Source organism: Accipiter gentilis, chromosome W (genome assembly GCF_929443795.1).
Source record: "Accipiter gentilis chromosome W, bAccGen1.1, whole genome shotgun sequence".
NCBI classification, from domain to species: Eukaryota; Metazoa; Chordata; class Aves; order Accipitriformes; family Accipitridae; genus Astur; species Astur gentilis.
Window position 1 is genome coordinate 13,580,783 of NC_064918.1, and position 72,089 is coordinate 13,652,871.

Genomic DNA, 72,089 nt, shown 5'->3' on the forward strand with positions numbered 1-72,089 from the left:
CGAGCAGCACAGGGGGATGGGGAATGGGGGTTTAGGTCAGTTCATCACACCTTGTCTCTGCCGCTCCTTCCTCCTCAGGGGGAGGACTCATCACACTCTTCCCCTGCTCCGGCGTGGGGTCCCACCCACGGGACACAGTCCTTCACAAACTTCTCTACAATGAGTCCTTCCCATGGACTGCAGTCCTTCATGAACTTCTCTGGCATGGGTCCTTTCCACGGACCGATCTTCAGTCACAGACTGCTCCAGCGCGGGCTTTCCCATGGAGTCACGGCCATCTTCGGGGGCATCGAACTGCTCTGGCATCTTGGAACCGGGGAAGCTTCTAGCAGCTTCTCACAGAAGCCACCCCTCTAGGCCCCTCCCCTGCTACCAAAACCCCACCACACAAATCCAATACAGGCATTCAGAGAGTCTGTGTTTATCTTACTTCTTTGCCTGTATAGTTCCTCTTTTAAGTCCCGAATAATGTGCAAGTCTTATTAGATTTTTAAAGAATATGCATCTCCGGGATAAAATAAAACTTAGTCCTTGAATAGCGTTTCAGAATCTTCAGAGGAATAATTCAAAGTTACAGTTACTAGCACTCAGAATATTGAATTTATTTGGTAATTCTGAACTCCCATCCTGATTTGGAAGTGATGGAAAGGCTCACACAGCTTATATTGACTCTACTAGATGCCTTTAGTATTCTCCACCTCCATAAAAATGAGTGCAGCATGAGCAGGACGAATGTTATCTCATATTGATTTACAGGGATACACACTCACACTCAGCTAATATAGACAGAAGGTATCATTTAATCTGTGTAACTCACATTCATTTATTTTTATTATCCTTTTATCGGTGCTTTGAAAAGGGGGTATGTTCATGTAATTAACAGGGAACCAAATTGTTCCCTGACATTCTGTAATTCCTGTTGAATTAAAAGAAGACAATAAGGCTTACATACCAGTCGGGAAGGGGGAAGGGACACATTGTGATTGAAAAAATGCTTTGTGAAAATAGCAAGGCTTGCTTAAATGTTGCAAAGGTCACCGGAAAAGGGCAAGGGCTATAACTTACTAGATAAGGAGGGAAAAAGACAACAACAATAACTTACTAGATAAGGAGGGAAAAGACAACAGCTATAATTTACCAGATAAGGGGATTAACTCTGCCAGGACTGCACTTCTCCACATCAAAAGACATTCTACATCAAAAGACACTCTCCCTTGAGAAGATTGACCTAATCTGCCCAGTAACAAACCTGCACTAGTGAAGAAAGAAGTAAGACAAGGCAGAGATTTACAAGAAAGGGGTGCATGAACTGTATAAAATGAATGTAACTATAAGAGAAAGGCGTGCGTCTTGGTAGAGCAGAAGCTCCCGGCGTACCCAGCGCTGTTTGCTTGCCTTTATTCATTTAATAAATTGTTAACTTTGTTTGGAATTCTGTTTGGGAAAAAATTAATTTATAACATTGTCCTGGGTTCAGCTGGGATAGAGATAATTTTTACAGGAACCTGGGAGGTGGGGGCATAGCCGGGGCAGCTGACCTGAACTAGCAAAGGAGCTATTCCATACCATGTGACATCATGCTCAGTATATAAATGGGGAGCGGGCCAGGGGGTGGGCTCTGTTTTTTCAGTGGGGGAAGTGGCAGAGCGTCGGGTCCCGGGTGGTGAGCAGTTGCACTGTGCATCACTCTTTTTGTATACTTTTTCATTAGTGCCGTTGTTGTTGTTGTTGTAATTTCTTTGTGTTTGTCTCAGTAAACTGCCTTTATCTCAACCCTCGAGGTTCCAGTTTCTTTTTCTTTTCTCTCCTCCGTCTCCTCCCCATCCCACCGGAGGGGGGCGGAGGAGTGAGCGAGCGTCTGCGTGGTCCTTTGTTACCGGCTGGGCTGAAACCACAACACAGGTACACCTCTTTTTCCCTCTCTTTTACTCTCTTTTATTCTCTTTTACTCTCTTATATGTATTTCTCTTAGTGTCTTTATGCACGTGTGTGTACTAACCTGAATAGTCTATAGCAAGTAAGATATAGCAAGTATATTAAGTATGTTATAGCAAGTATATTATAAGATATAAGTTATTACTTTCAAACTTATACTTAAATTACTGTTGTGATCTTTATTCAACTGTGAATTAATTTTAGGATGCTATTACACTCATAATCCATTTAGATATATATTGTTGACCAAGTCTGGGACTTGGAGTTGATCCAGCCGCAACTAGACTCCAACAGGAGTTTAGAAAGCAAGGGGATCTTCTCTGAACCTCATGACTCAATGGGAGGGTCTTCCTTACACCTGGTTTCAATAGCAGAGGTATAGAGTGCTTCTCTTTGCTTTATTGCCTGGTAGCAAAGAAGCTTTTGTAAAAGTTTAGTTTGATTCTGATTTAATTTTCCTCTGTGCATTCTATCCATGTACTAAGTAATAGAGTGAACCTTGTCAACGAATTCTGTGAAGTCACACTTTTATACCAATTTCTATTAAATCATTTTTCTATTGCTAATACAATTGGAGGTGATTCTTTAAGCAATCCGAACCCCTCTCTCATTTTTAAATTCCCCCCGCAAAAAATTGGCATAGTCAGCAGGATGGCAAATAGTATCACTGATTACTTACAGAAACATGGAATTAGTCCGAATCCCAAATTTTCTGATGAATGGGTTTGTGATAATTGGCATAATTGGAAATCTGTGGAAGAACAACTAAAGTCAGCCAGAGGCAATATAAAGGATGGAAAAGGAAAGGGAATCATTTGCAAAATGTTAGGCACCTGCTTAGAAGCAGGCTATCAGTTTAGGACTAAAAGAGAAAAGGACCTAAAGGAAGAAATGGAAGGTAGAAAAACAACAGAATTACTACTATCCTTGAAAATTGAGCAGCTGCAGAAACGGTTAAAGGAAGAAAAAGGGAAAAAACAAAAGTTAGAGGAAAAGGTTGAAATGATGCTTATGCAAGCTCCCCACCCCCCTGACATTGTACAAATTAGAAAACTAATTGTATCCCCTGAAGAATAGGATGGAAACATATGGGGCAACCCTGATGATGACTATGTAAAACAAAATGATCCTCCAGATCCTCCATTACTTTTAAACCCCCCTGAATATGAGGCTAGGCCCATCATAAAAACAGAAGAAACCACTGGACCTTGGGGTGGAGCAGGGGATCGTACCTGAAAAACAACCCCATTTGATCCAATTCAAATGGCCAATTTACAAGAACGCTATGGCCATAAGCCAGGTGAAACTGAAACTGAATACCTATGGCAAGTGTGTCTAACTGGGGGAGATAGAATTTTACTTAACGGAGATGAAGCCGATGGATTTTGGGGCCCTGGTGTCTTTTTAAATGCTGGACCCGCACCCCCAGACGATCCCCGCTCAATAACAAGTAGAGTGGCATACTGGGCTGGTGGAATAGATGTTTTAGAGAGAGGAGAGCCGCTATTAATACCTATTAAATCCTTGAATGAGCTCTCTACAGCTATTACAAAAGCTGCCTGTATCCAGGCCATGCATGAACGCGGCCCTCTTAATGTTCCCATATCAGCAATTGTGGATCCTGACATGCTAAAGCCTTTAATCAAGGGAGCCCCTGCTATGCTTAAACCCTACCTCATTGCAAAAAGAGATGAAATCAGGAGAGATGCAGATTTTAATGCCCTTTTGGCCATAAGAGAAGCCACTGACGATGAGGAAGAGGCCCTAGTGCAAAGAAATCTCCCTACCTGGGCTACATTAATACACAACATTATAAATCATGGGTGAGAAATGGGATGGGATGATCTATCAAATGAAACCAAAAAGACAAGTCGTAATGTTAGGCAACTTAAACAAGCACCCCAAGATAAGCCCCCAGTACAGGAACCCACTGATCATCAATCCAAAACTCAGAAGTGGAGAGAATTATACAATCAAGCATTGTTACTAGGTATCCCTAGAATTGCAATCCAAAGACAGAGTACCAGTGATATTCAGAGTCTAATTCATACATTGCAAAAATATATTGATGACAGTCAGAAAGGAAATATTCCAAATACTCAGGCACCTACCCCTCCCAAAGATTCGGAAACAAAAAAACTATTAACGCCTGGACGACGATTGGGTCTGTCGGTCCGGCAGGTACAATCTTATTGATGGATTGATAACAATGGCCCATACATTTTGATTCCAATTGGTCCCTGAAAACAATTAGTGAAATTCCTAATAGATACAGGAGCACAAATTTCAATCTTAACACAACGTGATGCTGAGAAGCTGGGTGTATGACCTGGAGGGCAAAGAGTTAAAATCACTGGAGTAAACGGAGCCAGTGTTCTGTGCCAAACTGCAAAAGTGAATTTATGGCTCCCGGGCGAGAAGCGTATGTTATCTACTTGCATTGCTATCAAGAATCACAATGAAAATATTTTAGGTTTTGATGTTTTGAATGGCCGAACCTGGCACCTGCCGGATGGTAGTGTGTGGTCATTTGGTTCAAACCCCAACCCTGACCAAAAAGAGGAGGCTACAGTGCATGTACTCCGCACGGCCCCTGCACTTCCTGATTCAAAGATCACTAATGTGCCACAATACCTGATTTCTGCTGCGGCACGAAATGGGATTTCAGAAGTAATAAAAGATTTAGAGAAAAGACAAATTATCTCTAGAACTCATTCCTTATATAATTCACCCGTCTGGCCAGTCCGTAAACTGGATGGGAGGTGGCATTTAGCAATTGATTATCATCGCTTGAATGCCAATATAGCCCTGTTAACAGCTGCTATACCAAGCATTGCAAACTTAACAGCTGCTGTGCAAGCAGCTGCACACGCATGGATGGCGACATTAGATGTGAAAGACATGTACTTTGTGGCCCACTTGCTTGGGAAGCTACTGATAACAGTGGTGCAAAACATAGAATCAGTGCTAGGTAGATGTAACCTACTTCATAAAGGGGTAACCCGTTTGGCCTTCCCCACCAAAACTTTTCTTTCTTTTCTTTTTCAGGAGAAAATGGATCTGTATCGATGGCAACAACAACTATGGTGGTTTATCCCCAGATTAATCTCAATTTTTCTCTTAATTGGGATAAGTATAGTTGCTTTGGTCCAGACACGAGACTTTTGGAACCATGCGCTACTAAATTATCTGGAAACATTGGAGTGACACCAGAAAATAAGGCAAACCTGAACCTTGCTACCTTGGAGATACATGGAAATGGGAGATATTAGACATAAAAGGATTTAGGATATCTCACAATAATAACAACATTCAACAAATACTATCACTTCAGGCCTCACCAGGAGAGGAAATAAGAAAAGGGTGTCGGGCAATCAATGTGTCTACCCACAAAAACCCCACAGAAATCAAAATATACTACACTATTTTTTCTAAACCAAAAAACAATCAAAAATCTTGCCATAACATCTCAGAACCAGACTGCTGGTACAATTTCACTTTCACACAACCTATACTTGCACACTGCTTCTGGGGTAAACATGGTGTGGAATTATTGTGTTACCGAAAAAGCCGGTCAAAGAAACAAAGAAACTGTATGGCATCAGTGGTTCTGTTTTCAATGTCCTCTATTAATTACAGCTGATACATTTACTATTGCCTTTTCCAATTCACTAACTCCAAGCCAAGGGATGAACCATCCGGCAAAACTATGGAATCCTGTGGAATGATCTATAAGGGGATTATGAACCCTCCTGGTTTGTTTGAGATGTAATTTGTCAGTTATTGTTATATTGGGGACTACAGCTCCTAATGTGCATGCTCCTTGCAATTGGGACTTTTCGAGCATGTGTTCCGCATAACCAATACCAACCGCTTCCTTCTGGGACTTGGAGGCCAAAGTGATTTGATGTGTCTATATGACTTAGTGCGGGCCTCCAATATGATCTGGTCCTGTTACATCCTGGGAAACATCCTACAAAAGTTTTGTCATTTTGTCTAGCAATGTAATTATCAATCACACCCATCATCTCCAGACGTAAGGGTGTGGGTACTCAGAGAGTCATTACCTGGCCGATATAAGCATACAGTGGAATTTAGATTATCTTTTATCATGGTAACTTGTAATTTTCCTTCTTGTCTTTTTCCAGAGAGGCTTGGCCACCATGCATTGTCTGGATGTCCCTTACCATATTGTGGATTGTTAAATAATGATACATTTATTGGCAGTGGCACTCCTATCAAGGGTAGTTCTCGGCTGTGTCCGGAGCTTAGCATTTGGGTACAAATCCAACAATCACTTTTGCGGAGTATTCGAGTTATGTTCTGTGTTAAGATTAAGTGGAGGTTCCGATCCCAAGATGATACCTGGCACACTTGACTCATTGCTACCATAATTGTTACAAACAAAACATAAAAATCAGTCATAACTTTTTCAATTTCGGTTTAAGGGGAGACTCTTGTTCAACTGTCCATGAGGTTGGAGCCCTCTTAATCCTGGAATAATGAATCCACAGGCCTTTCCCCTGGACCTTGACAGCTGTATAAGTAGTCAGGAGTATCTGGAATGGTCCCTTCCACTTCTCAGTCAGCGGCTCTGAATTCCACGACTTGATGTAGACCCAGTCACCAGGTTGAAATGGATGGGCTGGTGTATCCAGTTCCAAGGGCCTGCTTGTTGCCACGTACTTCCGCAATTCCTGTAAAGTCTTTCCCAAGGACATTAAGTAATTATTCAAGTCCATTTCCCCTTTAATGTGGATTGTTCCTGGTATATGTGGGGCCTGGTAAGGCCTTCCATAAAGTAAGGGCTCAAACTGTTTTTACCATGAGGTTGTATTCTGATTCTTAACAGTGCTAAAGGTAGCGCTTGGATACTAGTCATTGATGTTTCCTGACATATTTTCCCAATCTGCAATTTAAGTGTATAGTTCATTCTTTCTACCTTTCCACTTGACTGTGGCCTATAAGGAGTATGGAGATCCCATGTTATGGCTAAGTTTTTACTCAGTTGTTTTATAACTTCAGCAACAAAATGTGGTCCTCTGAGGGCATTCCTAAAGGAACACCGAACCTCGGGATAATTTCTTTTAACAAGATTTTTGTTACTTCTCTAGCTTTGTTGGTGCGACAGGGAAAAGCTTCTGGCCATCCAGTAAAAGTATCAACTAGAACAAGGATGTATCTATATCCCCCTTTTCTAGGTAATTCAGTAAAATCAATTTGCTGATAGTCTCCTGGGGAATTTCCTCCTTTTGTAACCCCCAAAATGAATTTATTACTGGTATTTGGGTTATTTTTACAACAAATTTCACATTTTCCTATGATGGACCGGATAATTTCTGTCATTGCTCGGCTTATAACTATCTTTTGAAGGTGTTTTACTAAATTTTCAGTTCCCCAATGTACTTTATTATGTTCTTGTTTAGCAATATCTCTCATTAATGAGGGTGGGATCACGGTTTGTCCTGTGGGTGTAACATGTCACAGTAGAGACAGACACGACAAGTATTAGATCATGCAAAATGGCTACTTTATTGTTCTAACACACCTTTTTATCCCCTTCTTCAGAGTATGTGTTCATATATGATTGGTTTAGTTAGTAACTAACAGTTCATGATTGGTGAGTCGTCAGGACGGTTCCTCTTATCATTGTCTTGTTTTGCACCGCTCTTCTCGGGACTTTCCAGACTTTCAAGGATACACTACAAGCTGCTCAAGGTCACCCTGCTCTTGCACCGTCAGGCATTCTGCAGACCCGTTGCACTCCCTGACAATTCCCCTTTTTTGTATTTGTGCTAAAAATATTGTCCCGGCTGCCCTCTGCAGGTCCCTTTGCAGAAGGCTGAAAAGACAGGGCTACATTAGGAGCACAGTTATCACAACCAAGATCACTACCCCCACAGTCCTGAGCAGAGATATCAACCATCCAGACAATCCCCAACCCTCGAACATCTTAGTCAGCCAATCTAATTCATCGCTTTCTGTCAGTTTCCTGACTCCCTTCTTTAATTGTTGAATACTACTGAAAATGGATTCTGAGTGATCGGATAGATCAGTTCCCCAATGTACTTTATTATGTTCTTGTTTAGCAATATCTCTCATTAATGAGGGTGGGATCACAGTTTGTCCTGTGGGTGTAACAGCCCACCCATCTGTTTGTTCCTTTGCCTGTAAGGCTTTTATTAATTTAACATCTTTACTATCATATTTAGGTGGTGTTTCTGGTAAAGTTATTTCTTTTTCTGGTAATAATGCCATGATGCCTGTTTCTGCAGCCTCTTTGGCAGCTTTATCTGCCAATTGATAACCTATTTCTGGTGGGGCTTTTCCTGTTTGGTGGGCTTTGCAATGCATTATTGCTGCCGCCGTTGGTTTTTGAATACTCTCTAATAGTTCTTGGGTTTTTGCAGCATGCTTGATTTCAGTTCCTTGTGCTGATAGTAGTCCTCTCTCTTTCCAGATGGCTCCATGGCCATGTACAACTCCAAAAGCATACTTAAGAGTCTGTCCAAATATTAACCTTTTTCCCTTCGCTCAGTTCCAATGCTTGAGTTAAGGCTATTAGTTCTGCCTTTTGGGCTGATGTTCTGGGAGATAAGGCTCGTGCCTCTACTATGCCATCTAAGGTCGTCACAGCGTATCCTGACAGTCTCTTCCCATTGCAAACAAAACTGCTGCTGTCAGTATATAACTCCCAGTCTGGATTTTCCAACGGAACATCTTTAAGATCTGGATGGCTAGCATATATTTCCTCTACTGTTTGTAAGCAATCATGTTCTGGTGAACTCTCCACTCGATCAGTGGAGAGGAATACTGCTGGATTTACAACTGAAGTGGTCTTGAGATTGATGTCATCTTGTCCTAGTAGTACCATTTGGTATTTCAGCATACGGCTGGGGGACAACTAATGCCCCCCTTTTTGTTCTAAACCCATGGCTACCATATGTGGTACATACACAGTAATTCCCCGAGTTTCTGTTGCAATTAAGATGCCATCTACATATTGTAATACAGTTCCTTGTCCATTTTCTTTTCTCCAAATCTCTAATTCCTTTGCCAGCTGATTTCCAAAAATAGTTGGGCTATTCTTGAAGCCTTGTGGTAGAACTGTCCAAGTATATTGTGTCTTTCCCCCTGTTTCAGGATTTTCCCACTCAAAAGCAAAAATCTCCTGACTTTTAGAGTCCAAAGGGATGCAGAAAAAGGCATCTTTCAGATCTAAAACCGTAAGCCAGCTTTGTTCACTGGTGAGGGTAGTTAGTAATGTATACAGGTTTGCAACTACTGGATGTATATCTTGTACTATCTGATTTATTGCTCCAAGATCCTGGACTAAACGGTAATCTTTTCCATTAGCTTTCTTTACTGGTAAGATAGATGTATTTTATTTTGACTCACATTCTATTAGCAACTTATATTTCAAGAATTTTTGAACTATTAGTAACAAGCCAGTTCTTGCTTCTAATTTTAAAGGGTATTGTTTAATTCTTACCGGTGACGATCCTGGTTTTAGATCAATTCTTACTGGTTCCGCTCTCTTAGACCTTCCTGGAACTTCTGCCCAAACAATGGGAATCACTGCATCTTCTATTTCTCGAGGTATCTTGTCCCTTTTGGGATTTGTATCCTGTAACAACAAGGCTATGGCTTCGCCATATTTAGATCCTGGGATTAAAATTTCAACTTCCCCATCCCTGAATCTGATTTCAGCTTCTACCTTTGCAAGTAAATCTCTACCCAGTAAAGTTTTTGGAGAATTTGGCAAATATAAAAACTGGTGAGTAACCTATTGTTTTCCAAGTTTAAATTTCAGGGATTTGAAAAGTGGCCAGGTCTCATGAGTCCCTGTTGCACCAATGACATTTATGCTTTTGTTATTTAAATTTCCTTCTAGTGTATTTAAGACCAAATTTGTAGCCCCAGTGTTGACAAAAAATTCTATTTCCTCATCTCCCTGCTTTGCTTTAACCAGAGGTTCCGCTGGGGGAGAGGTTCCTCCGGTCCCTCTCAGTCCTCTCTCACTGCTTACTTCAAATGTTTCTCTCAGCACAGCCACAAACACACTTGATTCCTGTTTCTTTTATCATTCCTCTTCCTTAACCCTTTTTCCAGGTCTTAGTTCAGACCCTGTACCTGATCATCTTTCTTCCTAATCCTTATCTTGTAAATTCCTTGCAAAAGCAGCTGCCAGTAAATCAGCCTCTTGTTGCTTTGCTCCTCTTTTTCTTTTTTTTTTACTGCTCAGTTTTCTGCTTTTCCTCGTGCTCATCGTATACAAACACAGCAACACTCAAATATTCCTTTTGCCACTCTGGATGTCTCCTTAAAGAACATATCCGCATACAACACTTCATCCCACTTTCCTTCTCTCCTCAAGAATCACATTAACTGTAATAAGGTGTTATAATTTAACATACCATTCGTAGGCCACTTACTCCATCATCCAATTTATACAGTGGCCACCATTGATTACAATACTTAATCAAATTTTCCCTCGTCGGGACCCCACCCGGGGGTCCAGCAATCTGCTTCCGATGTCCCAAAATACATGCCAAAGGTGACTTTTTCAAAATACCTCCTTTAGATGATCCCCACCCATAATAAATATGAGTAACAGAAGAACTATATGATCCAAGCAAACAAAACAAATCTGTATTTCCAATAACCAAGTTCTGATAGCCAGGCACAATTATAACATTCACAACCACAACAGTATTACTGGTTGGGGGACTCTAAGCCCACAATTACCAGCCGGGGACTCTAACACCGTAGGCTTGAGTTGGGGACTCTAACCCCAGTAGAGACTCTAACCCTTAAGTTGGGGACTCTAACCCCAATCAGGGGGACTCTAACCCCCACAGCCTTGAAATCTTTGGGTCCAGGGATCAGAGTTTCTCCCCGAGAAATCCTCAGTGCCGGCTGGAGGTCCAGAGATCCCATGGAGCTGTCGATGTTCAAAGGCAGGGTCACATATGGGTCACCAAATTGTTACTGAAAAAGCCAGTCAAAGAAACTCTAAGACTTGATTTTGGAGTTTTAGAAAGCAGGCATTCTCTATTGCAGCACTGGGTGCACGGGGGATTGCTCCACCTATCGTGCACACTGTTACCTACAGCAAGCAAAATTTATATCGTTCTAGTCATATGCATATTCATATTATGATTTACATAGTGTCCACCCTTTGGTCATGTGCAGCGTGGGTCATCTCTTTTTCCTAGTTAGCTGGCTTTGGCAAGTTTTTAATTACAAAAACTCAGCAGAACTCAAAGCTTATCATCAGGGCCCAAGGCTTCTTGTCTGTTGACGCACATAAGGCCTGAGGCCTCTTGTCTGCTGGTAACTTTAGCACATACCATTGACAAAACTCAAGGTTTTTCTTATCTAATTAGTACATACCAAAATTTCGAAGTTATTCAAGCAAGCAAAAGTTCGTCACTACAGCGATACGGTAAAGTTTTTTCCTTCTCATGCCTTTGTTCAAGGTATCAATTGTTTGATTTTATGATAAGCAAACGCGACTTATGGAGCTTGTGTACAACGGGGTGGCCATGGCCTGATGCATGCAAACTTTTTGACACACCTATGCCCAATCTAAATTTATCTGTGACAACACTACACAATAACATCACCTTTTGCAGGCAGGAATGGATGATTAAAGACAAAAATGAAAATCAACAAATTCCATCTTTGAAAGGAACTAAGGGAGATACCATTTCCATAGGATGCTGAATTGAAAATCACACTAGATGTATGACATCGACTTTACACATCATTGTAAACTACACCAAGGGAAGACACAACATACATACCTGTCCTTTTAAGCAGGAATGTTAGTATATTTTTACTGTATCTCATTCAACACACATAATGTGTTTGTGGACAGACTTCAACTCTCATTCTTCAGTTTAGGATTGAAATTGAACAACCAAATTTACCAACTCAGCCCCAGTCCTGACCTGGGCTGGACAGACCAGGGAGTCGTGTTGAGTCAACACGCAGGGCTACCACTCAGTACTTCCAGATCTTCCCCTCTCTTTTAGAAGATGCGTCAGTGAACCACACATTTTTTAGATGAGATGTGAATGGAAGGGCAGGTTTTATATACAAGGGAGGAAGTTCTTGAGTTAATTGGGCGTAAGGCAGTTCTTGTACCTGGAGTGTTTTAGGTGCTCCCTCTTCTATTTGGCATGTGTGACAATAATGATCTAGCTGTGCATACCATTTCCTTATGGTTTCTCACTGTGCAACTCCTACAGGGGGTGGGGTTCCCGTCAATATCGGTTTTAAAACCTTAAAGGGCCCTCTCAGGATAATTGGTTGTTGCTGTATAAATTTTTTCCGCCTCTTGCAAAGCTAGTTTGACCACAAAGAGGCCCTTTTCCCAAATTAAGTATCATTTCTCTTCATCTTTAAAGCTACGTGAATAGAATCCGATAGGCCGAGTCGTGCCTTCGGGTCCATGCTGCCACATATGTATTGATAGCCCATGGATCGCAAAACCCCATTCAGTGCAGAGTGGGTCTCCAAGGCCTGGTGCACCCCAGCTTTGAAAATTAGCAATTTTAAGGCTTCTTCATGGACTGGGGTCCAATCCCAAAAGACCCTTTTGCATGTTAGATCGTACAGGGGTCAGGCTACGATAGAGAAGTCGGGGACGTGTTTCCTCCAAAACACCAGCAGGCCTAAGGCGTGATGGAGTTCTTTCTTATTTGCAGGCATTTTCACTAGTTCAAGGGTGGTCAAGGTTTCGGGGGAATGCACACTGTCCCACCCCTCCACCAGATACTCAAGAACTTCACTTCGGAAGATGGGAGTTGTATCTTTTCATTTGGAATTTGAAGTCCTAATTTTTCTGGGTGAGCGATTATCTCCATTTGGATCTGTCCCACTACCATGGTATCAGGGCCGCCAATTAATACATCATCAATATACTGGTATACTTTAACCCCTTCTGCAGGAGTGATTTTGGCAAGCTCTTGAGCCAATGCATAATGAGCAATTGTCGGTGAGTGCCGATATCCCTGGGGGACACATGTAAAAGTGAATTGTATCCCTTCCCAAATGTCGTGGTTTAACCCCAGCCAGCAACTAAGCACCATGCAGCTGCTCACTCGCTTCCCCCCCACCCAGTGGGATGGGGGAGAGAATCAGGAAAAGAAGTAAAACTTGTGGGTTGAGATAAGAATGGTTTAATAGAATATAAAAAGAAGAAACTAATAATGATAATGATAACACTAATAAAGTGACAGCAGTAATGATAAAAGGATTGGAATGTACAAATGATGCACAGTGCAATTGTTCACCACCCGCCAATCGATGCCCAGTTAGTCCCCGAGAGGCCATCCCCCCGCCCCCACTCCTTCCATTTTATATACTAGACATGATGTCACATGGTATGGAATACCCCGTTGGCTACTTTGGGTCCATTCCACTTCTCCTCTAGTGGATCACCTGAAAAATTCTTAATATAAACCCAATCTCCAGGGCTGAATGGGTGAATCAGGTGATCCAACCCCTTAGCTCTGGTTCCCAAAACATTCTTATTAATTTTCTCTAATTGTTTTCCCAAAGAGATAACATAATTCTGTAAATAAGAATTTCCCAATTGACTCAAATCCTCCCTTTGATATTTAGCCTGGTATGGTCCCCCATCCAATATTTCAAAAGGGCTCAGATTTTCCTTGGCTCTAGGTTTCACACGTATCCTAAGCAGTGCAATAGGTAGTGCCTGATACCAATATAGGTTTGCTTCTTGACGTATTTTGGCTATCTGTTGGTTTATCATATGATTCATTTTTTCCACCTGCCCACTGGCTTGTGGCCTGTAGGGTGTATGTAACTGCCAATCAATTCCCAATAGTTTGCTGACCTGTTGCACTACTTGCACACAAAAATGAGTACCCCTATCTGAAGAGATGACCATAGGTACTCTAAATCAAGGTATTCTCTCATTTAATAATACCTTAGTTACGTCTCTTGCTTTGTTTGTTCTACAAGGAAATGCTTCTGGCCATCCAGAAAAGGTGTCTATAAGTACCAGTAAGTATCTGTATTCCCCTTTTCTTGGAAGTTCAGAAAAAATCAATTTGCCAGTGGTCCCCTGGTATGTTTCCTTTCCCAATGTTTCCCAATTGCACTCCGTTACCTGTGTTGGGATTATTTCTCAAAGATACTTCACATTCCTGAGTCACCTGTCGGACTGTAGTATATAAATTTTTCCCTATTAATTTCTGATTTAAATATTTATACAGGGACTCTGCCCCCCAATGTGTCCTATTGTGCTCCTCTTTGACAATTCCCCATACCTGTTTAGCAGGAACTATAATTCTGCCATCACTCAGGTGGGCCCATCCTTTGGAGGGAATTTGTCCTCCCATTTCTTTTATTAGATCTTTATATCGGTTCTAGAATATTCAATACTTTCCTGTTCATCCCAATTCTTACCTCTGTTATCCAGAATTTGTAGGGTGTAGGGTTATTCCATGTGGGACCCGGACGACAGGACACCAATATGGTGATTAAAGTCGCCAGTTTATTGAGCCTAGCTGATCATTCTTATACAATTCTCTAAGTTGCTTACTCAGCACTTTTGCTGACTCATGATAAAACTTATGGGATAGCAGTGCTTGTCCAAACAAGTCAGGTTTGGGTGTATTAAAACAGATGTTTGCATTGGCTACTACCAGTCGATCCGCGCGCGTGTTACCTTCCACAATAAATCCCGGCAACGTTGTATGGCTACGAATATGATCGATAAAAAATAAGTCTGTTCGTCTTTCTAAAAACGTCCATAATTTCAAAAGTGCCACAAACAGCTGCTTATTACTTACAGTTTTTAGCAAGGATCTATGCATCTATGCATACATTTGACTATCCCAACGACATATTGAGAATCCGAAACAATGTTGACAGGTGTTTTATCCCATTTTTTGAAAACAGCGCATACGGCTAATTGCTCAAGCACCTGTACTGACCCCTCTGACAGAACGACTTCGGATTTCCAGGATCCACCCTGAAGATATATACAAATCCCGCTTTACCTGTTCTGCTGCTAGTATCAGTAAAAACGGTAATTGCCTCCAGTGGGCTTTCACTGCAAATAGAGCGTGGTTCCATTGTTAACATTGTTTTAAACAATGGGTGAGGGGGGTAGTGATTATCCACTTCCCCCTTAAAACCCATCAGAGCAACTGCAAGGCAGTCATTTTTCATCATGGCATTATTCACAATATCAAGCGACATAGGCAAAATAATTCTGTCCATTTGCTTCCCTGAAATTTGTGTCGCCCTTGCCCCTGCTTTTTGAATGCACATTCCCAGAGCTTCAATTCTAGTGACTACCGTTTTTGACATGCTAGCAGGCAAGCATATCCATTCTATTATTATCAATGGGTTTTGTTCCCGTCGCTCATCCCACTGACCCCAAATTCCCGCAACTTCCTTATCTGAGTTATATACATATAAATTTATGGACAAATCAGGGACGTATCTGCCAGACATGAATGATGTGATTTTTCTGCTCAATTGCTGTCAAGGCTTGCTGCCCCGATGCACTTAGTTGTATTGCAGAAGTTAAGCTATCGCCGCCCCGCAATAAATCCAGCAGCGGCTGTAAGTCTGTATTTGTAATACCACAACAAGGCCGAATCCACTGTAGGTCCCCGACAAGTTTTTGTACATCATGTATATTTCCTATGTCTTTGTGTAGTGACAGCTTTTGTGGACAAACAGAGGCTTCCGCAACTTGCAAACCCAGATATAGTGTTAACGGCGTTCCGTCTTTTTTAAACCTTGATCGACAGTCGCCGGCTTTGTGTCCGAACTTGTCGCACTTGTCACAGACCCCAGGAAAGTTTGACTGACTGCCATTAGTTAGTGCTGGCATAGATTGAGGCTGCGTTGCTATGCGTTGAGGGCACGTACGTTTCAAATGCCCCAGTTGACCACACCGATAACACGTTAAGGGGTCTTTGTGTGGGCTGCGGTCTCCTTTTCCCTGTTGCAGCATCGGTCGTAATGCTACCGCGAGCGCTGCAGCATGAGCTTCAGCATGTATTTTAGCGTTCTCTTGTTCTTGTATTATAGTAGCCAAATCCTCGTTTGCATTATTTGAATCAGGGTATATGCTAGGTATAATTTGTTCATGTTGAATGGTGGTATCTGGGGGCCGTTTTCTCGTAGGCGGATTTTTACTTGCTCCCTGATTCTGTAGGGTTTCCTTTAAGCGTACGGTTAGGGAGGCTTGGGAACTGTCAGATGGCTGATTAATATCGGCAGTCCCAGGGAGTGGAGCAGAAGTCAAGGGCACAGGAGCAAGCGGACAAGCTCCACAAAGTCTCTCTCGCTGCATTATGTTTTTCTCCCTGCTTTTCCCCTTCGTTTGCGGTTGGAGAGAGAGACCAGCGAAAGCAGCCGCAGCCGCTTTACGATCTGCTTTCATTTCTTGCAGAGTTATCTTAATTAATTTCCATAAAGTTGCAAGACCTTTAACTTCTTTAGACCCGTCACTAATTTCATCCCATAGGGAGGTTCCGATAGCTTTCCAGGTGCTAAGCTCAAAAGCTGTACCCACACTAATTAAGAGGTTTCTGTCCTTGCTCCATTGTAGAAGCCGCTTTAAACAAGCTTTATCATATTTTTTGCCTCTCTCCGAGAGTATATGTTGGGGGAGCTTAACTACCGCTTCTTCTTCTTTGGAAAGCGTAGACCTCATCTCCTCCCCCGACTGCTCACCTCCTTTACGAGCGAGTCCTTTTTAATATCCATCTCTGTTCTTTCAACCAGCTTCATAAATGTCTTTACGGCTGCCTTTTCCCTCGCAGATGCTGCGAAACCCATGCCGCCTTTTATCACGTAAGCTTACGATTTCCTGCCTCTGTCGAGCAGCCTGGCGCTTTCTTCTAAGCCCACCAGCATCTGCGTCAATTTCCCCTGCCTTTTCAGTTAGCGTTCCCCTCTTGTTCCTTACTGGATCACATCGGGGTCACCAGATGTAGGGTGTAAGGTTATTCCATGAGGGACCCGGACGACAGGACACCAATATGGTGATTAAAGTCACCAGTTTATTGAGCCTAGCTGACCATTCTTATACAATTCTCTAAGTTGCTTAGAAGCTTTGATTGGCTGCTGCATGCAAGCATTTGGTGTCCACGTGCACAAGCATAAAATATGATTGGTTATATCGACACTGTACACGCGTATAAAGATAAGATACAGTTAGTTATACTCACTCTGTACACGTGCATAAACACAGGACATAATTGGCTATGTTAACTAGAGCATGCAAAACTTGTCTCAGTCTAATTGGTCAAGATAAGCTGCCGAATTGAGGTTGTTTGTGCCAAGTTCCCTTTATCGTGGAATGCGCACCTGTGTTTTTCTAATTGGGATCTTTCTTTTTCTGTCTTCTTGTTTATTCTGTTCAAGGCCTTCTAAAGGCGTCTGGAATGCTCTTGCGACCATGAGCTACTTTCAGGCCCAGTAACTAAGTTCCATATAATTGAACCCTACAAGAATTAATGTTAAAATGTTTTGCATTTTTTCTGCTGCCTGTTTAGCCTCATAGTCAGCCAATCTATTACCTTTTTCCTGGTCAGCGTTACCTTTCAGGTGTCAGCGACAGTGCATGATGGCGACTTTGGTTGGCAACTGAATTGCCTTTAGTAGATGAAGTATTTCCTCAGCATGTTTGATCTGTTTTCCTTGTGCAGTTAGCAGTCCTCATTCCTTCCAAATTGCTCCATGAGCATGGACAATTCCAAAGGCATATTTGGAATGTGTCCATATATTTATCTTCTTTCCTTTTGCTAACTTCAGGGCCCTAATCAGGGCAATAATCTCAGCCTTTTGAGCAGATGTTCCAGCAGGTAACGATTGGGACTCAATTACCTTACTTGCTGTTGTCACCGCGTACCCGGCCTTTCGGATACCTTGTCGGACAAAGCTGCTTCCATCCGTGAACCAGGAGTCCTGTGCATCCTCCAGGGGTTCTTCTTTCAAATCTGGTCTGCTAGAGTACACAGTTTCTATGGTTTCTAAGCAATCATGTGTCAACGGTTCAGATGTCACCCCACTGAGGAAAGAAGCTGGGTTTATAACATTAGTCACTTCAATATTACCATCGTCTGGTTCAACCAGAATGGCCTGGTATTGTAAAAATCGGGACAGGGAAAGCCAATGATTTCCCTTCTGTTCCAGTACTGCTGATACTGTATGTGAGACCAGTACTGTGATCTTTTGGCCCAAAGCAAATTTCCAAGCCTCTTGGGTGTTTAGCACTACGGCTGCCACGGCTCGTAAGCGTCCTGGCCATCCTTTACTTACTTCGTCGAGCTGTTTAGAAAAATAGGCCACAGCTCTTCTGTAAGGTCCTAGCTGTTGGGCTAAGACTCCTAGAGCTATGCCTTGCTTCTCATGAGAAAACAGCCAGAATGGTTTAGTAACATCAGGTAGGCCCAAAGCTGGGGCTCTCATTAGTTCCTTTTTAAGTGTTTCGAATGCATTTTGAGCCTCTTGGGACCAAGTCAATTGAGTAGGATTGTTTTTTAAAAGTTCATATAAAGGCTTTGCTATTACTCCATAATTATAAATCCATAATCGGCACCAACCTATCATTCCCAAGAATGTCCTGAGTTCTTTTATCATCTGAGGGAGAGGAGTTCTCCAGATGGCTTCTTTTCGGTCTGTTCCTAATTCTCGTCGTCCTCCAGATAGCTCATACCTGAGGTAGGTTACCTGTTTCTGCACTATCTGAGCCTTCTGTTGAGAAACTCGATATCCATTTAATCCCAAAAAATTCAACAAACTTACAGTCCATTGTATACAATCAGGTTTCGTTTCAGTTGCTATTAATAAGTCATCCACATATTGCAAAAGGGTTCCATCTCTGGAGGGAGGGTCCCATGTTTCAAGCTCCCGTGCTAATTGGTTTCCAGAAATTGTTGGACTGTTCTTAAAACCTTGGGGTAACACTGTCCAGGTAAGTTGGGTTTTCCTACCAGTAGTAGGACTTTCCCATTCAAATGCAAACAAATTTTGACTTTCTTTGGCCAAAGGCAAACAGAAGAATGCATCTTTTAAGTCTAATACTGTAAACCATACCTGATTACTTTGTAATTTAGTAAGTAAAGTATAAAGTATAAGGGTTGGCTACCACAGGGTGTAAATCTTTTAACGATTTTATTCACTCCTCTTAAATCCTGTACTACCCTATAAGTTCCATCCGGTTTCTTTACTGGTAATATGGGGGTATTATATTCTGATTCACATTCCGCTAACAGTCCATGCTGTAAAAAATTATTAATTGGGCTTTCTATCCCTTTTCGGTATTCTAGTTTCAAAGGATATTGCTTTTGTTGTACCGGACTGGTTCCTTCCTTGAGCTCTATGACTATAGGAATGGCATTTTTCACCCTCCCAGGAGTCCCTGCGGCCCATACTCCTGGATATACCTGATTAATAATTTCTTCAGTTTCGGGGGTCATTGCGGCAGACTTCCCAGGATACATTAGGGCTAAACTCAAAACCTCAATTAATTGATTTTCCTTTACTTTTAATTCCATAGTCCCATGTTTAAAAGTTATCACCACTCCTAATTGTTCTAATAAGTCCTGACCCAATAGTGGTTTGGGAGAATTTGGCAAATACAAAAATCAGTGTATCCCAATTTGCTTCCCTAACTTGAATTTGAGGGGTTTTAAAAAGAATGCTTTTTCCTGTTGGCCAGTAGCTCCTTTTACATTTACAAAGTCTTTACTTACAGGTATCAATTCTTGATTTAAAACAGAGAAAGAGGCTCCCATATCCACCAAAAATTCTACTTCTTTCCCTGATTTCCCTAGCTTAATTTTAACCAGTGGATCCGCTAGGGTAGATGCCCCAGGTCCCCGTCAGTCGGCCTCCACTTCCGCTATCACAGCCTGTTGTACTCCCTTATGTTTTGGGCATTCATTTTTCCAATGTCCTTCCTCCCGACAATACACACACTGGTTTCTTCCCAATACCCCTTCTATCCCTCTTCTATTCCCAAAGGGCCTTCCTCTCCCACGTCCTCTAAATCCTCCATTTACCATTCCTTTCTGTTTCAAAGCTGCCACCGTCGCTGTCACCATTACTTTTGTTAATTTTTGTTTACCTGTATCCTCTTGATTTCTAAAAACTCTTCAAGCAACTTCTTTAAGTCCCTTATATCAGGCCCTTTTAACTTCTGTAACTTTCTCCTTATATCTGTAGATGAGTGTCCCAGAAACAAAGAGACAAGCTGTTGCTGTCCCACGTCTGAAGAAGGATCTAGGGTAGTGTATCTTCTCATGGCATTTCTTATTTGATCTAGAAATTCAGCAGGGGTTTCTTTTGGCCCCTGTTTGACAGCATATAATGCAGACCAGTTTACAGCCTTTGGAATCGCATTCTCTAGTCCCAACTTAATCCAATCTAGATATCTTTTTAGCATTCTGTAATCTCGAGCATCATTGGGATCCCAGTGTGGGTCAGTCAGGGGGATGTGGTCATCTACATTCCCCTGTAAAGTTCCTCCGGTGATCTGGGCCTGTATGTGGGTTCAGGCGGTTTTTAATACCATTTGTTTTTCTGTTTCTGTCATTTCTCCTAAAATTAAATCTACATCTGACCAATTGGGATCCTGATTTCTTACTATTAATTCAAATCACTTTGCCACTTTAATGGGGTCATCTCGATATCCCTTAGCTACCTCTTTCCAGGCATCCAGATCAGCAGTGGAAAAGGGAACTTTTACCCTAGCTGGGCCTCCCGTCCCCATTACTTCTCTCAGTGGGGCTAGGAGTAACGGAGCCCTCTGGGTTTTACTCCGGGTTCGTGCTGTAATTGGAGTAAAATTGCTTGTTGCTCCTTCCTCCTCACTGTTGCTATCTGTTTTGGACAGGGGTAAGGGAGGCAGATTTTGTAATGGAGGGGGTAATCCCAGATCCTCGAGCTGCTCTTCTACCTCCTCTACTTCCTTCCTGGGGTTTGTCAGCTTCAAACACCTTTGTCTGATGCTACACGCTGAGCGGCATCTCTTCATTTTCTCCTGTCTCTTTCTTTCACCTTTATGTTCTTTTTCTAAGGATAAAACCAGGGGGTCTTGTGGTGGTACATTGATCCCACAATCTCTCTGCCAGTCCGGGTGATTTCATAAGGTAAGGAACATATTGGCATATATAACCTCATCCCATTTTTCTTCTTTCTGCAAAAATAACATTAACTGCAATATAGTATTATAATTCAAAGATCCATTAAAGGGCCACTTTTTATCCTCCTCCAGCTTTATAAAGGCCACCATTGATTACAGTATTTAATTAGCATTTTTTTAATTCACATTCCCACCTGGTGGTCCCCCTATATCTCTCCAATGTGCTAGGATACATCCTAGGGGGCTTTTCTTTGCAATTCCACCACTTTGTTGTCCCCCCATTCTACTTTATTGATTCTGTACCTCATTTATTTTTCCACAGATTACTTTAATAACCTCAACCTGTCTCTCTTTATTTTTCCACTTTGACCATGTTCCACAATTCTCACACTGAATATCCCATCCAAATACTACCCATAGGTTTTGATCACAAATAAAACAATTTACGAGAAAAAGTGGTTCACATTCATTTCCACAGTGAAATACACAGTTCTCCAGATTTCCCACACTCACTTCGCAGCTGTGCCGTTTCCCAGTCACTCACCAGTCACACCAGAGCTAACTCAGCTTATTCATACACCAGCGTCAAATCCAAATCAATTTTCAGTAAACAATTCCTTACAAGTATGTCCAAGTTCAGTACCAATAAATCAATACTGCCACAGAGTACATTATTGCAGAAGTATGTAGCTTAACCTGTGCCTGTACCAACGTACTAAATACCAGAGTACACCACTCACAGCGAGCGCACAAAACCAGAAGTACAAAAACTTATACAAATTATATAAGCTCTGTACCAGATACCAGATGTATACCCTCAGGCACTAGTAGCCTGGTATACGGTGCTCCACGTAGGACGTCTCCTATGACTTATGAGTACCCCCTAACGACCGGTCTCCAGAACAGAAACTCAGAAAATTTAAAGAACACCTTTACTCCTTAGATGGTCCTTGTCTGCTCCCGCAGTGATCCGATTGAGACGAGGAGTCCCTCCGGGAAATCCTGAGGGTACCCTAGGGAGTCCTGTTCTCAGCGGGTCCTGCAGCCGAGCAGAGTGGGTCCCATCTGGGTCACCAAAAAGATGCCGTGAAAAGCTGAAATCAGGACTCAATAGTCAGGATGACTATTAAGTAGGTATTCTTTATTGCAGTGCTGGGCACACAGGGGATTGCTCCTAATATGCGCACCACACCAGGTCAGTTATACAGCTTATATGCAAGTTATACATACATATTCATAGAAGTGATGAACATATTCATGATTTGCCTGAGAACTCATTATCATAGGTAACCACCCATTCCCATATGCACATTACAGTCTTTGGGTGGGCTTCAGATATATCTGGTGGTCGTTTATTTCATCCACTCCTCTTCATCACCATGTCCCCTTGGTGAACTATAGCTTTTACTCCTGTGTTCTTGCTGACAAAACCACAGAGCTAGATTCAGTCGGTTCTGCAGTCTTGAGGCATCCTATGCCTCTTTATCTCATAGTGTCCTTGCATTCTGTTCCCGAAGATTGTCGTGGTTTCAGCCCGGCCGGTAACAAAGGACCACGCAGACGCTCGCTCACTCCTCCGCCCCCCTCCGGTGGGATGGGGAGGAGACGGAGGAGAAAAAAAAAGAAAAAGAAACTGGAACCTCGAGGGTTGAGATAAAGGCAGTTTACTGGGACAAACACAAAGAGATTACAACAACAACAACGGCACTAATGAAAAAAAAAAGTATACAAAAAGAGTGATGCACAGTGCAACTGCTCACCACCCGGGACCCGACGCTCCGCCACTTCCCCCACCGAAAACAGAGCCCACCCCCCGGCCCGCTTCCCATTTATATACTGGGCAGGATGTCACATGGTATGGAATAGCTCCTTGGCTAGTTCAGGTCAGCTGCCCCGGCTATGCCCCCCACCTCCCAGGTTCCTGTAAAAATTAACTCTATCCCAGCTGAACCCAGGACATTATCCACCCCTTATTCTATACCATCTACATCATGCCCAGATCTTACATTTTTTTTTCCAATCAACCACTACAACTTTCCTTGTCATATATATAAGTATATGGACTCCACCCCCTGACCTCGCACACACACACAGGGTGTTCCTTTAGCCTATGGGCTATCCCTCTAATGTGTCCATCGATTTTGGGGCTCTATCTGTTGTAACAGTTCTTCAGGATCAGAGAGAGATGGTGTGAGATGTTGGGTTGTTGTACGCTGCCTCTGGAACTTGTGGCTAGTACATTTGGTGCAACTCATGCCCTTGGTCTGCAGGTCGAAGATGTTGATCTTGAGGAAATTGCTGATGCCAGTTCAAGTTCTATCGCTGTTGTACTTGGCTCAGTTTCAAAAGTCCATCCTGTAGTCATTTGGATAATTCTCACAATAATACCCTTGATATGGCATATAGACACTATAGATACAATGACATGCATTGGCAGGTTATTTAGCAGTTAAATATCATACAGCCCAATTCACTGGCTATTCTCTCCCAAAATCAAATCTCCCTGAGGTACACATCGAACCTCCCCATCCTTCTGCATCACCCACCAGGTGTACCCAGGTCCTTGAGCAAAAACAACCCCTTGAATGGGTTTGCTTCTGCTTGAGGGACGACTAACCCAGACTGTCTTTCCTAACATACTCCTCATGCGCACTACAGGGACTTTATCCCCTTCTACAGTATGTGGAACTCTTGGTTGGGCGGGGCCAGCCCGATTGGCGGATCCTCTAGTATTAACTAACCAGGTGGCTTTTGTTAAATGTGTATCCCAATGCTTGAAAGTTCCACCCCCCATCGCTCTCAATGTAGTTTTCAGCAGTCCATTGTACCGTTCAATTTTTCCGGAGGCTGGTGCGGGATAAGGGATGTGATACACCCACTCAATGCCATGTTCTTTGGCCCAGGTGTCTACGAGGTTGTTTCGGAAGTGAGTCCCGTTGTCCGACTCGATTCTTTCTGGGGTGCCGTGTTGCCATAAAATTTTCTCTTCAAGGCCCAGGATAGTGTTCTGGGCAGTGGCATGGGACACAGGGTATGTTTCCAGCCACCCAGTGGTTGCTTCCACCATTGTAAGCACATGGCACTTGCCTTGGCGTGTTTGTGGGAGTGTGATATAGTCAATCTGCCAGGCCTCCCACTGTTTATATTTCAGCCATCGCCCTCCATGCGACAGGGGTTTTTGCCGCTTGGCTTGCTTAATTGCAGGACATGTTTCACATTCATGGATGACCTGTGCGATAGTGTCCATGGTCAAGTCCACCCCTCGATCTCGAGCCCATCTATATGTTGCATCTCTTCCCTGATGGCCTGAGGTATCGTGGGCCCACTGATCCATAAATAGCTCACCCCTACGTTGCCAGTCCAGGTCCACCTGAGACACTTCAATCTTGGCGGCCTGATCTGCCTGCTGGTTGTTTTGATGTTCTTCAGTGGCTCGACTCTTGGGTACATGAGCATCTACGTCACATACTTTTACCACTAGCTTCTCTATCCGAACAGCGATATCTTGCCACAGTGTGGCAGCCCAGATGGGTTTACCTCTGCGCTGCCAATTGCCCTTCTTCCATTGCTGTAGCCACCCCCATAGGGCATTTGCCACCATCCATGAGTCAGTATAGAGATAGAGCACTGGCTACTTTTCTCTTTCAGCAATGTCTAACGCTAGCTGGATGGCTTTCACCTCTGCAAACTGACTCGATTCACCTTCTCCTTCAGCAGTTTCTGCGACTAGTCGTGTAGGACTCCATACAGCAGCCTTCCACCTTCGATGTTTTCCCACAATGCGACAGGACCCATCAGTGAACAGGGCATATTGCCTCTCATTTTCTGGCAGTTTATTATACAGCGGGGCTTCTTCGGCCCGTGTCACCTCTTTCTCTGGCGACATTCCAAAATCTTTGCCTTCTGGCCAGTCCGTGATCACTTCTAACATTCCTGGGCGACTGGGGTTTCCTATGCGAGCTCGCTGTGTGATCACCGCGATCCACTTACTCCACGTGGCGTCAGTCGCGTGATGCGTAGAGGAAACTTTCCCTTTGAACATCCAGACCAGCACTGGCAGTTGAGGTGCTAAGAAGAGCTGTGTTTCAGTACCAACCACTTCTGAGGCGGCTCGAACTCCTTCATATGCTGCCAAGATCTCTTTTTCAGTTGGAGTATAGCGAGCCTCGGATCCTCGATATCCCCGACTCCAAAACCCCAGAGGTCGGCCACGGATCTCCCCAGGTGCTTTCTGCCAAAGGCTCCAGGTAGGGCCATTCTCCCCAGCTGCAGTGTAGAGCATATTTTTAATATCTTGTCCTGTCCGGACTGGCCCAAGAGCTACTGCATGAACAATGTTCCGTTTAAACTGTTCAAAGGCTTGTTGTTGCTCAGGCCCCCATTTAAAATCGTTCTTCTTCCGAGTAACTTGGTAGAGAGGGCTTACAATTTGACTGTAATTTGGAATATGCATTCTCCAAAAACCCACAACACCTAAGAAAGCCTGTGTTTCCTTTTTATTAGTCGGTGAGGGCATAGCTGCTATTTTGTTGATGACGTCCACAGGGATCTGACGACGCCCATCTTGCCATTTTACTCCTAAGAACTGGATCTCCTGCGCAGGTCCCTTGACCTTACTTTCTTTTATGGCAAAACCAGCCTTCAAAAGGATTTGGATTGTTTTCTTCCCTTTCTCAAAAACTTCTTCTGCCGTGTTGCCCCATACGATGATGTCATCAATATATTGCAGGTGCTCTGGAGCTTCACCTTTTTCTAGTGCAGCCTGCATCAGTCCATGACAAATGGTGGGGCTGTGTTTCCACCCCTGGGGCAGTCGATTCCAGGTGTACTGGACGCCCCTCCAAGTGAAAGCAAACTGAGGCCTGCACTCCGCTGCCAAAGGAATGGAGAAAAATGCATTAGCAATGTCAATTGTGGCATACCACTTAGCTGCCTTTGATTCCAGTTCATATTGAAGCTCTAACATATCTGGCACAGCAGCGCTCAGCGGTGGCGTGAATTCATTCAGCCCACGATAATCTACCGTTAGTCGCCATTCCCCATTGGATTTCTGCACGGGCCATATGGGACTATTAAAGGGTGAGTGAGTCTTGCTGATCACTCCTTGGCTCTCCAATTGGCAAATCAGCTTATGGATGGGGATCAGGGAGTCTCGGTTGGTGCGATATTGTCGCCGGTGCACCGTCGTGGTAGCAATTGGCACCTGTTGTTCTTCAACCTTCAGCAACCCCACAACCGAAGGGTCTTGGGAGAGACCCGGCAGGATAGACAGCTGTTCAATCTCCTCCGTCTCCAATCCAGCTATACCAAAGGCCCAACGGTACCCTTTTGGGTCCTTGAAATACCCCCTCCTGAGATAATCTATACCAAGGATGCACGGGGCCTCTGGGCCAGTTGCAATGGGGTGTTTATGCCACTCATTCCCGGTTAGACTCATTTCAGCTTCCAATACGGTTAGCTCTTGGGATCCCCCTGTCACACCAGAGATACAGATGGGTTCTGCCCCTTTATAACTAGATGGCATTAGGGTACATTGTGCACCAGTGTCCACTAGAGCCTTATATTCCTGTGGGTCTGATGTGCCAGGCCATCGAATCCACACTGTCCAGTAGACTCGGTTGTCCCTCTCCTCCACCTGGCTGGAGGCAGGGCCCCTCTAATCCTGGTTAGAATATCCCTTACTCACTTTCTGCACACGTGAATCAGAAGTCCCTTCAAAGGGATCAGAAATGAGATCAGCCCATCTACTGCGTCTGGGAGACTGCTCACGGGAAACTGGAGCAGCAGTTTTCCAAGAAGAATTCTCTTTTCTGGTTGCTTTTTCTCGCAACTCCTGTACCCGTGCATCCAAGACTGAAGTGGGTTTTCCATCCCACTTCCTCATGTCCTCTCCATGGTCACGCAGGTAAAACCACAGGTTAGCCCGCCGTGTGTACTTTCTCTCTCCTCTCTCTTGGGCAGAGGAACGCTTACTCCCAATAACTGCGATGCGGGCCTGTACAGGTGAGGAGGAGGACAGATCCACTTTGAATTGCTGGAACTCTTGGGACAACTCCTCTACAGCTGAGACACAGGCCCGTAGGGAGGAAGAGAGACTCCCTTCGTATTGCCGGAGTTGGACACCCAATTCATCCACCGTTTGTCCATAGCCTTTTTTCCAGGACATTACTGCCAATGAGTTGGCATAGGTTGGTGGTGCACTTCGTAGAAACTTCCGCCACATGGGTTGTGTGCATTGGACTTCATCTGGATCTGTGGGTGACTGCGCATTTTCTGGATCATTGTAAATCACCTCCAGCACGGCTAATTCTCTCAGGTACTGGATACCTCTCTCCATGGTGGTCCACTTGCCTTGGTGACATGTAACTTCATCCCTGAAGGGGTATCTTTCCTTTACACCTAACAGAAGTCGCCTCCAGAGGCTGAGGACTTGTGTTTTTCTCCCAATCGCCTTGTCGATGCCCCCTTCCCTAGACAGAGATCCCAACTGCTTGGCTTCCTTACCCTCTAATTCCACACTACTAGCCCCGCTATCCCAGCATCGGAGCAGCCAGGTAACAATGTGCTCACCTGGGTGGCGGCTAAAATCTTTTCGCATGTCACGCAACTCACTCATGGATAGAGATCGGGTAATTATTTCAGGTTCTGCCTCTACTTCCTGTTCTCGCGATGACCCTGGTTCATCTTCATCTCTCGCTAAGCGAACTGATTTCTTTGTGTGTTTCTTTTTCTGTACAGGGGCGACTGATACTGGCACAGGCTGGTTCTCTGGTTTAGCTGTAGTGTCTGTCACCGGGGTAGGGGTAGTCATGGTACCTGTTGTCGTGGTAGGGACAGCCACGGTGTCTGTTGTCAGGGTTTGGGTAGCCACGGTGCATGTTGTCCTGTTTTCCATCTTTTCCCCCTTTTCCCCCCGAGGGTGCTGCATAATATCAAGCAGTGTTTGGTAGATACTGGCCAGGGCCCAGCACAGTGCAGCGAGTTGTACGTCTTTGGAATAGCCACAGCATTTTTCTTTCAAATATTCTGTCACTTCATAAGGGTTCTGTAGTTGTTCGGGAGTGAACTTCCAAGTCACTGGCGGTGAGAAGTTCTCTAGATACCTGCCCATATCCTCCCACATGCCGTGCCACCCATGAGTATCCAGCTTTGGGGGAGATCTCTGAGTGGTCCTCTTAAAGAGCCTTTTTGTAGCCCTAAAGAAGACCTGAAACATATTCAGGAGGCATAGCACTAACAGCACACTGGCTTGCGCATCCCAAGGATATTCAAAATTCTCAAAAGCTGTTGTAATTAGTCGGAAGGACAAAAGGGAGGTGAACGGACGGGGGGAGGTATCCCCCCCTAATTTCCCCATGGATGGGGTGTAATTACCAATAAAATCCGACAGAAGGCGCCCAAAGTATGGAAATATTATCACTGCCTCATACAGATACCAGCTTAACCTCATGACCAGTGATGTAATCATTTCATAAGTCGACATTGCCCAGTACAGCAAAATGATAATCCCAATCGCTCTCCCAGAGATGAGATACGCAACTACAGGCAATACAGATAGCATATAAGAGCTTACAAAACGCCACCATGTAAACAAATGAAACAACATTGTGACTAACATCTATATATCTAAGAAATGCGTTTGGCAAATTTGTTTCAACACGCTCTGGCCAGATCTGTCGTTATCTCAACCCTTCGTGCCCCACGTTGGGCGCCAGAAAAGGACTGTCGTGGTTTCAGCCCGGCCGGTAACAAAGGACCACGCAGACGCTCGCTCACTCCTCCGCCCCCCTCCGGTGGGATGGGGAGGAGACGGAGGAGAAAAAAAAAGAAAAAGAAACTGGAACCTCGAGGGTTGAGATAAAGGCAGTTTACTGGGACAAACACAAAGAGATTACAACAACAACAACGGCACTAATGAAAAAGTATACAAAAAGAGTGATGCACAGTGCAACTGCTCACCACCCGGGACCCGACGCTCCGCCACTTCCCCCACCGAAAAACAGAGACCACCCCCCGGCCCGCTCCCCATTTATATACTGGGCAGGATGTCACATGGTATGGAATAGCTCCTTGGCTAGTTCAGGTCAGCTGCCCCGGCTATGCCCCCACCTCCCAGGTTCCTGTAAAAATTAACTCTATCCCAGCTGAACCCAGGACAAAGATAAATGCCATTAAAAGATTACCATATGCTTACATATATGTTTCACAATATCACTGTTACATAGTTCATTGCTGCTGCTTGTTAAAAAGTTTTGGCTAGTAAATTTCCATCAAGCTTTCGCTTCAATCCCAGAGACTAGGACTGCAGAATAAAGAACAGAGACATAGAATTCCATATTTTAAATCTAGAGTTAAACAAATTATGTTCAATAAAACTTCAGAACAAGCAGCTAGACTTGCTTATATATTTTTGCATCATGTGGAAGGTATAAATATAATGATGATTCCTTATCTCACTTGTAAATTCCTTGCAAAAGCGGCTGCCAGTAAATCAGCCTCTTGTTGCTTTGCTCCTCTTTTTCTGTCTTTTTCTTTTTTTTTTTTGTTTCTGCTCAGTTTTCTGCTTTTCTTTGTGCTCATCGTATACAAACACAGCAACACTCAAATTATTTCTCTAAATCAGGGGCCGTTTGACCCACAAAGACACTAATTGTGAGTGCATCGTTAAAATTTTGTTAGCAGAGCTTGTCTGAGCCTCCAAAAATCACTGGGATGCTCGTCAGGTCTCTGCCTGCATTCTTGCACTTTTAGTCCAATTTACCAATTTACCCCTAGCTCTCCACATGCCCTAATGGCTTCTATTAAATTTCAGAGCTCTGTCTGACAAACAGCTGAGTCCCCTACATTGTTATAGTCCCAGTTTTGATTTTTTTTAAACGACGGGATCACTAGGTGCAAGATTTATACCGCATTCCTTTTGCCACTCTGGATGTCTCCTCAAAGTAAAGAAAATATCCGCATACAACACTTTCCTTCTCTCCTAAAGAATAACATTAATTGTAATAAGGTGTTATAATTTAACATACCATTCATAAGCCACTTGTTGCTTTGCTCCTCTTTTTCTTTTTTTTTACTGCTCAGTTTTCTGCTTTTCCTCGTGCTCATCGTATACAAACACAGCAACACTCAAATATTCCTTTTGCCACTCTGGATGTCTCCTTAAAGAACATATCCGCATACAACACTTCATCCCACTTTCCTTCTCTCCTCAAGAATCACATTAACTGTAATAAGGTGTTATAATTTAACATACCATTCGTAGGCCACTTACTCCATCATCCAATTTATACAGTGGCCACCATTGATTACAATACTTAATCAAATTTTCCCTTGTCGGGACCCCACCCGGGGGTCCGGCAATCTGCTTCCAACGTCCCAAAATACATCCCAAAGGTGACTTTTTCAAAATACCTCCCTTAGACGATTCCCCACCCATATTAAGTATGAGTAACAGAACAACTATATGATCCAAGCAAACAAAACAATATTTCCAATAACCAAATTCCAAAAACCAAGCACAATTATATCATTCACAACCACAGCAGTATTACCCGTCCAACCGGCTGGGAACTCTAACCCGGTAGATACTCTAGAATCAGGGACTCTAACCCCGTAGTCAGGGGACTCTAACCCCCGCAGGTGCCTAGTCCAACCTCTGTGGGCTTTACGTGTTGTCTGACCAGGCAGACAGTTTGGGGACTCTAACCCCAAGGGAAAAGAAAGAATGCCTTCTCACCTTTCCAGGGGACTTGCCTTGAAATCTTTGGGTCCAGGAATGAGAGGTTATCCCCGATAAGTCCTTGGTGCCGGCTAGAGTTCCAGAGATCCCACGGAGCTGTCGATGTTCAAAGGCAGGGTCACATATGGGTTGCCAAATTGTTACCGAAAAAGCCGGTCAAAGACACTCTCTAAGACTCGATTTTGGAGTTTTAGAAAGCAGGCATTCTTTACTGCAGTGCTGGGTGCATGGGGGATTGCTCCACCTATCGTGCACACCGTTACCTACAGCAAGCAAAATTTATTTTATTCTGTCCTAGTTTCAGCTGGGATAGAGTTAATTGTCTTCCTAGTAGCTGGTACAGTGCTATGTTTTGAGTTCAGTATGTGAAGAATGTTGATAACACTGATGTTTTCAGTTGTTGCTCAGTAGTGTTTAGACTGAAGTCAAGGATTTTTCAGCTTCTCATGTCCAGCCAGCAAGAAAGCTGGAGGGGCACAAGAAGTTGGCACAGGACACAGCCAGGGCACCTGACCCAAAGTGGCCAACAGGGTATTCCATACCATGTGACATCACATCTAGTATAGGAACTGGGAAGTGGGGGGTGGGGAATCGCTGCTCGGGGGACTAGCTGGGTGTCGGTCGGCGGGTGGTGAGCAATTGTCCTGCACATCATTTGTACATTCCAATCCTTTCATTATTGCTGTTGTCATTTTATTAGTGTTATCATTATCATTATTAGTTTCTTCTTTTCTGTTCTATTAAACCGTTCTTATCTCAACCTGCGGGTTTTGCTTCTTTTCCCCGATTTTCTCCCCCATCCCACTGGGTGCGGGGGGAGTGAGTGAGCGGCTGCATGGTGCTTAGTTGCCAGCTGGGGTTAAACCACGACACATATTCATATTATCATTTACATAGCGTCCACCCTTTGGTCGCGCGCAGTGTGGGTCATCTCTTTCTCCTAGTTAGCTGGCCTTGGCAAGTTTTAATTACAAAAACTCAGCAGAACTCAAAGCTTATCATCAGGGCCCAAGGCACATCAGGCCCGAGGCCTCCTGTCTGTTGGCGCCTTTAGCGCATACCATTGACAAAGCTCAAGGTTTTTCTTATCTAATTAGTACATACCAAAATTTTGAAGTTATTCAAGCAAGCAAAAGTTCATTAGTGCAGCGATACAGTAAAATTTTCCTTCTCCTGCCTTTGTTCGAGGCATCAAAACCAGTGACTTAACTACATATATATCATATATGTGTGTACAGCTTGTTAGCCTCATGTACTTTAAATTTCTTTGTGATATTGTTGAGAAGAAATCATGGTAGTCTAAGGACAAAGCTGTTTGTTGTACCAAGATAAAGGAAGAAAAGAAAAACTGCAGGTCAGTTTAAAAACATGCAATTTATGTGAGTTTTCTGTAAAGGAAAGTTATTCCCACTGAACATGATGGAAACATGCCAGGATAATAAATTTGAGTAGGTTTGAATACTTACTGTCTTTATTAAAAACACATAGGAAGCTGTCAGTCCAGCACAAACTGCTCTTTTAAGCATAACTTTGGAATCAGTCCTTGTATGTACAGGAGGTTGTTGAGATTTCTTAACTCCGGATGAAGAGCAGTTTATTCATCTGCTCTGGGAGCCGAGGAGATCAATGTGTGGGCCACAAATAGGGAGTTATCAAGAGAAAGACAAGTCTTTTGGAGTAACTAATGCGGTTGTGGTTAAATTTAAATAGATCTCTTACTCTGCAGCAATGTCAGAACAGTAAAACAGACAGCACCTAGTAGTGTTATCTGTCATGAAATTTCTCAACTGGCCCGTGCCAACCAAGGAGAGAGGCTACGACACAAAGTATAAAATTACAAGAGTAATTCTTTTATTCCTGCTCATGAGATCTCCCATTCAAATTGGGGCACCCCAAATGTGGTTTTACGTTTGGTTCTTATACCTTTCAAGCATTCAGGTACAACATGATTTGTCCAATCACTACTTAACACACACACACAACCGTTTTGCAAAGCAACTGTAATTCTATGGCGTCATCATCCATCTGCTTCTTTCTTGATCTAGACATCCCTGGAGTTGGTCTTGCTACAGTTACTTATCTATGATGCCAGATAATGGGAGGGTTTCACAGAGGTGTTAGAGGGGCTAGGATGCTGGCGTTATTTCAGTAGTCCAGAGGGGTATCCTTTATTCTTCAGGGTGAGGGCTTGTATTGGTTTTGTTTGGCAAGGTTTTGGTAGCGGGGGGGGGGGGGGTTACAGGGGTGGCTTCTGTAAGAAACTGCTGGAAGCTTCCCCTGTGTTCGAGAGAGAGCGAGCCCATATTAGCCGGCTCTGAGACGGACCCGCCGCCGGCCAAGGCCGAGCCAATCAGCGATAGTGGTAACGCCTCTGTGATAACATTTTTAAGAAGGAAAAAAGTTGGGACGGGGAGAAACTGCCGCCGGAGTGAGGAGTGAGAACATGTAAGAGAAACAAGCCTGTGGACACCAAGGTCAGTGAAGAAGGAGGGGGAGGAGATGCTCCAGGCGCCGGAGCGAAGATTCCCCTGCAGCCCGTGGTGAAGACCCTGGTGAGGCAGGCTGTCCCCCTGCAGTCCAGGGAGGTCCACGGTGGAGCAGATATCCACCTGTAGCCCGTGGAGGACCCCACGCCGGAGCAGGTGGGTTCCCGAAGGAGGCTGTGACCCCGTGGGAACCCCGCGCTGGAGCAGGTTCCTGGCAGCACCTGCGGATCTGTGGAGAGAGGAGCCCACGGAGCAGGCTTTCTGGCAGGACTTGTGACCCCGTGGGGGACCCGCGCTGGAGCAGTGTGCTCCTGAAGGACTGCACACCGTGGAAAGGACCCATGCTGGAGCAGTTCGTGAAGAACTGCAGCCCGTGGGAATGGCCCACGTTGGAGGAGTTTGTGGAGGACTGTCTCCCGTGGGTGGGACCCCACGCTGGAGCAGGGGAAGAGTGTGATCAGCCCTTGTCCTGAGGAGGTGAAGCGGCAGAAAATAACGTGTGATGACCATAAACCCCATCCCTGTCCCCCTGTGCCGCTGGGGGGGCTTGGTGGTGAAATCCGGGAGTGTAGTTGTGCCCGTGAAGAACGGAGGGGTGGTGGGAAGGTGTTCTGAGATTTCATTTTACTTCTCATTACCTTGCTCTGGTTGATTTGTAATAAATTGAGTATGTTTTGCAAATTGAGTCTGTTTTGCCCGTGACGGTAATAGTGAATGATCTCTCCTGTCCTTATCTCGACCCGCGAGCCTTTTGTTATATTTTCTCTCCCCTGTCCAGCTGAGGATGGGGGAGTGATAGAACGGCTTTGGTGGGCACCTGGTGTTGAGCCAGGGTCAACCCATCACAGTCTTTTTGGTGGAGAATGCGGGCAATGTGAGGAATTTGAGATAAGGATAGTAACTGAGAGAGGTAACGGGCAAAACATGGACTGAACGCAGCTAGAGAGTTAAGAGCCGCTTGATGAGTGGGGAATCTTTATTGTTGTAATTGTGGTGAAGGGATGAGGGGTGGATTGTGTGTGTAAATTGTCCACTTTTGTCAGTTTTGTGATGATATTATTTTGATTTTGGTGTGGGGAATTATTTTTGTGATGTGAGTGAAGACTTTGTGTGATGAACGTGGATTTTAATGATAGTTCTTAAAAATGTGATGCACAGAGGCGAGGGGTGGAATGTATTGGTTTTGTTTGGCAAGGTTTTGGTAGCGGGGGGGGGGGGTTACAGGGGTGGCTTCTGTAAGAAACTGCTGGAAGCTTCCCCTGTGTTCGAGAGAGAGCGAGCCCATATTAGCCGGCTCTGAGACGGACCCGCCGCCGGCCAAGGCCGAGCCAATCAGTGATAGTGGTAACGCCTCTGTGATAACATTTTTAAGAAGGAAAAAAGTTAAGACCCCACGCTGTTGAGCTTTTAGCAACCTATTGACCAACTAAAAAAGATGGTTTCTTTTGAAACTCCATATTCTGTGCTGGGGTCCCATTGCTTGTCCTTTTACTGTCCCATAAATGCATTAATTACTACCATAGACAGTTCTGTATGAAACGAAAGTCATATTGCTGCTGGAGCAAACACCCACAGTCCCTGCTTTCTAATCATCTGTTTCATATTTTCATATCCCTTGAGATCATCTTACCCTCATTTCACTGCACATTAAACTGCAAAAGTTTCTCTTCCAGCCCTACACTGTCTGGTGGTTTCACTCTCTGAGAGTTGTGCTGAAACATAAGTGTACTTAAGCAGTATTCCCAGGGGGTAAATTAGTTGGTTTTCTGAAGGCTTTCAGATAAAAATTAAAGGTGTCTTGAGTAGCAGATGTTGGAGGTGAAACCATATGGCAGATGAAGGAATGAGTCAGAGAAAGTGAATCACTTTGTATTTTAGGCACAAATTATCATAATTCTTAAATTTCTTGTTCAGGATTAAATACTTCATGTGGCAGTCTATTATCTCCTGCAGTATTTTCTTTCTGACTCAGTGTCATCAAGGTGTGGTAGTGTTCAAGCTCAGAGATAAGCATGTGACTGTTGCTGAGTAGATCCTGTAGGAAATGCTTCTTATCAGTTAAAAGAATAACTTAAAAGGAATCAGTTAACCATTACCTGACAGGATAATAAATTCTTTTGTCATTTAATCCCCAATATATATATTTCTAAATTTGTAGGCATTTGTATATATTAATATGTTTGCTGTATTTCTTCTGACACTATGACATAATGTCACAAAAGCAACAGTGTACATATTTGAGGCAGCCTAATCCCCAGAGGCTTCTCTACCAAAGTTGCCTCTGGTGAATCCAGTGTATTAATATGCAAATGAAGCTCAGCTTCAGAACAGCTCTGGAGAAAACTTCTGAATGCCTTAGGTGCTATATTTGGTAAAAGCCTTTTTACCTGTTACCTACAGTGTGCTAAACACTAATGCTGCTTGTCTTTTCCAGTATCATTGAAAACCTAATGAAATTCCTGTTATTTTAGGTTGTCGGTTGGTTCACCCTGGAGTGGCTATCCAGCTAACAAACAGAACTGGAGATATCTATGCATGTCCTGTTGGTACATCCAAAACCACATGTAAAAAATTGAATTTACAAGGTAAGTTGTAATGAACAATGTCTTCCTACAGTTGTTCAGTTTTTCCTTGTTTTTATACCAGGCCAATCTATCTAATAAAATAACAATCAGAAACTAGCAAGACCAATAACAAAAATAGGTATCAGCAGAGTATGTGTGAATGTTGCTGCACTGGCATGCAGAGGAATTTCATTTTCATTGACAAGCTCAGCATTCATTGGTCTTAGCCTCCTTGAAGAATAAAATAGGGATCTTACTGTATATTATAAGGCTGTTCCTAGAGCGATCTCTCATCCTTTTCACTTGGTTCCTGTCCTGGATTCAGCTGGGATAGAGATAATTTTTACAGGAACCTGGGAGGTGGGGGCATAGCCGGGGCAGCTGACCTGAACTAGCCAAGGAGCTATTCCATACCATGTGACATCATGCTCAGTATATAAATGGGGAGCGGGCCGGGGGAGTGGGGGTGTCCTCTCGACATTCGGTGGGGGGAAGCGTCGGAGCGTCAGGTCCCGGGTGGTGAGCAGTTGCACTGTGCATCACTCTTTTTTGTATATTCTTTCATTAGTACCGTTGTTGTTGTTGTAATTTCTTTGTGTTTGTCCCAGTAAACTGCCTTTATCTCAACCCTTGAGGTTCCAGGTTTTTTTTTCTTTTCTCTCCTCCGTCTCCTCCCTATCCCACCGGAGGGGGGCGGGGAGGAGTGAGCGAGCGTCTGCGTGGTCCTTTGGTACTGACTGGGCTGAAACCACCACAGTCTTTTTTGGCACCCAACGTGGGGCAAGAAGGGTTGAGATAACGACATATCTCGCCAGAGCGTGTTGAAACAAATTTCTCATACGCATTTCTTATACTAAATAAATAGATGTTAGTCACAATGTTGTTTCATTTGTTTACATGGTGGCATTTTGTAAGCTCTTATATGCTCTATATATTGCCTGTAGTTGCGTATCTCATCTCTGGGAGAGCGATTGGGATTATCATTTTGCTGTACTGGGCAATGTTGACTTGTGAAATGATTACATCACTGGTCATGAGGTTAAGCTGGTATCTGTATGAGGCAGTGATATCATTTCCATACTTTGGGCACCTTCTGTCGGATTTTATTGGTAATAACACCCAATCCATGGGTAAGTTAGGGGGGGATACTTACCCCATCCGTTCACCTCCCTTTTGTCCTTACGAGTAATTACAACAGCTTCTGAGAATTTTGAATATCCTTGGGATGCGCAAGCCAGTGTGCTGTTAGTGCTGTGCCTCCTGAATATGTTTCAGGTCTTCTTTAGGGCTACAAAAAGGCTCTTTAAGAGGACCACTCAGAGATCTCCCCCAAAGCTGGATACTCATGGGTAGCACAGCATGTGGGAGGATATGGGCAGGTATCTAGAGAACTTCTCACCTCCAGTGACTTGGAAGTTCACTCCCGAACAACAACAGAACCCTCATGAAGTGGTAGAAGAGTTGAAAGAAAAATGCTGTGACTATCCCAGAGACACACAACTCATTACACTGTGCTGGGCCCTGGCCAGTATCTACCAAACACTGCTTGATATTAGGCAGCACCCTCAGGGGGAAAAAGGGGGAAAAGATGGAAAAGAGGACAACATGCACCGTGGCTACCCAAACCCTGACAACAGACACCGTGGCTGCCCCTACCACGACAACAGGTACCGTGACTACCCCTACCCCGGTGACAGATACTGCAGCTAAACCAGAGAACCAACCTGTGCCAGTATCAGTCGCCCCTGTACAGAAAAAGAAACACACAAAGAAATCAGTTCGCTTAGCGAGACATGAAGATGAACCAGGGTCATCGCGAGAACAGGAGGAAGAGGCAGAACCTGAAATAATTACCCGATCTCTATCCCTGAGTGAGTTGTGTGACATGTAAAAAGATTTTAGCCGCCACCCAGGTGAGCACATTGTTACCTGGCTGCTCCGATGCTGGGATAGTGGGGCTAGTAGTGTGGAGTTAGAGGGTAAGAAAGCCAAGCAGTTGGGATCTCTGTCTAGGGAAGGGGGCATCGACAAGGCGATTGGGAGAAAAACACAAGTCCTCAGCCTCTGGAGGTGACTTCTGTTAGGTGTAAAGGGAAGATACCCCTTCAGGGATGAAGTTACATGTCACCAAGGCAAGTGGACCACCATGGAGAGAGGTATCCAGTACCTGAGAGAATTAGCCGTGCTGGAGGTGATTTATAATGATCCAGAAAATGCGCAGTCACCCACAGATCCAGATGAAGTCCAATGCACACAACCCATGTAGCGGAAGTTTCTACGAAGTGCACCACCAACCTATGCCAACTCATTGGCAGTAATGTCCTGGAAAGAAGGCTATGGACAAATGGTGGATGAATTGGCTATCCAATTCTGGCAATACGAAGGAAGTCTCTCTTCCTCCCTTCGGGCCTGTGTCTCAGCTGTAGAGGAATTGTCCTGAGAGTTCCAGCAATTCAAAGTGGATCTGTCCTCCTCCTCACCTGTACAGGCCCGCATCGCAGTTATTGGGAGTAAACGTTCCTCTGCCCAAGAGAGAGGAGGGAGAAAGTACACACGACGGGCTAACCTGTGGTTTTATCTGCGTGACCATGGAGAGGACATGAGAAAGTGGGATGGAAAACCTACCTCAGTCCTGGATGCACGGGTACAGGAGTTGTGAGAAAAGCAACCAGAAAAGAGAATTCTTCTTGGAAAACTGCTGCTCCAGTTTCCCGTGAGCAGTCTCCCAGACGCAGTAGATGGGCTGATCTCATTTCTGATCCCCTTGAAGGGACTTCTGATTCACGTGTGCAGAAAGTGAGTAACGGACATTCTAACCAGGATTAGAGGGGCCATGCCTCGAGCCAGGTGGAGGAGAGGGACAACCGAGTCTACTGGACAGTGTGGATTTGATAGCCTGGCACACCAGACCCACAGGAATATAAGGCTCTAGTAGACACTGGTGCACAATGTACCCTAATGCCATCAAGTTATAAAGGGGCAGAACCCATCTGTATCTGGTGTGAGAAGGCAATCCCAAGAGATAACTGTATTGGAAGCTGAAATGAGTCTAACTGGGAATGAGTGGCATAAACACCCCATTGCAACTGGCCCAGAGGCCCCGTGCATCCTTGGTATAGATTATCTCAGGAGGGGGTATTTCAAGGACCCAAAAGGGTACCGTTGGGCCTTTGGTATAGCTGGATTGGAGACGGAGGAGATTGAACAGCTGTCTACCCTGCCTGGTCTCTCCCAAGACTCTCCGTTTGTGGGGTTGCTGAAGGTTGAAGAACAACAGGTGCCAATTGCTACCACGACGGTGCACCGGCGAAAATATCGCACCAACCGAGACTCCCTGATCCCCATCCATAAGCTGATTTGCCAATTGGAGAGCCAAGGAGTGATCAGCAAGACTCACTCACCCTTTAATAGTCCCATATGGCCCATGCGGAAATCTAATAGGGAATGGAGACTAACAGTAGATTATCGTGGGCTGAATGAATTCACGCCACCGCTGAGCGCTGCTGTGCCAGATATGTTAGAGCTTCAATATGAACTGGAATCAAGGGCAGCTAAGTGGTATGCCACAATTGACATTGCTAAATGCATTTTTCTCCATTCCTTTGGCAGCGGAGTGCAGGCCTCAGTTTGCTTTCACTTGGAGGGGCGTCCAGTACACCTGGAATCGACTGCCCCAGGGGTGGAAACACAGCCCCACCATTTGCCATGGACTGATGCAGGCTGCACTAGAAAAAGGTGAAGCTCCAGAGCACCTGCAATATATTGATGACATCATCGTATGGGGCAACACGGCAGAAGAAGTTTTTGAGAAAGGGAAGAAAACAATCCAAATCCTTTTGAAGGCTGGTTTTGCCATAAAAGAAAGTAAGGTCAAGGGACCTGCGCAGGAGATCCAGTTCTTAGGAGTAAAATGGCAAGATGGGTGTTGTCAGATCCCTGCGGACATGATCAACAAAATAGCAGCTATGTCCTCACCGACTAATAAAAAGGAAACACAGGCTTTCTTAGGTGTTGTGGGTTTTTGGAGAATGCATATTCCAAATTACAGTCAAATTGTAAGCCCTCTCTACCAAGTTACTCGGAAGAAGAACGATTTTAATTGGGGGCCTGAGCAACGACAAGCCTTTGAACAAATTAAGCGGGAGATTGTTCACGCAGTAGCTCTTGGGCCATTCTGGACAGGACAAGATATTAAAAATGTGCTCTACGCTGCGGCTGGGGAGAATGGCCCAACCTGGAGCCTTTGGCAGAAAGCACCTGGGGAGACCCGAGGCCGAACCCTGGTCTTTTGGAGTCGGGGATATCGAGGATCCGAGGCTCGCTATACTCCAACTGAAAAAGAGATCTTGGCAGCATATGAAGGAGTTCGAGCCGCCTCAGAAGTGGTTGGTACTGAAACACAGCTCCTCTTAGCACCCCGACTGCCAGTGCTGGGCTGGATGTTCAAAGGGAAAGTTTCCTCTACACATCACGCGACTGACGCCATGTGGAGTAAGTGGATTGCACTGATCGCACAGCGGGCTCTCATAGGAAACCCCAGTCGCCCAGGAATGTTAGAAGTGATCACGGACTGGCCAGAAGACAAAGATTTTGGAATGTCCCCAGAGGAAGAGGTGACACGGGCTGAAGAGGCCCCGCTGTATAATAAACTGCCAGAAAATGAGAGGCAATATGCCCTGTTCACTGATGGGTCCTGTCGCATTGTGGGAAAACATCGAAGGATCGAAGGTGGAAAGCTGCTGTATGGAGTCCTACAAGACTAGTCGCAGAAACTGCTGAAGGAGAAGGTGAATCGAGTCAGTTTGCAGAGGTGAAAGCCATCCAGCTAGTGTTAGACATTGCTGAAAGAGAAAAGTGGCCAGTGCTCTATCTCTGTACTGACTCATGGATGGTGGCAAATGCCCTATGGGGGTGGCTACAGCAATGGAAGAAGGGCAATTGGCAGCGCAGAGGTAAACCCATCTGGGCTGCCACACTGTGGCAAGATATCGCTGTTCGGATAGAGAAGCTAGTGGTAAAAGTATGTCACGTAGATGCTCATGTACCCAAGAGTCGAGCCACTGAAGAACATCAAAACAACCAGCAGGCAGATCAGGCCGCCAAGATTGAAGTGTCTCAGGTGGACCTGGACTGGCAACGTAGGGGTGAGCTATTTATGGCTCAGTGGGCCCACGATACCTCAGGCCATCAGGGAAGAGATGCAACATATAGATGGGCTCGAGATCGAGGGGTGGACTTGACCATGGACACTATCGCACAGGTCATCCATGAATGTGAAACATGTCCTGCAATTAAGCAAGCCAAGCGGCAAAAACCCCTGTCGCATGGAGGGCGATGGCTGAAATATAAACAGTGGGAGGCCTGGCAGATTGACTATATCACACTCCCACAAACACGCCAAGGCAAGTGCCATGTGCTTACAATGGTGGAAGCAACCACTGGATCGCTGGAAACATACCCTGTGTCCCATGCCACTGCCCAGAACACTATCCTGGGCCTTGAAGAGAAAATTTTATGGCAACATGGCACCCCAGAATGAATCGAGTCGGACAACGGGACTCACTTCCGAAACAACCTCGTAGACACCTGGGCCAAAGAACATGGCATTGAGTGGGTGTATCACATCCCTTATCATGCACCGGCCTCCGGAAAAATCGAAGGATACAATGGACTGCTGAAAACTACATTGAGAGCGATGGGGGGTGGAACTTTCAAGCATTGGGATACACATTTAACAAAAGCCACCTGGTTAGTTAATACTAGAGGATCCGCCAATCGGGCTGGCCCCGCCCAACCAAGAGTTCCACATACTGTAGAAGGGGATAAAGTCCCTGTAGTGCGCATGAGGAGTATGTTAGGAAAGACAGTCTGGGTTAGTCCGCCCTCAAACAGAGGCAAACCCATTCAAGGGGTTGTTTTTGCTCAAGGACCTGGGTACACCTGGTGGGTGATGCAGAAGGATGGGGAGGTTCGATGTGTACCTCAGGGAGATTTGATTTTGGGAGAGAATAGCCAGTGAATTGGGCTGTATGATATTTAAATATGCTAAATAACCTGCCAATGCATGTCATTGTATCTATAGTGTCTATATGCCATATCAAGGGTATTATTGTGAGAATTATCCAAATGACTACAGGATGGACTTTTGAAACTGAGCCAAGTACAACAGCGATAGAACTTGAACTGGCACCCAGCAATTTCCTCAAGATCAACATCTTGGACCTGCAGACCAAGGGCATGAGTTGCACCAAATGTACTAGCCACAAGTTCCAGAGGCAGCATACAACAACCCAACATCTCACACCATCTCTCTTATCCTGAAGAACTGTTACAAAAGATGGAGCCCCAAAATCAATGGACACATTAGAGGGGCAAAATGTAAGATCTGGGCATGATGTAGATGGTATAGAATAAGGGGTGGATAATGTCCTGGGTTCAGCTGGGATAGAGTTAATTTTTACAGGAACCTGGGAGGTGGGGGGCGTAGCCGGGGAGCTGACCTGAACTAGCCAAGGAGCTATTCCATACCATGTGACATCATGCTCAGTATATAAATGGGGAGCGGGCCAGGGGGTGGTCTCTGTTTTCGGTGGGGGAAGTGGCGGAGTGTCAGGTCCCGGGTGGTGAGCAGTTGCACTGTGCATCACTCCTTTTGTATACTCTTTCATTAGTACCGTTGTTGTTGTTGTAATTTCTTTGTGTTGTCCCAGTAAACTGCCTTTATCTCAGCCCTCGAGGTTCCAGGGTTTTTTTTTCCTTTCTCTCCTCCATCTCCTCCCCATCCCACCGGAGGGGGGCGGGAGGAGTGAGCGAGCGGCTGCGTGGTCCTTTGTTACCGGCTGGGCTGAAACCATGACAGTTCCTGAGTTCTAAAATTAGCTATTGGCAAGCACTTACAGGTATTTTTACAGCTGCCCCTGTAATATTGATGTGAACTCTTTTTTTTTGCCTTTGTGCCATTTATTTCACACATTTCTAAGGTGGATTTGATTTCTGACATCATCTTATTGTACAACCGTATTATTGTTATTACTGTTTGCTATATCTTTTCTCAAAATATTTTTGTTCTACCTTTATAAATTTTCTTATAGTCTTAGTTATTTGTAGCGGCTCTATTAATAATGTTAGTAGTAGTAATATTTATAACATATTTACTTTATACTTGACAGTTCTTGTAAGGGTATGTGGAAGAGGAGTGTCTGCTTCTTTAAGGGTATCTGGTCGAGGATCTTATTCAGTGCAACAAGAAAAAGAGGAAGCCATAAACAAGAACAGACAGGGACACAGACCTGACCAGCAAATGATCAGGGAGGCAGTGATGAGAACCAGACCTAGTCAGTCACACTAACTGATGGGCTATCAAGAAACTACAGGCACCTCTTCCAGGAAAATCAGCCTGGAATTTGCAACTGTTAAGACTGTAAACTAGGGGGACTCCAGACTGGGAGGGGTGCAGGAATTGATAGAGCTGTACAAACCCATGGGGATGTGCAGGGGAAGGGGGAACAGGGAGTAAAAAAGAGGTGAAGGAGGGATAGGCAGAAAAGGGTATAAAAAGTGGTTGGTTGCATGTAAAATGGGGCTGGTCAGGATGCTTGTTTGGCTGAGCTCTGTGTCTGATCACTGCAGTCTGTCCTATCTTCTTATTAAATCTTTTCTTAAACTACCTCTCTGCATAATCTCAGTCTCTGTTCCATGTATGTGTGTCCTGGTTTCAGCTGGGATAGAGTTAATTGTCTTCCTAGTAGCTGGTACAGTGCTGTGTTTTTGAGTTAGGTATGAGAAGAATGTTGATAACCTGATGTTTTCAGTTGTTGCTAAGTAGCATTTAGTCTAAAGTCAAGGATTTTTCAGCTTCTCATGCTCAGCCAACAAGAAGGCTGGAGGGGCATAAGAAGTTGGGAGGGGGCACAGCCAGGGCAGCTGACCCAAAGTGGCCAACAGGGTATTCCATACCATGTGACATCACATCTAGTATATAAACTGGGGGGGAGTGGGTGGGTGAGCAATTGCATTGTGCGTCACTTGTTTTGTGTATTCCAATCCTTTTATTATTACTATTGTCATTTTATTAGTGTTATCATTATCATTATTAGTTTCTTCTTTTCTGTTCTATTAAACTGTTCATATCTCAACCCACGAGTTTTACTTCTTTTCCGGATTGTCTCCCCCATCCCACTGGGTGGGGGGGAAGTGAGTGAGCAGCTGCGTGGTGCTTAGTTGCTGGCTGGGGTTAAATCATGACATTGTGCTGCAAGGACTAAGTGCCAGCTATTGGTGAGACCTCTGTGTGTTCGAACGAAAATTGGTGCCAGCTACTGGAGTTGGGCCGGGAGTGTGGGTGCCCTGGCCTGTGGTGCCAGCTACTGGAGCCACTGGGGTCTCAGCATCAGCTACTGGAGCCAGGGGGTTTCTTTAACTTCCAGCTACTGGGGCAGGAATGGTGTGTCCCCCAAAACCAGCTGCTGGGAGGGGACCACGGTGAGTGAGGCAAGTGAGGGGCTCCACGCTGGTGGCTGGAGAGGGACTGCGGGTTACAGCTCAGGTGCCAGCTGCTGGGGCATGAGTGTCTGTATCTTCCCCAAACCATGTGTTTGTGTGTATGTTCATTCGTTTGTTCACTAGCAAACTTTAAGCTGGACCAGCTGGCTTAGGGGGGGCCTTGGGTCCAGGTGGAGGGGTCCATGCTGGTACACCCAGGGGGACTTGCAAATGTGGAACACACGAGAGATGAGTGTGTGAGTGCTGCCTGAGGAGATTGAAGTAGACGGACGCCTGTAAAGTTGAAAGCAGATGACCCTTTATTGCTAAAACACACACATATTTATAGTCACATATTCTGCAAAGTCACTGTATACGCCCACAAGCATAAAATATGATTGGTTATGCTAACTCTGTACACGCGCATAAGCATAAGATATAATTGGTTATATCAATTTAAACATGTGAAGCTTGTCTCAGTCTAATTGGTCAAGATAAACTGCCGAATTGAGGGGTTTTCTGCCAAGTTCCCTTTATCGTGGAATGCACACCTGTGTTCTTCTAATTGGCTTTATTATCATCTTTCTTTTTTTTGTCTTCTTGTTTATTCTGTTCAAGGTCTTCTAAAGGCGTCTGCAATGCTCTTGCGACTGACGTTACCTAAATATGTGTCCACAATTCCTCCTTTTTTGTTTTTCAACAATTAACACCTGCTTTATTGCCCTTTGCAAAAATCTATGAACACAGTTAATTAAACACGGCAAAAGCAACATTATTCCTAATAAAATACATAAGAATAAAAGACTGTTCAGGTAATGCCAATGACACAAAAAGAGGTCTGATTAATAGCTTTAGCCAGTGTCACCCAAACATTCTTACTGTTCCACGGCATTAAACAATGTGGATCAATCACCGGTGTCACTGTCAGGCTGCTTACTACAGTCAGTGTGTTCCATTTCAATCTCAGCATAAGGTTTTGTCCATTTAGTTGGAATCCACTTCGGCCCATTTTCTGTAATGACACAAGCATAACCTTGGCCCCACATTATTACTTTAAAAGGTCCCTCCCATTACTGACGCTCAATATTTTTAACCCAGACTTTCCACCCATTATCAATATTTTGAATCCTACTATTCATTGTTTGAAAATGCCGAACTACAGGGGGAACAACCGACTCTCCACGCAGAGTCAAAAAATTCATCACATATATTGCTTTCATGAGTCTATTTGAAGGAGGTTCCCCTAATTCCCCTGTTTTTTGTTTTTCCAAAAAATCTTTTAATACTTTATGAGTACATTCGATTATAGCTTGACCTGTGGGAGAATGAGGAATGCCGGTAATATGAGTAACTCCTCATTGCTGAAAAAATTTCTGAGTCCCTTGTGCTATAAAACATGGTCTATTATCTGTTTTTATCTGGGCCGGGACACCCATTACTGCAAATGCTTGTCGTAAGTGTGTTTGTAGATGTCGACTTGTTTCGCCCGCAAGTGCTGTGGCCCATATCATCAAGGAATACGTATCAACAGAAACATGAACATAACACAATTTTCCAAAAGCTGGTACATGAGTCACATCAGTCTGCCACAATTGCAAGGATTGCAGACCCCTAGGATTTACAGTGCCATCTCCGTGTCCAGATAATTTCTGGCACTCAGCACAGGATTGAATGATGGCTTTGGCATCTGCTATAGAAATTTGAAGCTGTTTGGCTAATACTTTTGCTGGTTGGTGGAAAAAACTATGAGCTCCACGTGCCTGTAGAAGTTTATTGGGGGGTGGCCCAGTCCATACAGGATTAGCTAGTAAATCAGCTCATTTATTTCTTTCTGTGATCCATCCAGGCAAACTGGTGTGACTTTGCACATGCATTATATAATAACACATTGTCCATTGGTTTAACAGAAATAGCAACATCTTAAATTTTTCAAACAATGTGACATTATCAATTTCTTTCAAATAAGCCCGTCTCAAGCTTTTTACTACACCTACCATGTATAAAGAATCAGCAATAATATTGACCTCAACATCCTGCTACTTTTTAAATACTTCTATTACAGCTTGAAGTTCCACCACTTGGGGGGAGCCTTCACATGTGACAATGTGATTTTTCCATACCTGACCTTCTTTCCAAACTACTACTGCCTTTCCTGTTTTTCCACTGCCATCCGTAAATACTGTAGGACCATCAGTAGGTAACTGCACACAATTCTTTTTCTTCTAGTTGCATATTCTGTAGCAAGGTAAACATTTTGTGTGCAGGAAGATGAATATCTATCTTTCCTTTGAAATCTGCAAAAGCAATTTGTAAAGTTAGGCTATTCTGTGGACACCATTGTAAATATCCTTGAGTCAAAGGAACGACAATCGTGTGTGGTTCTTGTCCACAAATCTCAATAATCCCCTTTATAATTAATTCTGAAATCATTTCAATTCGAGAAAATATGGTTTTTCGGGCCTGGTGAGCTAAAAAGATCCATTCTATTATTAACAAGTCTTTGTGACTCCCCTCCCATTGATATATGATCCCGAGGGGTTGTTTTTCTCGGTTTAAAATGCTAAGATTAATGTCAAGATTTTCTTTAATCCTAAAAGCCTGACTCTGGGATATTATATCTGCTATCTGTTGCAATGCTTGTTTACCTTGAGGGGTCAATTGTCGAGGTGCCGTTAAGGTAGTGTCACCTTGTAACATTTCAAATAAAAGGGTCAGAAGCTCATTATCTATTCCCAACAGTGTTCGAACCCAATTGATTGTCCCCAGAAATTTTTGCACATCATTCAATGTTTCAATCTTTTCTGTAATTTCCAGTTTTTGTGGAACTATAGTTTTTTCTAGAATCTTCCAGCCTAAATATTTCCATGGTTGCATTTTTTGTACCTTTTCTGGTACTATTTTTAAACCAAAATCAGACAATTGTGTAGTCAATTCTTTGAGCTTTTCGGATAACTCTCTTTTCCCTGCTATCAAGATATCATCCATATAGTGATAAATAATCAAGTCTGAATTTTGTTGTCTAAACCCTTTTAGAGCTTGGGATACATAGGATTGGCATATGGTTGGAGAATTTTTCATTCCTTGTGGCAGAACTACCCAATGATAACGTTCCATGGGTTCCTGTTTGTTTATGGTGGGGATAGAAAGGGCAAATTTTTCCGCATCTTTCGGGTCTAAATATATTGTAAAGAAACAATCCTTTAAATCAATAATCAAAATGTTCCATCCTTGTGGAATCATAGTAGGCGTGGGTAACCCTAAGTGAAGGGCTCCCATATTTTCCATTACTTCATTTATTTTCCTTAAATCATGCAACAGTCTCCATTTCCCAGATTTTTTTTGGAATGACAAAAACTGGTGTATTCCAAGGGCTCGTGGTATTCACCAAGTGCCCTTGTTCCAATTGCTCCTGTACTAACTGTTTCAAGATGGCGACCTTGGATTCAGTCAGTGGCCATTGATCTACCCAAACCGGTTCCTCTGTTTTCCATTTCAGTTTTAGGCATGGTCGCCCGTCAATGGCCGCGCCACAAAATTGTCTCCTGTACTAAGCACACATCCCATTTGACTTAATGCATCCCTACCTATCAGGTTCATAGGGATATTGGTTACATAAGGTTTGATATAAGAAACTGAATTTTGACAAATCAATTGAATCATATATTTGCTTTGTCGAGTTTTTGATAATCCTTCCACACCAAACAGTTTCGAATCCATCTCAGAAAGCTCCCAAGTGACAGGCCAGTCCTCCCATGACAGAACCATTACATCTGCTCCAGTATCCACTAATGCTTGTAATTTTATTTTTTCTGGCCTGTTCTTTGCATTTTGTAACTCTACTGATATACTAGGTTTTGTTTTATTGATCTCCATTGACCACATAATTTGAGCTTCTAATCCCGTAGATCCAAACCCTACATTGCCACGCTGTTGATTAACCTTACATGGTACATTTGCTTTAAAAGGGACTAGCTGTGCAATTCTGCTTCCTTCCTGTATTGATACTGGTGAAGACGGCATCCAAATCATAGCATAAATGCGACCTGTGTAGTCCGCATCAATGACCCCAGGAAGCACAAAAATTCCTTGTAATGTTATACTAGACCGTCCCAACAACGGGGCACTAAGCCCATTACCTAATGGTCCTTGTGCGTTTATTGGCACACTGTGTAACTGAGAGTTCCATAGTAGAATGGTTTCTATTGTTGAGACATTCACTCCAGCTGTTCGGGGTGGCAATTCTGCCAGACATCCTTCTTGGTGCCATTCTGGCATCCTTTCGGAGCTGTTAGGGTCATTGCACCGCTCCTCGCACTCTTCTTGTAGTTTCCTGGCGATGGGGTACCTCGAGGTGGCAGAGCTACACCCTTCTTTGTGAAATGAGATCTACATTGGTTAGCATAATGTCTTCCTTTATGACAATGAGGGCATATATTAGGCCCAACTTCCACTTTGTTTCACCCCTCTTTACACTGAAATTGCAAATGTCCCGCTTGTCCACATTTATAGCATTTCTTAACATTTTTTCTATCCATTCGCATGGCTACAGCAAAAGCATTTGCCATTAATGTAGTTTTATGCTCCAAAGACCCAAATTTGTTACAGGCCTCTATCATATGTACTAGTGTCACTCTTCCTGGCATCGATTGCAGTATTTTTCTACAGTCTGCATTTGCATTTTCCATGGCCAGTTTTATTATCAATGCTTCTTTGGCATCAGCATTATCTATTTGCATTTCAATAGCATCTCACAGACGATCAATAAAGGACATATAAGGTTCCGTATTACCCTGCCTTATACTTGTAAATGATTGTTCTGGCTTTCCAGCTTCAGGCAAGGTTACCATTGCCTTCAGAGCTAAGGAAGCTGATTCTTATAATGCTTCCACCAGTAGCCTTGCTTGCCTATTAACATCTGCAAAGTCACCAGTCCCCATCATTTGTGCAGTAGTGATCATATACCGCTGATCTCCTTCTGGTCAGTCCAAATTTCTTAGTGCCACTAGATCACATAATTCTGCCCATTTCACCTTCCATAATAGATGCTGAGTCGGGGTTAAAATCATTGTAGCCCATTAAAATTGACCAGAAAATATATTCTCCAATAACACCTGACTAAACGGAGCAGACAGTCCATTAGCCATTACTGTTTTCCGTACTTCTTTTACTAAATCCCAATTGAAAGGTTTCCACACGTTTGGGGCATTCTGCCTGACTGTAACTGGAAAAGCCACAGGATTTAGACCTTCGGTTAACATTTATCATTTATGTCCTTCCATCACTTTTTTATAGCTTCTCCTGGGGATGTATCTGCCTCATAGGGAGGTGCAGAGGGGATAGGTCCCTGCTCAAGAGGCAGGTTACTTAAAGGTTGATCGTTGCCTCCATTAATGACATCTCCCTCGGTGTTTAATTCCTCATCACTGTCCAAATTATTTACCACCTCGCCACACACACTTTTCTTTTTTATCTGGGGCTTCTTCAATTGAAATTTTTGCAGCGGCAGCCACCTCCTTTTCTGCCTTAAGGGCTTTCAATGTTTCCAGCACCAATCTCCACGTAGTGGAGATTTTCTGAGCCTTCACATCCCCATGTGATACAAAGTCCCAAATTACTTTTCCCATTTCTTCCCAATTTTTAACCTCAAAGACTTCTACATTCGAAGTGGGGGCACCGTGGTCCTTAAGCCACTTCAGCATGATACGTAAAGTATTTAAATCATACTTAATCCCTCTCACGGAGAGGATATGCGAAAGCATTCATACAATTGCCCCTTCTTCCGCAGACATCTGGGCACCCATCTTAATCCTTCTAGCTGCTCACCTTACTTCCAAACGAGCAGGGTGATTCATCTCCCGGAAGAATTTTGTCTGCTCAGTCTGGCTGGCTAGACGATCATTCAGCTAGAGTCTCCTCCGGACTCACTTCCAGCAGTTCCAGAGTTTTATCAGCCCGCAATCACATTGGCGTCACCATTTGAGGAGATTGAAGTAGACGGATGCCTGTAAAGTTGAAAGCAGATGACCCTTTATTGCTAAAACACACACATATTTATAGTCACATATTCTGCAAAGTCACTGTATACGCCCACAAGTATAAAATATGATTGGTTATACCAACTCTGTACACGCGCATAAGCATAAGATATAATTGGTTATATCAATTTAAACATGTGAAGCTTGTCTCAGTCTAATTGGTCAAGATAAACTGCCGAATTGAGGTTCTTTGTGCCAAGTTCCCTTTATCGTGGAATGCACACCTGTGTTCTTCTAATTGGCTTTATTATCATCTTTCTTTTTTTTGTCTTCTTGTTTATTCTGTTCAAGGTCTTCTAAAGGCGTCTGCAATGCTCTTGCGACTGACGTTACCTAAATATGTGTCCACACTGCCTGTTTGCAGCGAGCACCAAGCTGGACCAGCTGGTGAGTAGGGGACCCGTGGGGTGGATAAGGCGACCTGGGATCCAGGTAGGGGTGCTGGTGGACAGATAGGCCGTGCTGGTACTCGGGATCCATGAATGTGCATGTGCTTGTGAACCTGGAGTGTCATGTGTCAGTGCCTGCGCTAGTGACCTTCAGTCTCTGCTAGCCCAAGAAGAGCACACCCTGTACATGGGTGCTGCTAAAGGCAACGCCTTGTCTGTGGCAGTCTCTGTGTGTGTGATAGAGAGAGATGTGTGCTCAGCTTCACCACTGATGCCGCATCCCTCACTCTGGGCAGAGGCTCCGGGTCCCTGAGCAGGGGGCTGGGTTCCAGCATCCAGGCAGGAGGGTCCTGAGCCTGAGCAGCTGGCAGAGGCAGCCACACTCTTAACATCACTTAACACTTGTTACATTCTCATTTTGAATTGTATTTACTGAATATATATTATATGAAGCCTTTTCTGCCTCTGTGTGTTTGCAGACTAAGTATAAAATGGGACTCACTTTTGGATACTGTTGGAGCGGTGGAGGAATGCACATAAGTCGACTCAATATGAGTGATAGAAGTGATTCAACTTTATTTGCACGGATAGCTCATATTTATAGAGTTTGCGATAATTATGCCTACTAGTCCTAATATGATTGGTACATTGCTAATGTTTATTCATTACTAAAACACACCCACTTGTGGTTGGCAGCTACGCGTGTTCCGTAACTTTCTCATGAGAACTTCTTCAAAAGTTACTTGTGAAGTTATGCCAAGGTCACACCGTCCCTGTCTTTCTCCTGATAACAGCGAGACCAGCTGTTGTTTTTCTCCTGATATCAGTAAAGCCAGCTATTTTCGGCCAAGGCCTAGTCTTGCTGCTCAAACTGACATTCTTTCACACAGAACTCTGCTCGCACAACTTTTCCATAGACCCATGTCCTTCTTCATCAAGCCAATTCCCAACAATTCCCCCTTTTTCTTTTTGTGCGAGTAGAGCTTGGTGTGAAAGAAGCACCGGTAGCAGCGACCGGGGGGCAAAAGATTAACCGAACGCTGATTGTCTTGGTTGGTGTGTTAACTCTTGTGCCTGGACCGTTCAAAAGGGGTTCGCCGTCAGTGAGGGCTACTGGAAAAAGGCTGCAAAGACTTTTTAACCGAGGTGCCTTAATCAAGGTAGCACCCAGGAGTATCGAGAAGCTGGCCGGCAATGGATCAAGAGGTAGCCCTAAAATTATTACAGTGCTTTTTAGAAAAGCGGGGAGTAAATTGCGTTAAGCAAATTTCGGGGTTAGTCGTGTTGGGTCGCGTTAAGGGATGCTTTAAGAATCCGGATTTATTATTTGAGGAGAGTGAATGGTGTAGATTAGGAGACGTATTATGGGATATGGTAACTGACGATGATAAATCAGCTAAAAAACTAATGAAGCAAGGACAGAAACCTTTCAATTAGTGTGGGTACAGCTTTTGAGCTTAGTACCTGGAATGCTATCGGAACCTCCCTATGGGATGAAATTAGTGACAGGTCTAAAGAAGTTAAAGGTCTTGCAACTTTATGGAAATTGATTAAGACAAGTCTGCAAGAAATGAAAGCAGATCATAAAGCGTCTGCGTCTGCTTTTGCTGCTCTCTCTCGCCAACCGCAAGCGAAAGGGAAACACGGGGAGAAAAACATAATGCAGCGAGAGAGACTTTTTGGAGCTTGTTCGCCTGCTCTTGTGCCCTTGACTTCTGCTCCACTCCCTGGGACTGCCGATATTAATCAGCCATCTGGCAGTTCCCAAGCCTCCCTAACCGTACGATTAAAGGAAACCCTACAGAATCAGGGAGTGAGTAAAAATCTGCCTACGAAAAACCAGCCCTCAGATACCACCGTTCAACATGAACAAATTATACCTAGCATATACCCTGATTCAAATAATGCAAACAAGGATTTGGCTACTCTAATAATAGAACAAAAAGAGACAATGTTAGAATTGTTAAAGGAAATGCGAAAAAGAGACGGGGAAACCAACCGCACCCGTGATAGATGCGGAGCCGCTTGTAATAGCCGCTGCAGAAGAAACGCAGAGACATTGGATTAAGCAAGCCTGGATTGCTCAAAAACAAAAAGAGGGAGAAAGATTTAAATGGAGACCTACAGTGGATTCGACCTTGTTTTGGTATTACAAATACAGACTTACAGCCGCTGCTGGATTTATTGAGGGGCAGCGATAGCTTAACTTCTACAAGACAACTAAGTGCACCAGGATGGCAAGCCTTGATAGCAATTGGACAAAAAATCACATCATCCATGTCTGGCAGATACGTTCCTGATTTACCCGTAAATTTGAAACCTTATGCTGAGATTGATATGGAACACACTGACTGTAGTAAGCAGCATGACAGTGACACCGGTGATTGATCCACATCAGTTAACGCCATGGGACAGTAAGAATGTTTGGGTGTCACTAGCTAAAGCTATTAATCAAATCTCTTTTTGTGTGTCATTGGCATTACCTGAACAGTCTTTTATTCTTATGTATTTTATTAGGTATAATGTTGTTTTTACTGTGTTTAATTAATTGTGTTCATAGATCTTTGCAAAGGGCAATACAGCAGGTGTTAAAATTTTACCTCAATCTATACACAAATAGATAAATTGGCTGAAGAAACATACACAAAGATCCAGCAAGAAACTAATTGGTTTGATGGGGTGTTACAGTCAATATTCGGCGGGATAACACCATGGCTAATGTCATTGATTAAGGAAGCCTTACGATGGTTGGGTATATTGATATTAATCTGTGTAATAGTTAGAATTGCATATGGGTGCATGATAAAAGGAGTCTCAAGGCTGACACACCAAGCTCTACTCACACAAAAAGAAAAAGGGGGAATTGTTGGGAATTGGCTTGATGAAGAAGGACATGGGTCTATGGAAAAGTTGTGCGAGCAGAGTTCTGTGTGAAAGAATGTCAGTTTGAGCAGCAAGACTAGGCCTTGGCCGAAAATAGCTGGCTTTACTGATATCAGGAGAAAAACAACAGCTGGTCTCGCTGTTATCAGGAGAAAGACAGGGACGGTGTGACCTTGGCATAACTTCACAAGTAACTTTTGAAGAAGTTCTCATGAGAAAGTTACGGAACACGCGTAGCTGCCAACCACAAGTGGGTGTGTTTTAGTAATGAATAAACATTAGCAATGTACCAATCATATTAGGACTAGTAGGCATAATTATCGCAAACTCTATAAATATGAGCTATCCGTGCAAATAAAGTTGAATCACTTCTATCACTCATATTGAGTCGACTTATGTGCATTCCTCCGCCACTCCAACAGGATACAGTGAAAATATGGGACCGCAGAGTGTGCTGAGATGCCTATTTTATTTGTGGTGCAGCATATTTCTGTCCTCCTCCATTCCTTCCACAGTTTTGTCTAAAGCATGATACTGGATGAGAGGAGTCTGGTGTCCTGAGGAATGTAACAGTAGCTGCTCAGCTGCAGCTACTCAACCAGCCAAAAATACTCAATGGCAAAGATGACAATTTCTTCCTCTCTTTTGCCTTCACCTCACTTGAGGGCAGGTAGTCTAAATGGCCATACTTAATTCATGTCTATAATTAACAGCAAATTTTTGACAAAGATTATCTTTCATTTCTTTTGTCTCATAATTTTATACAGCCATTTGGAAGAGGCATCTTAGATTCTGAGAAATCAAGCTTTAGAAAAGGAATTCTAACTTACTAAATTGGTTCTACATCTTATTTACTAATCTGTCATTATTTAATCTCTTTTTATTTCAGCTTTAATAAATATTCCAAATGTAACTGAGATAAAGGAAGACATGAACCTTAGCTTGACTCTAATACAGAACTCAAAAACAGGAGGATTTTTGGTACATATTGAGGATGTATTCAGTAGACAGTCCAAGCTGAATGTATTTTATTCTGCAGCATAGATTAATACATATTTTGCATATTTTAAAATATTTCATCCCACTGTCATTACCTAGGGTCCAAAATCGGGAAAATTACAAATTATCTCCTTCTGCATTTATTTAAAGATCCTATGGATGAGTACAGAATGAAATACTCTGTAATTTAAGTCAGATAACATAGGCAAGAATATTTCCACCATGGACATCTGTAAGGTAGTTTTATATAGTTCTGGTTATGCTTTCAAAAGACAGTATGGGATCTCTCCTCCACCATAAGCACTTGCACAGTGACTGTTCTCCTGAGATGTCAAGATTTTCAGTCCTGTGGATCTGCCTTTTCCTTTAGCAATATGATTTATTTAGTTAGTGAGCTGGAGGAGGATTCATTTTCTACATGTATATTCTGCAGATCACTCTCCTTGGAGCCTGTAAAACAGATTTCATCATAGAAAGGAAGTTATTGCCGGTTTAATATGCTTTTTTACAATCTTTACCATAAGCATGAAAACCGTTGGAGTATAGGTGTATTCCAGTTTATGATGCACACATTGTAGGCATGTGGAATAATTAAACAAAACAATAAACTACAGGCAAATGAGCTTTGAGACTCACTTTAAGCTTTGTATTTCTCTGTTGTATAATAAAATTATTCAAATATTTATTAACTTCATTACCATACAGCCCAATTCATTGAAGTACTTAATAGGTCTAATTCTAAGCTTTCCAGGAGCTTTCTTGGAGTTAGTGTATTGGGTTTGCATGGCAAAGGTTTTGGTAGCTGGGGGTGCTACAAGGGTGGCCCTGGAAAGTAGAACAAAAGGCCCCACTGAAACTGAAATTGACTAAAGGGATCTGATCCATGGTCAGTGTTTGTTGTGTAAAGAGAAATGTGGGAATTCTACCTTCTTGTTTCTCCAGCTCAAATGACAAGGGGAAGTCTAGGCTCTTGGGATGTAAATTTATATTTGAGACTGATTGGAGGAATTATGAAAACAACTAATCAGTCAGATTGTTGGACTTTGACCCTGGCTGGATGCCAGGTGCCCACCAAAGCCGTCCTATCACTCCACCCTCCTCAGCTGGACAGGGGAGAGAAAATATAACAAAGGGCTCGTGGGTCAAGATAAGGACAGGGAGAGATCACTCAGCCAGTTACTGTCAAGGGCAAAACAGACTCAACTTGGGGAAAATTAACTCAATTTATTACCAATCAACCAGAGTAGGGTAATGAGAAATAAAACCAAATCTCAAAACACCTTCCCTCCACTCCTCCCTTCTTCCCGGGCACAACTTCACTCCCGGATTCTCTACTAACCCCCCCCTAGCGGTGCAGGGGGACGGGGAATGGGGTTTACGGTCAGTTCATCACATGTTATTTTCTGCCACTTCATCCTCCTCAGGGGCAGGACTCATCACACTCTTCCCCTGCTCCAGCGTGGGGTCCCTTCTGTTACAAATATTCTGATAAGTTAAAATTTTATATAAGCTGGGTTTGATCAAAAGGTAAAGATTGTAGAATATAGGGGTTTGAAGCTCGCAATGTAGTCATCGAAACTTAAGAACATACCAAATGTGCTGTATACAGTCATAAGAGAATAAGTATTGTCTAAAATTAGTTAACCATAGAAACTTCGACTGATTTGTTAGTTTGTAGTGTTTTGTCCGAAGAAACTAAGAGAGATCGTCATGGACCTTAGTTCTGTTGCTTAGAAACCCCACTTTGATCAAGATTCCAGTTAGTGGAATTAAGTAAGATTAACCAATGAATGTTTTAGTATAGGAATATTGAAAAGGTGGTGTGACTGAGGGCCAATCACTAGAAACATTAAATTCAAGAATTAACATTGAATGTACTTTTATGTAAATCTAATACATGATGGCGAAAATCGTACTGCGCAGAATCATATAAGAGACGTCAACTATTGGACAAAGTGAGGAAGACTATGGAAGACCACCAGAGACTTCACTACGCCTGCGTAAAAGCACATTTACATATGCTAATGATCTTTTGGACAATTGATGATTATGTTTGATATTTCCCAGAAATCTAGTGAATATGTATGACAGGTGTATATTTAACCTGCATGATTAAATCAGACAGGTGCACACATTAGGTGGAGTGATCCCCTGTGTGCCCAGCGCTGCAATAAAGAAGTGCCTGCTTCTTAACTTCTCATTGCTGTTAGGGAGTTTTATTCCGGATTTCGGTAACACTCCCACGGGAGACAGTCTTCCATGAACTTCTCCAACGTGGGTCCTTCCCACGGGCTGCAGTTCTTCACAGACTACTCCAGCATGGGTCCTTTCCATGGCTGGTACTCTATCTCTATACCAACTCCTGGATGGTGGCTAATGCCCTATGGGGGTGGCTACAGCAGTGGAAGAAGACCAATTGGCAACACAGGGGTAAATCCATCTGGCCAGCTGCATTGTGGCAGGACATTGCTGCCCGTGTAGAACACATGGCTCTAAAGGTACGTCATGTAGATGCTCACATGCCCAAAAGCCGTGCCACTGAAGAACATTGAAATAATGAACAGATAGACAAGGCTGCCAAAATTGAGGTAGCTCAGGTGGACCTGGACTGGGAGCATAAGGGTGAGCTATTTGTAGCTCGATGGGCCCATGAGACATCGGGACATCTAGGGAGAGATGCAACATATAGATGGGCTCGTGATCGAGGGGTGGACCTGACCATGGAGGCCATCACACAGGTCACTCATGAATGTGAAACATGTGCTGCAATCAAAAGAGCCACCAGAGTAAAGTCTCCCTGGAACAGAGGGTGGCGGCTGGGTTTTCGATATGGCGAGGCCTGGCAAATTGACTACATTGGACCACTGCCACGAACACGCCAATGCAAGCACTACATACTCACGATGGTGGAAGCAACTACTGGTTGGCTAGAAACATATCCTGTAAACCACGCCACTGCCTGAAACACCATCTTAGGCCTCGAAAGGCAAATTTTATGGCGACATGGTACCCCAGAAAGAATTGAATCAGACAATGGGACTCATTTCTGAAATAACCTCATAAACTCCTGGGCAAAGAAACACAGCATTGAGTGGGTATATCACATACCCTATCACCCACAAGCATCTGAAAAGATTGAGAGATATAATGGACTGTTGCAATTGAAAACGGACTCCGAAGCTGGTTGCAAACGAAGACCCTTCATTGAACAAAACAAGTCCTTTTATCTGCTAGTTGTGGCCGACACAACAGCCAGCAATCATAGGCAGAAGCTTTCCAAAATTTTCCACCCAGCAGCAACTATCTTATCTCTACACAATTCTTGGCTCCATGTCCTTTCAGCATGATTACTTTGCTGGGAACTTCACTGTTCCCATGGCTTTCTGCCAAGCAGAGCAATAATATAATTGTTTCCACAGGTGGTCACTGAGTCAAGTGTTCCCACAATGGACTGTTAAAGACTATGTTGAGAGCGCTGGGCAATGGGGCATGGAAGCATTGGGATACAAATTTAGCAGAAGCCACTTGGCTAGTTAACACCAGAGGATCTGCTAACCGTCCTGGTCCTGCCCAAACAAAACCCCTACATACTGTGGGAGGAGATAAGGTCCCCGTGGTGCACATGGGGAAGTGGCTGGGGAAGGCAGTGTGGATTGCACCTCCCATGGGAAAAGGCAAACCCATTCGTGGGATTGTCTTTGCTCAGGGACCTGGGTGTACTTGGTGGGTAATGCGGAAGGATGGGGAGACCCAGTGTGTGCCTCAAGGAAATTTAACCTTGGGGGAAAAAATAATCTGTGATGTGAGTTGTATGTTGTAGGAAGTAATGTAGCAGGAATAACCTGAACCGCAGAGGAGTGAACTTTGCAAGGAACCATACAAGTGCATCGGTGACCCAAACCAAGCTGGTGTTAGTGCCCAACAATCAAACATACTGCTTCTCCTGTCCTGACCACTCATCTTGACGGATGGGGCCCAAGTCATAGCCTGTGTGTGAACATCTGGAGGAGTGGAAGAAGCCCATGGAATATCTATCTGTTAAAGGACAGGGGATAGTAGTTAATGAGAATGTATAAACCTGTATGTTGGGTGTAAAGGTGGTTTAATTATGTAGTTGCAGTTGTGTTGATAGCATATTTCCTTACATTCTGTATGGTATGTCTAAATATTTTGATGGTTTTAATATTTTGTACCAGCCGTGGAAACTGGTTTGCTGCTAGGTGACTGTAAAAGTGAGATTTGGTAAATAATTATTAGAAATCTTATACTAACACTGTGATTGAAACAATAGACAAAAGTATAGCCAAGCAATTAACTAGTAGAGGTAGTTCCTCATAAGTTGCTTGAATGGCATATAGAAATAGAGATGAATTACAGAGTAAAATGAATGCAAGATTAGTAGCTGCTCTGGAAGTAGGAGCTGGTGTGGGACGAGGCAGAGGAGTTATTCCTCGAGGAAGGGGATGTGGTCGAAGAATGGGACAAGGGAGCGGAACTGGATTGGGGTCACCAGTGGGATTAAACCAGCCCCTGAGACCGAATCAGTGTGCATACTGTAAACAAGAAGGACACTGGAAAGGGGAATGGCCCCTGAGACCTACAAGGTCACAAGCGATCCCAATTTCGACGGCACAATCTCAGCAAGTTCCCCCTTTCTTGGGAAAGTTGAGTGAAAGTATCTGACGGCGACTGGAGGGGAGTCTCCCAGCAGAACCTCTGGTTACAGCTAACCTGGGAGAACAGAAAATTGAATTTTTAGTTGACACTGGAGTCCCCTTTTCAGTTTTAAACACCTTAAAGGGGGAATTAAGCTCTGAAGAAATTAGTGTTGTTGGTGTGACAGGTGAACGAGAGACTAGACCCTTTTTTAAACCTTTGACAATGATATTAGGAAAGCAATGGGTCACTCATCAGTTTCTGTATTTGCCAAATTCTCCTAAACCCCTGTTAGGGAGAGACCTACTTGAGAAATTGGAAGCAGAAATTAAATTTAAAAATGGTGAGATTAAAATTCTAATTCCAGAAACTAAACATATCGAAGTAGTGGCTTTGTTGTTATAGGATGGTCACCGAAAGCAGAGGATCATACCAGTCGAAGTAAAAAATGCTGTAATTCCAGTCATCTGGGCTGGGGAAGTTCCTGGTAAATCCAAAACAGCAGAGCCTGTGAGAATTGATTTAAAGCCAGGATCAAGTCCGGTAAGAATTAAACAATACCCCCTAAAACTGGAAAGTCGGAGAGGGTTAGTACCGATAATACAAAAATTTCTAAAGTACAAATTGTTAATAGAATGTGAATCCAAATATAATACCCCAATATTGCTTGTTAAAAAGGCTAATGGAAAAGATTACAAGCTGGTAATTCAGTGTCCCATTCATGGGACACCTTTCCTGATCCTCTAATGTATACAGAGGCCACCAATGATTACAATATTCAATCATTTGATTTTTCCGCAAATCATCCTGAAAATCTTTCCAATGTGCTAATAAACATCCTAACGGAGAAGTTCTCGGTATCTTTCCATCAGTGGACAATTTTCCCATACTCTTACTCTTAAATAATTTGGCCAATGCCATTTTGTTTATACCCAATACCAAGTAGCTATTATATATATCAAATATCAGAAAATCAATAATCAATTTATCAAATGTCTAACACCAAACCAAATATCAAATGCCAAACCTTAATTACAAAGTTTCAAATGTGCATCAAATACCCGATATCAAATAAACACAAATATTGTTGCCAGGTAATGGAGTCCACCTGCTTGCCTAGGGCACGGATAAAGCCGACTTTCCTAGGCAAGAGTCATAACCAATATCCCCTGGCAAATTATTAACCAACAAAACGTATTCACACTTTATAATCTCCAGCCTCAGTCAAAGCTATTCCATACGATACAATTACTCAAATCTATTACTTTATTCTTCCAAATTCCACGCTTGTTTCGTGCACGTCTCACACTTATAACACTCACACTCACACCTTTCCACAATTGTCGGTTCAAACAAAGTTATATAACACACTATAGCACAACTCTTAATTCTTATTTGTGATACTTCCAAATATACTAAATATTTCACAAAAGTACACATTTACTCTTAAAGGTTCCTTGAGATTAGGACTCAAAACCAAAAGTTTCCAAAATGCTTTTGAAGCTGGGACTCTAACCCAGAATCCTCAAAAGTTGTGGGACTCTAACCCACTCCCAAATTGTCCAACCCAGCAATAGCTTTCACTTATGTCTTACGGGCAGATGCCTAGGCTTCCACTTCCTTCAGGATCTTTTAGTCCAACCCTGTGCAGCTTTCACCGCGTCTGACAGGCAGACGATACGGTGGGACTCTAACCCACCGGTGGGACTCTAACCCACTTTAGTGGGACTCTAACCCACTTTCTTTAGTATTTCAAAAGAAGTGTCTTACCAAAATCCAGGGGATGTCGCAAAGAGTCTTATGGATCGGGGATCGATGGGTATCCCCGAGAAATCCTCGGTGCCGGCTGGAACCGATCAGGTCCCCGACTCCTCCGGTCTCTCTCAGCGAGGTCCCATCTGGGTTGCCAGAAACTGTTACCAAAAATTTGGAGTGAAGAACTTATCATCACCAATGTAGTGTAGATAAGCAGACACTTCTTTATTGACGGCCGGGTGCATGGGTGAGTCCTCTCACAAACCACGCACACTGAATACCAAAATCACACACCTTATATTGAACGTATTCATTCATATTCATTAGATTTCCGAGAAAGATTATACATATCCATTAGATTTATGGGACGTCATTAGCATATGTTAATGTCCTTTACGCATGCGCATTGAAGGTCTCCGGTGGTCCTCTAGAGTCCTCTGGTGGTCTTCCACGGTCTTCCACAGTCTTCCTCACTTTGTCCGATAGTTGACCTCTCAGGTGATTCTGTGCAGTACGACTTTCGCCATCATATATTTGATTACATAAAATACATTCAATGTTAATTCCCAAATTTAACCTTTCCAATGATTGGCCCTCAGTCACGCCACTTCATTAATATTCTTGTACTAAAACACTCATTGGCTGATTTCACCTAGTTCCACTACCTGGAATGTTGACCAAAGTGGGGTTTCATGCAACAGAACTAAGGTCCATAACGATCTCTCTCAGTTTCTTAAAACAAAACACTGCAAAACTAACAAATCGGTCAAAGTTTCTATGGTTAACTAATTTTAAACAATACTTATTCTTTTATAATCGTGCACAGCACATCTTGTATGTTCCTAAGTTTCTATGACTATATTGTTGTTATAATCTACTCCTATTAGTAAATACTATATCAAAATCACCTTAAATCTCAAACTTGTTAACTAAGTTCTATATATTCTTATTACTTATTATCTAAATCCTAAATGTTCCTACTAAATGATTTTGGCCAATTCCTCCGACCTTGGTACCGGGTTATACAGAGGGTTTCACAGCAGCTGCCGGTTGTTAATTAAATGTGCAAAATACAATAGAGATACTTTTACTAAACTACTTATTACTATTTTAACTACTATCAAATCAATAATAAATCAAAGCTACTGAATAGTCAATAACAAATAACATAATCAGTAACAATCAATAACCAATCAGTAGTAGTCTATAACCAATCAGTAACAGGGACACCAACCCCCAGGCGTGCGCCTGCTGCCTGAGGAATCCAGACAGTTACTACTGAGATTCTTTCCTCGCTGGATCAAAGGGTGGTGATACTTACCTCTCTTTTTTCCTCTTTCTTCTCTCTCTCTCTTCTCTTCCTCCTACCTTGTTGTTAGGAATATTTTGCTACGGCTTTTAGGTGTCAAGTTTTTTTATTTGAAATATCTGCTACACAAATTTAGCCACACTTGTGTTATAAGTCAACGTTAAATAAAACACATTTCGAGCATTTAGGAGCCATTGTCGTGACTCCTGCCCCGGGATTCGCTGAGCAAAACGGGGTGTTGAAATTTTCCGTCCCTCCTGAGTCATTGTCATGACTCTTGTGTGTGGCAACGGACTACCTAAAAGAACACCTCCCCCGAGCCCACTGAGTGGGATGGGACAACTGTTAAAGACTACACTGAGAGCAATGGGCGGTGGAACCTTCAAATATTGGGATACACATTTAGCAAAAGCCACCTGGTTAGTCAACACCAGAGGATCTGCCATTTGAGCTGGCCCTGCCCAGTCAGAACTTTTACGTACTGTAGAAGGGGATAATGTCCCTGTAGTGTGCATGAAGAGTATGTTAGGGAAGACAGTCTGGGTTACTCCTGCCTCAGGCAAATGTAAACCCATTTGTGAGATTGCTTTTGCTCAAGGGCCTGGGTGCACTTGGTGGGTGATGAGAAAAGATGGGTGTGGGGAGAGACTTGAAGGAATCAGACAGGACGGCAGGTACTGCTCCATTGTTAGAAAGGGATGTGCTGGAACTTGTAGGCTATAAACCTTGGGAGGCCTGATAAGGGGAATAGAGAGGCACCGAGGTGGTGGAGAATTACTGACCCATGAGTCATGTTCAATAAGGTGCTGGAACTTAGAGTCTTTTGCAAAAATAGCTTAGTTGCTGACAGTCCAATTGTTAAAGTTAAGTAGCTACCAATTAGCGCGTGCTGATAAGAACTTTGAAGCATAATAACCAATCAGTTCAAAAAATGGGTCTTCTAATTTTCTATATAAACGAGTGTTATATGCAATAAAACGGACCCTCTGCTTGCATCAAGCTGTGTCCCCTCTCTCAATCGCGGCAGATGGGGAAGTCCAATGTGTGCCTCAAGGGGATTTGATTTTAGGTGAGAATAGCCAGTGAATTAGGCTGTATGATATAAGTTGCTATATAACCCTGCTACTGTATGTCATCATTACTATAATTGTTATATGCTATATCCATGGTATTACAGTAAGAATCATTTAGATTAATGAAGAATGAACTTTAATAAAATCAAGCAAAGCGCAGTAGTGATGGAACCAGAACTGATTTCAGCATGCAACAGTCCAATGCTACACACCATCCTCCTGCTGCGTCCAATGTCACCTGCTCGCCACACCGCACCGAAGCCCGATCCTACTCTGCCGACTGAGTGGACTTCACACCATTCTTCCTGCCCAGAAAGACTGTTATGACAGATGGAGCCCAAAGTCATGGACTAAATGAACTCAACAGATATTTTATGGGGATGGCCCATAGACTAAGGGAATGATACTTGTGTTTGTGTATGTATATATATATATATATATATATCTCAAAGGACAGGAAAGGTGATGGTGATTAATTGGGATGCATTGGAAAGTGTGGGACCTGTGCATGGCATAAATGGTATAGAATAAAGGGTGGATATTGTCCTGGTTTTGGCTCAGATAGAGTTAATTTCCTTTCTAGTAGCTGGTATAGTGTTATATTTTGGTTTCAGTATGAGAAGAATGTTGATAACACACTGATGTTTTCAGTTGTTGCTAAGTAAAGTTTACACTAAGTCATTGTCCTGGTTTCAGCTGGGATAGAGTTAACTGTCTTCCTAGTAGCTGGTACAGTGCTATGTTTTGAGTTCAGTATGCGAAGAATGTTGATAACACTGATATTTTCAGTTGTTGCTAAGTAATGTTTAGACTATAGTCAAGGATTTTTCAGCTTGTCATGCCCAGCCAGCGAGAAAGCTGGAGGGGCACAAGAAGTTGGGAGGGGACACAGCCAGGGCACCTGACCCAAACTGGCCAATGGAGTATTCCATACCATGTGACGTATCATCTAGTTTAGGAACTGGGAAGTGGGGACAGGGAATCACCACTGGGGGACTAGCTGGGTGTTGGTTGGCAGGTGGTGAGCAATTGCCCTGCGCATCATTTGTACATTCCAATCCTTTTATTACTACTATTGTCATTTTATTAGTATTATCATTATTAGTTTCTTCTTTTCTGTTCTATTAAACCGTTCTTATCTCAACCCACGAGTTTTACTTCTTTTCCCGATTTTCTCACCCATCCCACTGGGTGGAGGGGGAGTGAGTGAGTGGCTGCGTGGTGCTTAGTTGCTGGCTGGGGTTAAACCATGACAGTCCAGGATTTTTCAACTTCTCATGTACAGCCATGTCGCAGATGTAGTGACGTACATTACTCGTAAGAGAGAAGTAGCAATATGTTTATTGATATAAAACAGTGATTTAACAAAGTTTGATAGTAAATGTGACAGTGGCTTAACAAGATTTGATGGCAAGGTTCACTTGATATTTACTGAATAGAGGACAGGGTCAGACAAAACTGCCAGGGAGACGCTCCCATTGAATCACGAGATTCAGAATGGACCCCCTTGCATTCTAAAGTCCTTCTCAGAGAGGAGTCTAGGTGCATCTGGATCCACTCCTAGTCCCAGACTTGGTCAACGGTTTATGCCTAAAGAATTATATATGCACAATCAATCTTTTATATCACTTAGCTAAGATTTCAAAGTTTAGCATGCTGTTAATCACTTACTGAGAATTTGTTGCAGCAAGGAATCTCTCAACCTCGAGGAGTAAACTTGAGAGGCATCCCTACTCAAGGGGAGATTGTGGCATGCAGCCTGCTGCCATGCAGGAGAGCTCAACAGGCCCTGGGCCATCCATATTTATGGAGTAAGATAATTGACTCATAGTCATATTTACATACCGACTACAGGTGTTCGTTTCTTCCAAATTTGGCTTGAGTCAGACATTGACCAGCACGGTGGTTAGCTGTCGCGGTCGAGACGGACAAATGACAAGTACGCATTCTTATAGTACAAGCAAAGAAGGGGTTTTTTTTATTACTACAAGCCAGCAAGTTTATACCCATTATACTTGTTACCTTGTACATATGTCTGTCCCTTATTGGTCAAAAAGTTGTCAGAAGTTGTTTTTCTCACCCCTCATTGGGTGACTTTTTCAGGTTCCTTATCACAACTGCAAACGGTCAACACATTCCTTAAACTTAGTTTCCCAGGCATGCTTCTCATCCTTTCTTGTTCTCTCACAGGAACACTGTAATCTTGTCAAGGTCAATATTCTCCCCAGGCCCCTCAGTCCAGCCGAGGTCCTCCACAATTCCCCCTTTTTGTTTTTGCACCAAATATGCCATGTGAATTGTCCGTTGCAGGGCCCTTTGCAGCAAGGACAGCACACATGGAAGGATGCTCAATGCAATGATAATAATTGCCAATATTAATAATCCTGTTTTCAATACTCCCTTTAACCACCCTCCAATCCCCCATTGAGAGAACAAGCCATCCAACCCCCCAAAACCCCAACATCTTCTGTCAGCTTCTGCACCTCCTTTCGCAGCTGTTGGATACTCTGGGACACTGACACCGAATGACCTGATAGGTTCATACAACACATACCATTAAGGTTTTCATAACTGTGGCCATGGGCCAACAATAGAAAATCAATAGCTGCTCTGTTTTATAGCGTAGCATGGCATATAGAATCTATATCTAGCAATAATCCAGAAAGAGGTTGTGATGTAGCATTGCTTTGCATGCTTAGCCAGCATCCCTCTTGGCTCGTAGCATTTGCAAGAGTTACCCATACGTTCATCTTGGGCTGCGATGGTACCCACATTGCAACCACTACTCTGAGGAGACTGCAGCAGGCGATGACACTTCTAAGTAGGGTTTTACCAGTCATGCCGGCACCCATCGTGGTCCAGAGTCTGTGGAGACACAAGCATAACCTCGACCCCAGGTTAAGAAGTCACAAGGTGCAGACCATTGACCTGTCTGCAGGTCCCGTATCTGAACCATAACCCTGGGGGTCACACCAGATATACTTGTCAATGACCCAAAATGATGCAGCATTGGTGGTTGTTGAACATCATCAGTGACCTGCAAAAAATTTAATACATACGGGGCCTTGTTAAGTCGAGCCTCTGGGCCCTCACCCATCATTCCCCCTCTTTGTTTTTGAAGCATATGCTTTAGAGTTTCATGGGCGCACTCTACAATGCCTTGTCCTGTGGGAGAATGAGGGATACCGGTGACATGGGTAATTCCCCAAAGCTGCAAAAAGGTAGTCACCTTGGTAGAAAGACAGGCTGGACCGTTGTCAGTCTTAATCTGCTGAGGTACACCAGCCACAGAAAACGCTCGTTGCCAGTGTCAAATAACATCCCTGGCGACTTCACCTGTATGAGCAGTGGCAATAACAACAGAAGAAAAAGTATCAATAGACACATGCACATATTTCAACCGCCCAAACTCAGGAATATGTGTCACGTCAGTCTGCCAGATTTGCAAAGCTCGAAGGCCTCTAGAGTTGGTTCCATAATAATGAGGTACATGGTGGCCCTGACAGTCAGGGCACACGGCGATGATGGCACGAGCCTCAGAGTTCGACAATCGAAATTGCTGCTTTAAGGTCCAATGTCCTTGGTGAAAAAAACTATGAGCTTCGATCACCTGTTGTCTCACATTTGGTACTGGACCTATTGCCACCTCTGATACGAGAGCATTTGCACGAGCAGTCCCTTCCACAATAAAACCAGGCAAGCTTGTGTGGCTTTTAATATGCATGACATAATATGGGAAGCGGCGTTCCTGAATCTCCATCCATAACAGCTTCAACGCCCCAAATAACTTTTCATTTCCCACCTGACCAAGCACAGCCTTATCCAATCTTTGAACCAAACCCGCCACATAAGCTGAATCAGTGACAACATTTACAAGATCTGGAAAATGTTGAAACACCATCACCATTGCTCGAAGTTCTACAACTTGAGGGGAGCCTTCTTGCTGTTCTATCTTCTGTTGCCATTGCTGGCCATCATGCCACACAATGGCTGCTTTTCCTGTTTTTCCTGAACTGTCAGTGAACACCGTGGGACCAATCACCGGCTCTGATTGACTTAGTTGCTTTTGTGCAAAGCGTATTTGACTTCCCATTTTAATTAACGGATGAGAGGGAAGATGATACCCAATTTTCCCAGTATAATTTGCCAAGGCTGCTTGCAATGCAGAGCTATTAGCGAGACACCGTTCAAAACAATCAGTTTTAACAGGCACAAGCGATACATTCCAGGTCCCTGGCTATCAATTCCATACATCGAACTTGGGTCTTCATGATAATTTGGGCTAAAAGCTCAAAAAGACCTGGGGCGGTTTTGTTTGGTCTGAACGGTAAGAAGGCCCATTCTAACACATGCAATGGATCCCACAATCAGAATTCCATTGTGTGATCATGGCAAAAGGTACCAATTTGTCTATTAATACAAAAACCTGAATTGAAACTGTCAGATCAATTCTCCACACATGTCTATGCACAATTGCTTGCTCTACTTCTGTAATTACTTCTTTTGCCTCAGGGGTTAATGCCCGTGGTGCAGCAATATCTGTATCACCCTTCAATAAATCCAAAAGTAGGCTGTAATTTCGATGATGGCAACCCTAAATAGGGTCGAACCCAATTGATCACTCCAGCCAATTTTTGTACATCATTTAAAGTTTTTATCTCCAATTGTAACCGAATGGGTTGTGGTGCGACCATCTGATTTAATATTTTCATACCCAAATACAGCCACGGCTGTTGACGCTGTACCTTTTCAGGTGCAATAAGTAGGCCTAATCGCTGTAGTGAATCACATGCTGTGACTTCCATTTCGCTTAACATCTGTTGAGATGGAGCGACTAACAAAATGTCATCCATATAATGATAACAATAACATGTTGGGAATGCAGCATGAACTGGACTTAAGGCCTTTGCCACAAACCACTGACAAATGGTGGGAGAATTTTTCATTCCCTGAGGCAAAACTTTCCAATGATACCTTTTCGCTGGCTCACTGTTGTTCACTGAAGGTACAGTGAAAGCAAACTTCTCCATATCAGGTGCGGCTAAAGAGATGGTGAAAAAACAATCTTTTAAGTCCATGACAATAATTTCCCATTGCATTGGAATCATAGTTGGAGAAGGTAACCCTGGCTGCAATGCCCCCATGGTTGCTATTACCTCATTAATCTTTCGTAAATCGTGCAATAGTCTCCATTTTCCAGGTTTCTTTTTGATCACAAACACTGGTGTGATCCATGGGCTATGAGAGGCCTCAATATGTCCTGCGGCCAATTGTTCTGCAACTAAAGATTTCAAGGCGAGGAGTTTTTCTTGACTGAGGGGCCACTGATCCACCCACACTGGTTTATCTGTTAACCAGGTCAGTGCCAGTGTCGGGCGCTCCACACCCTGCAGCACAGTGGCCCCTATGAAAAATCCGTGGTAAGACGCACCCCCCATTGATCCAACACATATCGACCCCATAAATTAAGTGGCAAAGTGGTGACATATGGCCTCACAGTGGCTTTCCGTCCCTCTGGGTTGCTTATTAGCACAGGTTTTGCTGCAATAAAACTATTTGAAACTCCACCTACACCCAACACTCCTTCCGCATTTACAACCAATGGCCACAAGGAGGGCCAGTTACGCTGCGCTATGATGGTCATATCAGCCCCAGAGTCCAGCAAACCTATCAATTTTATCTGTGATGGGGATGCATTTGCCATAGTGAGGGTACAGGTCATTTCTGGCCTGCTTTCCGTAATGCGCTGCAACCAAAATACCTGCGGCTTTCCAGTGGACCCAAAACCTTGAGTACCACGAATTACCTGTCCTGTCGCAGGCACACAGCTCATAAATGGTACAAGTTGAGCAATTCGTGTGCCTCCTTTTGTAGTGACTGGAGGGGTTGCAGTAGATACCATTGCACATATTTGCCTGTGATAATCAGCATCAATAACTCCCACATGCACCATTAACCTTTGCAAAGTACTACTTGATCGTCCTATTAGTAAGGCACTTAATCCTTTACCAATCGGTCCCCAGGCTTCCAGGGGCACTTTATGCACTCCTTAGGTAGATAAAGTCACTGTGTGGACGGTGCATACACCCATCCATCCTGCTCCTTGGGTTTGTCCCCGTAACTTGTCACAAAGGCTTGTGGTGTCTGCGCTGGCTGTTGTACCAGAAAGGGGTTGCTGGAGTGGCAGGGCATTTGTGTCTGCACGCGCCCCTTCACGCTCTTTCTGCCGTTTCCCAACTGCAGGAGTTGACCGTTAGCATGAAATTTAGATTTACATTGCTTTGCAAAGAGTCCCAGCTTTCCGCACTTAAGACATGTAGCTGCTCCCACGGCCGCCTGCCCGGCTCCTCCTTTTCTATTTTTAGCGGGGCAGTTAGCCTTGACATGTCCAGTCTGCCCGCAGCAGTAACATTTCTGATTAGACATACACATTGCAGACATAGCTGTAGCCAATGCAGACATTTTGTGTTCAACAGAGTGCACCTTCCCGCAAGCCGTAATCATAGCTTCTAGGGTTGGATTCCCAGGGAGTGTATCAATCACCTTTTGACAATCTGCATTAGCATTGTCACAGGCTAACTGTTTTACCAGCATTTCTTGTATATGTGTGTGGTGGGTTGACCCTGGCTGGATGTCAGGTGCCCACCAAAGCCGCTCTATCACTCCCCCTTCTCAGCTGGACAGGGGAGAGAAAATATAACAAAAGGCTCGTGGGTCAAAATAAGGACAGTTTAATAAAGTGAAAGCAAAGGTCGCGCGCGAAAGCAAAGAAAAACAAATGATGTTATTCTCCACTTCCCATCAGCAGGCGGTCTGGCCACTTCCTGGGAAGCAGGGCTTCAGTACGCGTAGTGGTTGCTCTGGAAGACAAAAACGCCCCCCTTCCATCTCCCTTTAGTTAGCTTTTATATCTGAGCTGACGTCATATGGAATGGAATATCTTTTGGGTTAGTTTAGGTCAGCTGTCCTGGTTATGTCCCGTCCCAAGATCTTGCCCTGCCCCAGCCTGCCGTTGGGGGGGGGGGGGAAATGCTGGAGAGACAGCCTTGATGCTGTGCCAGCACTGCTCAGCAGTAGCCAAAACACTGGTGTGTTATCAACACCTTTCTAGCTACTGATGCAGAGCACAGCACTACGAGGGCTGCTACGGGGAGAGTTAACTCCATCTCAGCCAGACCCAATACAATGTGCATCAAATACCTGCCGCTCTATAGCCCCCATCAATTTCTCTACAAACGACAGAAACAGCTCTTTAGCCCCCTGTTTAATTGTGGTTGTCCTGGTTTCGGCTGGGATGGAGTTAACTGTCTTCCTAGTAGCTGGTACAGTGCTATGTTTTGAGTTCAGCATGTGAAGAATGTTGATAACGCTGATGTTTTCAGTTGTTGCTCAGTAGTGTTTAGACTAAAGTCAAGGATTTTTCAGCTTCTCATGCCCAGCCAGGGCACGGGAAGTTGGCACAGGACGCGGCCGGGGCACCTGACCCAAACTGGCCAACGGTGTATTCCATACCATGTGACGTCCCATCTAGTTTAGGAACTGGGAAGTGGGGGGGCAGGGAATCGCCGCTCGGGGACTGGCTGGGTGTCGGTCGGCGGGTGGTGAGCTATTGCCCTGTGCATCATTTGTACATTCCAATGCTTTTATTATTACTGTTGTCATTTTATTAGTTTTATCATTATCATTATTAGTTTCTTCTTTTCTGTTCTATTAAACCATTCTTATCTCAACCCAGGAGTTTTACTTTTTTTTCCCGATTTCCTCCCCCATCCCACTGGATGGGGGGGAGTGAGTGAGTGGCCGCGTGGTGCTTAGTTGCTGGCTGGGGTTAAACCACGACAATGGTATATCTTGCCTTAGGCTCCACCAGCTCCGCCGTTCAGAGCAAACTTCTACACCAATAGTCTTTACTTGCTCCAGTACAAGCGGATGCCATTGAGCCTGATGTTGAGGATTATTAAATTGACCAGTCCCAGTCAGAACATCAGCTCCGTTACCATAACGTGGATCGGTTTGTGAAAGCTGCAAATTGTGTACTGCTCTCTGAGTCCAGATACTACGAAAACCGGCGCATTGCACAGGTTGGAAAATAATTTGAGCAATTTGAGTAATATCATAAGGTGTCATTTCTTCCATAGTTAATAGGTGTATTAATTGCATAACTGCGGGGGAGTTGGGACCATATTGCGCAGTTGCCTTTTGTAACTCCTGTATAAAACTTTCCACGAATATGGTCTATGTTCATCCATAATTCCTTGTCCTGGATCACCCCGTACCACCGGGAAAGCCATCGCCCCAGTCCCCCTTAAATTCGTTTCACCGGAGTTGCCTGCTGTTACAGGAACATTAATTTGCTCGGACAGGTCCCAATTTCCTTCTTGCAGAGCTCGAGCTTTCCCCTGCTGCCAGAATTTCAGGGGGTTGTGGGGACTGACAGTAATTCGAGCCGGCGGAAGGACCCAGGGCTGTCCTCGGCAACGCGAGCCTCCCTCTAATTGTCCCTCCTTCGGTGTTCCCGCAGACCCCCCAGATTCAGGATCCCCCATATCATTGTCCATGGGATCATCCATGGGATCATCTGATGTTTCCGCTGGCAGAGGGGAGTACAGGCATGAGGTCCCCTGTTCCCCTCCCC

At 43.8% G+C, this 72,089-nt stretch overlaps 1 protein-coding gene across 1 annotated transcript; it reads right to left on the minus strand.

The window, feature by feature from the left end:
- Positions 1 to 26,414: 26,414 nt before the first annotated feature.
- LOC126035319 (uncharacterized) lies at positions 26,415 to 37,648 on the minus strand. The gene is made up of 2 exons (XM_049793820.1): positions 37,555 to 37,648; positions 26,415 to 27,931 (listed from the first exon to the last, which is right to left on the minus strand). Exon 2 carries the CDS (start codon positions 27,894 to 27,896, stop codon positions 26,742 to 26,744), a length of 1,155 nt encoding a protein of 384 aa, XP_049649777.1. The 5' UTR covers positions 27,897 to 27,931; positions 37,555 to 37,648; the 3' UTR covers positions 26,415 to 26,741.
- Positions 37,649 to 72,089: the final 34,441 nt, after the last annotated feature.

Coding starts and splice junctions, on each gene's coding strand:
- LOC126035319 (XM_049793820.1), bottom strand. CDS start 27,896: ATGACTACCCCTACCCCGGTGACAGACACTACAGCTAAACCAGAGAAC.